Source organism: Pseudochaenichthys georgianus, unplaced genomic scaffold (genome assembly GCF_902827115.2).
Source record: "Pseudochaenichthys georgianus unplaced genomic scaffold, fPseGeo1.2 scaffold_437_arrow_ctg1, whole genome shotgun sequence".
NCBI classification, from domain to species: Eukaryota; Metazoa; Chordata; class Actinopteri; order Perciformes; family Channichthyidae; genus Pseudochaenichthys; species Pseudochaenichthys georgianus.
Genome location: NW_027263002.1, coordinates 1 through 56,019, shown reverse-complemented (window position 1 = coordinate 56,019; position 56,019 = coordinate 1). Strand labels below are relative to the sequence as shown.

Below are 56,019 nucleotides of genomic sequence, written 5' to 3'. Positions count from 1 at the left end.
CTTGCAGCGTGGCTGCATTTGTACATCCCCCGTGCACAATCACAGACAGCGCTCTGCATCGCGCCATCGTCTCCCATGCAGATCTGTACAAATAAAGTAAGTACCATGTTTGTTAGCATGCTATAATAGATTGAATGAGCAATAATACAAGGATTGTCCGGATCTGGGGGTGGGAGGGGTTATTTTTCCATAGTTTTGTCCTCTTGTCTGATTGTTGTTATTGTTTGTTTTTTCTGTATTTTTTGTAATTTGTGTTGTACTGGTTGTGATTGTACATTGTATTTTTCTAAATGTGTATGAATACATTTTTGAAAAACATTTAATCAACAATAAAAAAGGATTTGATCAGGATCTAGACTCAGTGTGTAGTTTATTAATTAATCAACGCTCTCTACATTAGGAAAACACATACCGGTGTACCAGAGGGAGTCACACACAGCTGTGCCTAGATAACCAAACAAATTGACAAGATAACCAAAACCCTTGAATCTACACAGCAAATAAACTCAAATGACACAACGAGATGTAAAAGGAGATCACACATACAGTATAGTCGATATAAAACTGAAGAGCAACTAAAACAAAACACGGGAGTTTACCTTGTTCTTGTGAACACTAATGTTATCCACAGCATACACAGAGACCACAAAGTTCTTAAGGAGAAAACTAGTTCCTGAAACAAAACACGTTAGTGTACCTTGTTAGCTAATGTTAGCTAGCTGACATTAACGTTACGCATTGCACTCATATTACTCACCAACATCTTGTAAAGCCGGTCCCGCTGCTTTTACAGAACCGACTAACTCCCCTTTTGTGTATGTATAGCTCTCAACGTGTCCAGACTTGTAGTGATGTTCACCTCGTTTTATACTTTTATTCTCATTCTGAAAGAAACAGGTGAAATTTGCTAACGTGACGGCCGTCTTTGTGATGGTGACGCGTATTGTGCGAGACCAGAGACCTGTAGTTCACTCAGCGGTTTCACACAAAAAAATGTGTAACTTCACAGTTTTACGACACATTTTTATTTTTTTGACTTGCAAAATATTCTTTTAAATTGACAAACATCATATGGTCGGCGAGCGTCTGGTGGCCGGGCTTGCCACGGAGCCCGGCCGGGCCCAGCCCGAAAAGGCAACGTGGGCAACACCTCCGCTTCTCTGTCCCGCGGGCCCACCACCTACGGGAAACATCGATGGGGTCGGGTGCGCTGCCAGACGGGTGGCAGTGAAAGCGGAGGGTCTCGACGGACCAGACCCGGGCGGCAGAAGCTGGCTTTGGAGACGTGGAACGTCACCTCTCTGGGGGGGAAGGAGCCGGAGCTTGTGCGGGAGGTGGAGCGGTACCAGTTGGATCTGGTTGGGCTCACCTCTACGCACAGCGTCGGCTCTGGAACCTTACTTCTGGATAGGGGTTGGACTCTATTCTTCTCCGGAGTTGCTCAAGGTGTGAGGCGCCAGGCGGGTGTGGGGATACTCACAAGTCCCCGGTTAGGTGCTTCGTTGTTGGAGTTTACCCCAGTGGACGAGAGGGTCGCCTCCCTACGCCTGCGGGTTATGGGGGGGAAAACTCTGACTGTTGTGTGTGCTTATGCACCCAACAGCAGTTCAGAGTATTCGGCCTTCTTGGAGACCCTGGAAAGAGTCCTGTATGGGGCTCCTGAAGGGGACTCCTTAGTCTTGCTGGGAGACTTCAACGCACATGTGGGCAATGATGGAGACACTTGGAGGGGCGTGATTGGGAGGAACGGCCCCCCTGATCTGAACCGGAGTGGTGGTTTGTTACTGGACTTCTGTGCTAGTCATGGATTGGCCATAACAAACACCATGTTCGAACATAAGGATGCTCATAAGTGTACGTGGTACCAGAGCACCCTAGGCAGAAGGTCCATGATCGATTTCGTTATCGTATCATCGGACCTGAGGCCGTATGTTTTGGACACTCGGGTAAAGAGAGGGGCGGAGTTGTCAACTGATCACCATCTGGTGGTGAGTTGGGTCGAGTGGCGGGGGAAGCCTCTGGATAGACCTGGTAAGCCCAAACGTGTAGTTCGGGTGAACTGGGAACGTCTGGAGGAGGCCCAAGTTCAGGAGGCCTTCAACTCACACCTCCGGCGGAGCTTTTCGGGCATTCCTGTGGAGGTTGGGGACATTGAACCAGAGTGGTCGGTGTTCAAAGCCTCTATTGCCGAAGCCGCGGTGGGGAGCTGTGGTCTCAAGGTCTTAGGTGCCTCAAGGGGCGGTAACCCTCGAACCTCCTGGTGGACACCGGTGGTCAGGGAAGCCGTCCGACTGAAGAAGGAGGCCTTCAGGGATTTGTTATCCCGGGGGACTCCCGAAGCAGTTGCAAGGTACCGACAGGCCCGAAGGGCAGCAGCCTCATCCGTGGCCGAGGCAAAGCAGCGGGTGTGGGAGAAGTTCGGAGAAGACATGGAGAAGGACTTTCGGGCGGCACCAAAGTTGTTCTGGAAAACTGTCCGACACCTCAGGAGGGGGAAGCAGGGAACCATCCAAGCTGTGTACAGTAAGGATGGGACGTTGTTGACCTCAACTGATGGAGTGTTGGGACGTTGGAAGGAACACTTTGAGGAACTCCTGAACCCGACAACTCCGCCCTCTATGTTAGAGGCAGAGCTGGAGTATGACGGGGGATCAACGCCAATCTCCCGGGGGGAGGTCGTCAAACAACTCCACAGTGGCAAAGCCCCGGGGGTGGATGAGATCCGCCCGGAAATGCTGAAGGCTCTGGGTGTTGAGGGACTGTCATGGTTGACACGTCTCATCAACGTTGCGTGGAAGTCGGAAACGGTACCGAAGGAGTGGCAGACCGGGGTGGTGGTCCCCCTTTTCAAAAAGGGGGATCAGAGGGTGTGTGCCAATTACAGAGGCATCACACTACTCAGCCTCCCCGGGAAAGTTTACTCCAAGGTACTCGAAAGGAGGGTCAGGCCGATTGTCGAACCTCAGATTGAGGAGGAACAATGCGGATTCCGTCCTGGTCGTGGAACGACGGATCAGCTTTTTACTCTCGCAAGGATCCTGGAGGGGGCCTGGGAGTACGCTTATCCGGTCTACATGTGTTTTGTAGACTTGGAGAAGGCGTATGACCGGGTTCCCAGGGAGTTACTGTGGGAGGTGCTGCGGGAGTATGGGGTGAGGGGGTCTCTACTCAGGGCCATCCAATCTCTGTACTCCCAAAGCGAGAGCTGTGTCCGGGTCCTCGGCAGTAAGTCGGACCCATTTCCGGTGAGGGTTGGCCTCCGCCAGGGCTGCGCTTTGTCACCAATCCTGTTTGTAATATACATGGATCGGATTTCGAGGCGTAGTCGTGGGGGGGGGGGTCTGCAGTTCGGTGGACTAAGGATTGCACCACTGCTTTTTGCAGATGATGTGGTTCTGATGGCTTCATCGGTCTGCGACCTTCAGCACTCACTGGATCGGTTCGCAACCGAGTGCGAAGCGGCTGGGATGAGGATCAGCACCTCCAAATCTGAGGCCATGGTTCTCAGCAGGAAACCGATGGACTGTCCACTCCAAGTAGGGAATGAGTCCTTACCCCAAGTGAAGGAGTTCAAGTATCTCGGGGTCTTGTTCTCGAGTGAGGGATCAATGGAGCGTGAGATGGGCCGGAGAATCGGAGCAGCGGGAGCGGTATTGCAGTCGCTTTACCGCACCGTTGTGACGAAAAGGGAGCTGAGCCGGAAGGCAAAGCTCTCTGTCTACCGGGCCATTTTCGTTCCTACCCTCACCTATGGTCATGAAGGATGGGTCATGACCGAAAGAACGAGATCGCGGATACAAGCGGCCGAGATGGGTTTCCTCCGCCGGGTGGCTGGTGTCTCCCTTAGAGATAAGGTGAGAAGTTCGGTCATCAGGGAGGGACTCGGAGTTGAGCCGCTCCTCCTTCGCGTCGAAAGAAGCCAGTTGAGGTGGTTCGGGCACCTAGTTAGGATGCCACCTGGGCGCCTCCCTAGGGAGGTGTTCCAGGCACGTCCAGCTGGGAAGAGACCAAGGGGTAGACCTAGGACCAGGTGGAGGGATTATATCTCTTCGCTGGCCTGGGAGCGCCTTGGGATCCCCCAGTCAGAGCTGGTTGATGTCGCCAGGGAAAAGAAAGTTTGGGGCTCTCTGCTGGAACTGCTACCCCCGCGACCCGACCACGGATAAGCGGGAGAAGATGGATGGATGGATGGAACATCATATGTGTCATTCGTGGCACAATTCAAACGGGATCAAAAGATAACCTTTCTCTCTCCATTGACTTCAATGTATAATTTTACGCTTCCGGGGTCCCATGGAGGCTCCCGGAAAGGGAAGGACTTCGCCTCTCTATTAGGGGCACAGCCCCACCTAGTGTCAGCAGAAAGTATTAAAATAATGATTACAACAAAATGCAAAAAATAAATTTAAATATATATAAAATATATTTTAAGATCTGATTCGTCTGTACATTGCTGTTTTAGTCTGTGTTCTTCTAATTAGTGTCTACAGTGTGTGCCTATTGAGCTGTTTGTTAGAGCCATGTGGGACAAAACCCGATCCTGCCCCTCCCTCTCACGGTCAAAGAAGTGAACGGTGACTGTAAAAACTACACTGCGCATGCTCAGAGTATTTTCCTATTTAATGTGTGTGGCAAAAAATAATGACCATAGGGGCACTGAGCTGCCATCCCCACCATACGTCATCTCACATAATTCAGAGCTGTAAGTACGTGTGCCGCGAAAAGTGTGGTGTGTGAAGAGCAGGTGAAGAGGAGGAGAGAGACGCATCCTAAAACCAGGAAGTAAGCTGCGCATGGCTTCCCTCCACAAAAAAGCATAGAATCTTAGAAAATAGCTCCAAATAAGATCTGTGGGAAACGTAGCTGTTAGATAAATGCACGTTTTGTTCAGCCGGATAATATCCACATGTCTACCCTACTTTTATAATTTTCGAATCATAAATCCATCATTTAGATTTATGATAGACTTTTGAAACTACAAGAAGATAAGGAGGACTTTTACAAAAAAGTAATAGAGATTTTTGTCCAGAAGGATAGGCAAATGGACTTCATCTTCAAGTCAAGGTAAGACCGCCATTTTATTGAAAATGGGATCTTACTAAGAGAGAACAATTCAATATTTAAATGATCAAATTACATTTTTTGGGTATCCTTTTGTTGAACTGTCTGTTTAAAATTAATTGAAGCATCAGACTAAAGAGGCTTTTGAAAATAATATTATATTTTGATTTAGGACAAAATATAATATTTGTAAACCTGAAGAGTCAGTGCCAGTGCCTCACCAGCCATGAACCTCAGAACCTGCAGAAGCTCATATAGACATCTACGTTTTTTGTGCCCCACCACTTTTGTACATATAGAAACGCCACTAAACACACCTACAGCTCCAAAAGCATAATCAGGCTACAGCCGTTGTGTATTTTATTATGTGAAGCACTAGATGGTCTTAGAAAAATATTGACTCCGTGTTTGTAGATATCTACTAAACTACAGCATACAAATACAGAGAGTAATGTAGGCCTGTTATACTGAGTGATATATATTATACACACTGCTCTGCTTTCTGCACGGACCTCACAGCTGTTCTCTCTGGAAACATCGCGTCGCGATGAACGCAGTTTCTAAAATAATATCCAGGGGATGCATGCAGAGCTATCATTGGCTGAGATAAGTCTCCTCGATGCTTGATGCTCGGTCCTCGATGTGCATTTAAGCCCTGGGCCATTCTCACTTCTCTTATTTTTCATTTCCTCGCTCCTCGGTCTCGGTATCACCGGAAGTTGATTTGTCTGCGCCATCTTGAGTAGCGTCCCAATCATAGACATATAAAGAGTAGACGCCGCATTGGCTGCTGGGGCGCAAGAAATACGGCCGCCATCTTGGACCGGTCATCCTACAGACATTCTACCCAGAGACAGCAGAGGTTTCAAGATGCCAGAGCACTGTGCGGCGTATTGCTGTGCAAATCGGCGGACGATTGCGAACAGGGGTCGGGAGATTAATTTTCACAAGTAAGATTCAACATTATTATTGCACTGTATTGATGTCCGCCAGCGAAATCGTAGCCAGCAAACATTATGTGTATGGCCAACTGAGACTTTATAAATCATATGCTGCTGTAACAAGTGAATTTCCCCGTTGTGGGATGAATAAAGTAAAATCTAATCTAATCTATCTATGAAGAAGGAAGAAAATAAGCTTGACCTCCTTCTTAAAAAATGTTTGTGTTGACTCTCAAATCTCCCGTTTTTATTTTGAAGGTTTCCCAAAGACAAAGATATGAGGAAGAAGTGGGAAGTTGCTTTGAGGAGGGAAGGGTTCACTGCAAGCGAGTCATCCGTGCTTTGCAGTGAGCATTGTAAGCAGGACGAGTTTGACAGGACAGGACAGATTGTCCGACTCAGAGATGGTGTTATTCCCTCCATCTTCAGCTTCCCGGTTCACCTCCAAAGAGTAGGTGTATCATCATAAAGCTAATAGCATTCATACATGTAAATATTCTATTATCAATAACAGGGCAGGGTGAAATACCTATCTCTGTGTGTGTGCGTGTGTATATATATATATATATATATATATATTCTTTTCAAGTATTATGCTTCTTCATTTTAGCTGGAAAAGGGCAGGACTACGTCTACTTCCAGAAAAGCTGAAGAGAGCCTGTCTGTGGCCCCTCAGGACGACCCAGAAGCTTCAACCTCACACTCACAACCTCAGCCTAATGATGTGAGTATTTCTATTTTCAACATCATATCATAATGGTCCTAGACAAAGTAAAATCTCTCTTGTTTGTTGCCACTCATATTAAACACACTCACAGATAAACACATACACACACAATTGAAGACATGTTGAACATGCATTCCTGGCACACTCACACACGCGCGCGCACACACACACACACACACACACACACACACACACACACACACACACACACACACACACACACACACACACACACACACACACACACACACACACACACACACACACACACACACACACACACACACACACACACACACACACACACACACACACACACACACACACACACACACACACGCATGATGCTGGCAGTGGCTTTGACAGGTGATGACTATAAGAAAGAATGTGGGCCATACTCTAGTTGTGTCAAAGTGATGTGTGTGAAGTGAAACATCACTCAAACCATGTTCATCCCTCTTTCTAGGATCATAGCTATGTCTCGCCTGCTTCTCCTACTGCTCTTAAGGCCAGACTCAATGAAGCTTTAGCAAGAGTGGAGAGTCTCGAGCGAGAGAGGAAGAATGCCATGGCTAGAGAAAAGAGGGCAAAGACCACAGTGAGGACTCTTTTGGGGGATTTGAGGGAAAAGAACCTCATTAATGAAGAACTCAAAGAGAGGCTTGATTTCTACTCAGGTAAGATGAAAGTAGCACTTTGAAATGCATGTACATCTTACTCTTACACTCTTTATTAAACTCCTTTGTTATTATATGAAGGGGACTTATTAATTTTTTCTCATACAATTTCAGATCTTCAAATAGACTTGAAGGCAAAGCAGGGCCATGAGTACTCAAAGGCCCACAGAGAGCTTGCCCTCACACTCCATCTACATGGTCCAAAGGCATACGAATACCTCAGAGACTACAAACCTTCCCCTCCCTCATCCACATACATTACAAAGGTAGTCTTAATGTTGTTCAATTTCATTTTTGGAAATTACGGTTGCAAATACGTTAAATAGCTACTTCTCATTTTTTTTTTTTACAGGTGGCTGTGTTCGGTGGATGGCAAGCCTGGCCTGAACAAGATGATGCTGGATATGCTGGAGAGAAGATGCCAGGACGACCAGGCTCAATATGGATGTGTTGCACTCATGTTGGATGCCATGGCCATCAGAAAACATGTGCAATATAATCCACATAACCAGTCAATGTCTGGTTTTGTAGACATGGGTGATGGAAACAATGAGACCGATGTTGCTACTGAGGCTCTCGTGTTCATGGTGGTTGGCCTACAAGGACATTGGAAGGCTCCCATTGCATATTACCTGACGAAGTCTCTGTCACCTGAAACACAAAGGGTCCTTCTCAGTCATGCTTTGGAGGAGCTGCATGCACGGGGCATTCGGGTGGTATCTGTCACGATGGATGCCTCCAACGTCAGTATGTGCAACCAACTTGGGTGTGAGCTGAAGGGAAACCCACAGGAGCCGCTTCAAACCAGTTTCCCGCATCCCTCGACTGGTGACAAAGTATTCGTAATGATGGATGCATGCCACATGCTGAAGTTGGTAATATGTTGCAGGTAAATGATGATTGTTGTAGACCTGTTTGTACAAGTTATGTCTCTGCTGCTAAAAGTTGTATCTAAATATTGTTGTCTGTTCATTTGCACAGTTATGGCTGGACGTGATGATCAACATGTTGCTGTTTGTACTTGTTTGAGCAGTGACTGAATCTTTCTCTGCAGGCATACAGTCCAATTGCAACGACCACCGGACAGATCAAGTGGAGGTTCATCAATCATCTCAATGTTGTGCAAAAAAAAGACGGACTGCATGCTGCCAATAAAATCATAGACAAACATGTCTACTTTGAGAACCACAAGATGAGGGTGTCCCTGGCTGCACAAACACTGAGTCGCTCCGTGCCAGTCGCTCTCCACACAGTGAGGGATCTTAGGTACTCTCAGTTTAAAGACTGTGAGGCAACGGCAGAATTCATTGAGGTAAACAGTTAGTGATTATAGAACCAAGTACGTGTTTGTTTTTAAATAATTGATTAAAATGTGATTTGAGCATCAGGAACACTTTGTTGATAATTCTCTAAGTTCAACATGCAAATATTTTCATGAACCGTGATATTGCATATTCATAAATACAAAAGTTTGTATATAACCTTACACAAACCTTCACACATGTTAGAGTGGTAAAGCTCTGTGTGAAATTTGCTGTAGCACAAAGCACCCTATGGAGAGAAGGAAGTCAAGCAAATACTAAGTTTGCATGTTGCACGTTGAACATACAGTTTAGAAATAAGTACTCTGTTCTCTTTATATCTTGAATAGATGAGTATTGATTACAACGATCTGATACCTAATGAAACACTGTAATGATAGTGATTTAGATGCCGATATTTCGTTATAGATTATTGACAGGCTGTTTGACACAATGAATGGACGCAATCCTCGTGCCAAAGGATTCAAATCTCCCTTGGGTGCTTTGAAGTGGATAGAGAGGAAATCATGTTTGTCAAGAGCCAGGGAGTACTTGCTCACTTTGGTGACAAAAGATGGAACACCACTTCACCGATCTAAGAGGTCTATTAAAATAGTGCTTGTTATTCATGCATGAAAAGTTCACGACATGAGTTCAACGATACTCTGTTCCGTTATGCATCGAGTTCATAAGATGCTCTGTTCTCTCCATCAGGTTCATATGATGCTACTGTTACAACGTGTTTTCCTTTAGTTTGGTCTGCTAACATGATGCTCTTTTATTTCAATGTTTTTCTGTGTTCACTTTTGTTTGTTGGAATGATCTTGTATTCAGTGTTTTTGAGGTCCCAGATGCTTTTAAATAGTATGTATTACACAACATCAAGTTTTGCAGGTATTAGAAGGAGGGTATGTATGTTGAAATGATGTTCTCTTGTTTCAATGTTTTTCAATCTGCAGTTTTGTTTCTATTTGAATGATCTTGTATTCATTGTTTTTGAGGTCCCAGATGCTTCTAATGGTACGTATCACACAACATCAAGCACATGTAGGTGTCAAAATGGTATGTATTGCATGTGTTCTTGTTCTCAAGTTATCCCAGTTCTGAAATTACATTGTTCCTAGTTAGCTAAGTGTCCTACAAGTATACTGTATATGTTTTGCCATGATCAGAGTAATAAAATGTTTTTCTTTTGCAGGTACTTGTCAGTCATCGGATTTGTCATTAACATCGACACGTTGATGCTGATGATTCCTGAACTGCTCCAAGTTCAGCGGTATGTCCTCACCTACAGGTTCAGCCAGGATCACTTGGAGCTCCTATTTATTTCCATCAGAGCGTCAGGTAGGGTTGATGTTCTTTTAACTGCAATCCATTCTGAAAATGACTTATGAGTAATGTATGTATTGTGTGCCTGTTTTCCATACAAGGTGGCTGGAATAACAATCCATCTGCACGCCAGTTCCAGGCCATCTTCCGCTGTCTGATGGTTCGGTGTTCCATAGTGAGACAGGCAACGTGGCAGCCCAAGATCACACTGTGTCCCTGTCTGCGGTCGAGATGTCCTCTGCTGAAACTGCTGAAGAGCACCCATCTCCATTCGCCAACATTTCGGCTGTTGTGAGTGACCACAGCTATCTTCCCACTCAGTTTGGTGGTCTGGTGGAAAACGCGCTGGTCTACATCGCAGGATTTGTAGTCCGGCAGATTCTGCCAAAGCTGTCCTGTGATGTGTGCCGTGCAAGCTTGGTCAGAGATGCTGTACCTTCATCATTTGATGAGAGCTACCACCTTCTCGCCCTGAAAAACAACGGTGGTCTAGTGATTCCATCACCAGGCACAGTGAAGGTGCTGAGAGCTGCAGAGAGGGGGATTCGCCAAGCTTCAACAAGGCAAGCTCCAAAGGTGTTGACAGTCACCTGCATCGTCCGGGAGGAGATTGGAACGGAGGATGTTTTTCAGCTTGGGGAACACATTGAGGAGACGCAGTTTGGCATCGACAACCATTATTCCAACTTGTTGTCATTGGTTGTGTTTCTGAAAATAAGACTACACCACATTGCCAGACTCACCTCTCTTGACCTGCAGAAAGGGAGCACGAGAAAGAAGCTCTGCAAAACAGTCCTGTTTCAGGGCTTTTAGCTCATTTCAACTTTCATGAGCAACTTTGTGTAAATATGGTTTGGGGCGGGTGGTGTCATGTTCTTGTGTTTAACTTGAAAATTTACATTTTTTATATATAAATATAGATGTAGATTTTCATTTTTTCTGACATAGATATTCATTTTTACTGATATATAACTTCTGTCTATGTATAATGTATTATTGTTTCTTCATTTTTCAACTTATTAAAATAGCTGAGTAGTAGGCCTACACAATCTGCTTCTGCTTCTCTATCATATAGACCATTAGTGTTTTTTTATATGTGTGTGTGTGTGTGTGTGTGTGTGTGTATATATTAGCCGACATTATATATATCGTGTGACTTTTGCAAAATACCTATCATACATGAGTATAGGCTATCAAATACCAGAATATTCTATTGCTGTTAAGCCTACTATGAATATTCAAATACGCCGAATCGTGTGTCCGGTATCATGCCTACATATATGACGTTTGTAGAAAGAAAAAAAACGTGAACATCAGTTTTGTATTCAGCGAGTTATGATTGATTACATGCGCTGACACTTCATTGCGCCTGCCAGACAGATTACACTGAGTGGAGCGGGTGACCGGTCCAAGATGGCGGCCCCACGGCTCGTCAGCGCCGATTGGCAGCAGCGGTCGATGCGGCGTCTACTCTTTATATGTCTATGGTCCCAATGGCCTTATTTCTGCCAGATGAGCGAGGACCGAGGAGCGAGGAGCGATAATGGAGGAGCTATAATCGAGGAACCACCAGACCAGATGAAATCCTCAGACACTCGCCCCGCCCCTTACTGTGTATCGCTCACTGATTGGACGATGCAGCGCATGCACTGATCTCATGCTTCTTGACATGAGAGCAGTTTCCCAGCGGAGTGAAGAAAACACATGAACCTCACGGGACTCACTCCTCAGTTTATACCGTGTTTTGTTTTAATTCATGTTTCATTTAGTTACAAATATGTGATATATCTGAACAACAACGTGGTCAACAATCATTTTATTCATTTTTTGGAAACATTTTCATGATCGCTTTTTTCGTTTTACATTTTCATTTATTGTCATTTTCATTCAGTCAGTCATTAAGTGCTATTAAAATGTTAATGTGCTACATATCCACACAAACAAACAAAGTGTGCAATCCAATGAATGTTAATCTAACTGGGTTTTGATAGATAACATATCTCTTTTTCTTCTCTCGATTATTTTTATTAAATTGTCGGTCCAGAGCTTTATATATACAGTCTATGGTCCAGAGGCAAGAGCTTTGGAGCTAAGAGGCGACGTCGCTTACGTCTCTCTTACGTCGAGGCGTGCAGGAAACTAAACCCACCTCTAGTGATGGCGAGATGAAGCCTTATGAAGCTTTGAAGCTTTCGAGCCAATAGGCTACATGCACAGTCACTTCCTCATTCTACTCAGAGCGGCCGATTCATTTCCTGTTGATGAAAAATGATGACCTTCTACACCCGCTGCCTACAAGAGCTTCCGAAATTAAAAATGTCGGATGTTCATCGGATTTGCCGGACGACTAAAGCCCCAGCCAGCAAACTCGATAAAGGCTTCAAATTATATGCTGCGTCATATATACACAACTATGAAGGTAAGAAGGTAACAGGTACTAACCAGCTAGCTTATGCTCCGGGTTATGCTAACGTTAGCTGTCAAAAGCTAGGTAACGCCAGAGCCCTATAGTATAACTACTATTATTATTATTATTATTATACTATTACTATAGTAGACTACTATAGGGCTCTGGGTAACGCTATGTACTGTTTCTGGTGTTAATTCTTTAAAACATTAGCCATTTTGCTAACAAATACTATCGTTTAATAGCCTTATAGCCTAGCCAAGGTTGTCTTGTTGTGGTTCGCAAAAGGGTTCATCTCATGAGGCTTCATCATGGGCTTCATTTGAACACAAACACCCTGCTGGTCAAAGTGTGTAAAACAGGCAGATTGGACATCTCGACAGTGTGCTCTCTCATACCGAGTTCCCAATGAGTAAAGCCTTATAATAACTCTAAACAACGAACATTAAATCATATTTTCATGTTAACAATATTGTATTTATTCCAGTTTAATGATTGTGATTGAAAAGCCTAAGGAGGCTGGTACACATTGCAAAGAGGGATTTGTATTCCTTAATAATATTCATAAACTTGTTGTAGCCCGAGAAAGGCTAAACCATATCAAAGAATACATTTATTAACTACATTGTCTCATTTAGCTGTAGCTTTTATAAACAACAACAAAATACGTTTTGTTCAGTCGTTGAACCAGGGACCCTGCGGTCATGAGTCAACTGCTTTCCAGCTGAGCCACAGCACACACACTAAAGCTCCCTGAAAACGCTACAACATATGTATTCCTGTATTTATTGATGTTTTTATTGATGTTTTTATTCCTACATTTATTTATGCTTGTATCCATTTATACTTATGACATGTTCCGACCTCTATATAAGTGAGGGTCTGAGCTCTCTTAATTCCATCGTGTCACCGGGCCCGGGTACAGGAGGGGTAATATGGTTCTTGTTATACATCCATGGGTATTATGAGCGTCGTGGTTCAACCATAGCGTATGGGTTCAACGGTTCAACCGATCTGAATCGCTTCGTGAAGCAGTCACGTGGTGTCGACAGGCAGCGAGGCTTCGTTTGTCATCGATGACGTCACTGGCCCAAAACGATACAAGCCTCGATACATGCTTCACAAAAAGCTTCGGGGATTACTCGACACACGCTCCGAAGCCTCGGCGCAATACGTAACATCACTACCCACCTCCCCTGAACATGGGTCGACTGTCATGCCTGCCTACAAGCAGTAGTGCCTATAAACACACTTTATAAAGTCAGGCAGCACTAACCAGGCTTCGTGTGATTCTGTTTATTTGTACCTTACTTTGACCATCCGTTCACTGTTATCGATCATTGTGGAGAGAGGCAGATGTGTTGTTTTGTATTATTGGAGCTATCGGATGCAAGTAGTCAGTTTAGCTTCGGTTGCTATGCCAACATCACCCGTTTTATACCAGAGAAACTTTCATAACAGCGTTGTGATGCCAAACAGTGTCAATTCAGACTGACACACATTCACTTAGGCTAAGGGGAACTGGGGATATGCATCAGCTGCTTGTGTGAGTCGGACAGTGAATACTTTAGAGCGGCCGCTGCAGTGTGAGATAACCGGGAGCTAACGGGAGAATAAACTCCCGTGGAAGAGCAGCCAGCACTGCAGCGGTCGGTAAATGCCCAGAAACACATTAATAAACAATGAACCACGGCACTCTGGAGCAAAGCATAAGGTTGGAGAAGTCGTTATTCAATTTAATCTGGCTTCGTGTGATTAAAAGCAACACAATCATCGACCCGACGCTGTTGTTGTTGTTGTTGTGAGCGCCGTAATGGCTGCCGTTGGGGAGCAAATCAGCGATGTAAACGGTGACGTCATGACGCAGCAGGGGCAGCTCTGGGGCGCCAGTGGGCGTGTGAACAGCGCGGGAGCTGAAAAGGGAAACCGGAGCTGAACCAGAAAAGCTCCCGCTCGGAGCTAGAAACTGAAAAGCACTGGTGTGAAAGCCGCATGAGTGAAACGTCACGGGGTTAAGGGATAGTAGATAGGAGAATTCAAAAGGACTTAGGAGAAGAGACTGCGGTACTTTAGAGAATCCGAATGCACTTTCACTATCCGACGTGTTTATGATGCGCCAGCGGACGTCATAAATGTGCGTCTGCTGCTATGGGGGAACCATGGAAACCACAGTTTTCTATAGCGGACTACAACATGGATGTTCAATAAGAACGAGGGACTACTGTAAACTCATCTAGAGACTCTGCACCGTGCTCTGATGCTGCTGCTTTGCTTTATGAACGTGGACAACAGAGAAACATATTCTTCATGACCAAAGCTGGAATTTAAATAAAAAAGGAAAGTGAAACTTATGCCCGTCACCCTCTCCCTCCGGTCCACATTAATACCAATGATCCCAATACGTATGATTGTATGAACTATGAAAATATCTTAAAATCAATACAAATGTATTTATTATAAACGTTAGTCCTTAACATCTATCACTGTGTATATCACCATTCAAACATCTTTTAAAAGTTGAACAAACCACACAGCTCAGTAAAGACTGAAATGTTGACTTTATTTGATCATTTCAGTAAAAACTAACGTTCATATTTCTCTTTTTGATTATAATACTGATGAACGTTCAGAACAAAGCACTTTGGCAACTTACCACCTATGTTTTAAAAAGCTTAATAAGCACCGTAACTTTCATGATATCATTTCTCGGTCATAATCGGTTGTTTCCGTGAACGGTCGACTGTTGAGTGAAGGCAAATGCTGCGGCTACAAAGCATTGTGAGGCAGCATTTTCTCTTCTCCTTTCGGAAAGGGAGGTCCAGTGGATCCTAAGCTAAAGGAGGTTATAAAGGAAGTTTGAAACCTCCTTTCCTATCATTCTAGAGAATTGGAACAGCACTTATCATGGCTGCCACTGACGTACTTCCGGGTCATTTCACTCCGTTAGGAAGGTTCCTAAGCTAAATGGGGCCCTTCTCACTTCTCTTATTTTTAATTTCCTCGCTCCTCGGTCTCGGTCTCACCGGAAGTTAATTTGTCTGCGCCATCTTGAGTAGCGTCCCAATGGCCTTATCTTTTCCGGAGAACCGAGCAGCAAGGAGCGAGGAGCGATAATGGAGGAGCTATAACCGAGGAACCACCAGACCATCCTTCGATGAAATCCTCAGACACTCGCCCCGCCCCTTACTGTGTATCGCTCACTGATTGGACGAGGCAGTGCATGCACTGATCTGATGCTTCTTGACATGAGAGCAGTTTCCCAGCGGAGTGAAGAAAACACATGAACCTCACGGGACTCACTCCTCAGTTTATACCATGTTTTGTTTCAATTCATGTTTCATTTAGTTACAAACATGTGATATATCTGAAGAACAAAGTGGTCAAAAATCATTTTATTCATTTTTTGGAAACATTTTCATGATCGCGTTTAGCCTATACATTTTAAGAATGGCGTTTATCTTTTTTGAGAATGAGTTCTTATTTGATTTTATTTATTTGGGTCTACAACAGATGATACAAATGTTTATGTCAGTAAATGTGTACTAACAGAGGCGGGGGTGTGTGTGGAAATAACAGAGACAGAGCTGCTGCCAGACGATCAGCTGTGCGGCGTCATCACAAACGGACGTCGCTTCACGTGACGCTCCGGAGGAAAGGACGTCCCATTGCTCTTAAAACTCATTTCCCTGCTTCTCGTGGTTTCCTTAGAGGCTTCTCAATTCTTAAATTTCCCCTCCTCGACTCCCCTCCTCGAGACTTAGTCCCGGGCTGCAGTCGGATAGTTTAAAAATCAGCTCCTAAGTTCTAACCCTATCGTCTATTCCTTGACCTCTGAGTGAAACGTCACGGGGTTAAGGGATAGTGGATAGGAGAATTCAAAAGGACTTAGGAGAAGAGACTGCGGTACTTTAGAGAATCCGAATGCACTTTCACTATCTGACGTGTTTATGATGCGCCAGCGGACGTCATTGTGTGCGTCTGCTGCTGTGGGGAAACTATGGAAACCACAGTTTTCTATACAGCGGACTACAACATGGATGTTCAATAAGAACGAGGGACTACTGTGAACTCACCGAGAGACTCTGCACCGTGCTCTGATGCTGCTGCTTTGCTTTATGAACGTGGACAACAGAGAAACATATTCTTCATGACCAAAGTTGGAATTGAAATAAAAAAGGAAAGTGAAACTTCTGCTCGTCACCCTCTCCCTCCGGTCCACATTAATACCAATGATCCCAATACGTATGATTGATGAAAAGATCTTAAAATCAATACAAATGTATTTATTCTAAACGTTAGTCCTTAACATCTATCACTGTGTATATCACCATTCAAACATCTTTTAAAAGTTGAACAAACCCCACACAGCTCAGTAAAGACTGAAATGTTGACTTTATTTGATCATTTCAGTGAAAACTAACGTTCATATTTCTCTCTTTGATTATAATACTGATGAACGTTCAGAAAAAAGCACTTTGGCAACTTACCACATACGTTTTAAAAAGCTTAATAAGCACCGTAACTTTCATGATATCATTTCTCGGTCATAATCGGTTGTTTCCGTGAACGGCCGACTGTTGAGTGACGGCAAATGCTGCGGCTGCAAGGCATTGTTGGGCAGCATTTTCGCTTCTCCTGTCGGTTAGGGAGGTCCAGTGGTTCCTAAGCTAAAGGAGGTTATAAAGGAAGTTTGAAACCTCCTTTCCTATCATTCTCATCATTCTAGAGAATTCGAACGGCACTTATCATGACTGCCACTGAGGGACTTCCGGGTCATTTCACTCCTTTAGGAAGGTTCCTAAGCTAAATGGACTATTCGACTTCAGCCCCGCCCACAGGAGATGCGAGCGAGCGGAGGACCGAGGAGGGGAACCGAGGAGAGAGGAGGGGAAGCAGCAGACATTTAAAGAAATGAGAACTCCTCTCCTCTGAGCGGTCATATTAAAGCGACGTCCGTTCATTATTACGTGGCAACAGCTGCATCAGCTGTCGAGTGTTTTGTCATATTTTATAATCTCTGTTAGATCAGCTGAACATTGTTCCCCCACATATTTACTTTTAATTCATTGAGAGTGCGGTATAATGAGACAATAACAGGCTACAGATGTGGACACACACACACACAAATATATGTATATAAATATATACAATTTACAGTATGAGATCACTCATAATAACGTAACACAATCAGAGACTGGATATATCCCCCCCTCTCTCTGGTCGCTGAAATGGGGAAATTACGGGCCAAAAGTTGTATTTACAAGTATTAAAAGTAAGGACACCAAACCAACTGAGACCCGTCTATCCGCCGCATCTACGCACACACTGTACCACACACACACACCTACACACTGTACCACACACACCTACAGCTCCTAAAGCATATAATCAGGCTACAGCCGTTGTGTATTTTATTAAATGATTTTAGAAAAATATTGACTCTTTGTTTGTAGATATCTACTAAACTAAAGCAAATAAAGAGAGTAGGTCTGTTATACTGAGTGATATATATTATACACACTGCTCTGCTTTCTGCACGGACCTCACAGCTGTTCTCTCTGGAAATATCACGACGCGATGAAAGCCGTTTCTAAAATAATATCCAGGGGATGCATGCAGAGCTGTCATTGGCTGAGATAAGTCCGGCCGTGTGTCACGCCTCCACCGTTCCCGGAAATGCATCCGCGGAGGAGCCGTGGAGGAACCATCAGTGTATCCTCGGTTATAGCTCCTCCAGAGAGCCTCCTCGACGCTCGATCCTCGGTCCTCGAAGTGCATTTAGAGAAATGAGACGTCCTTCAAAATGGCGCGCTGAAATTCATTTCCGGGTCACTACCGGAGGACCGAGGAGGGGAAATTTGAGTATTGAGAAGCCTCTCTTGTATCTCTCCATGCTTCCCTGGTGGGAGGGACTAGTCGCAGGGAAACAACGTAAGTGAGGGACGCAAGGAATCCATTTAACCGACGTGAGAAGGGCCCCTGGACTATTCGACTGCAGCCTGGATGTCCTTCAACATGGCGCGCTGAAATCCATTTCCGGGTCACTACCGAAGAACCGAGGAGTCGAGGAGGGGAAATTAGAGTATTGAGAAACCTCTAATGTCTCTTTCAAGGATTCTGAATCTGGTTAGAAAAGATAATCCACACAATTTGAAGTGAGCAGTTTCATGTAGGAACTATCTTTCTTTCTACCGAAAACATTTACTATGTTTCTATCTACCGAACCACACCCAGATTGGGTGTGGTTCGGTAGATAGAAACATAGGTGTGGTTCGGTAGATAGAAAAATAGTAAATGTTTTCCTTCTACACATGTGATACAATCTGTATCACATGCATAGAAGGAAAACATTTGTATTTTTTATTTCGTGAACCGTCCCTTTAAGGAGGTAGAATATTTATATAAGAATCGACATAGGACAAATATTTTTTAATGTAACTTAGCTGTAAAGAAACCCAGGAACAGACACAATGTAGAAAAGCATGACTCATGGTTTTAAACATCTGCGCATCACCAGATGATGAAGGGGACAGGAAGTGCTTTTCATTTGCCTTTCAATATTTTGACCTTTACCTCGAAACATCTGTAAAGGTATCCAGGTTTTGTAAAGAATGAAACAAGCTGAAAAGGAAGATCAATCCTCAGTGGTAGATGAATGTCTGTCTGGCCAGAGCCAGAGCTGCAGCATCCATCACAGGAGGGGGGGTCTGGTGTGGAGGGGACCGTCCCGCCTGCAGGACCACCTTCAGAAGTAGGTCATGCTTAGGCTGTCGGCCTCCATTAGCGTCAGCGGCCGAGCAGCATATAGGTCGCAGCTCCATTTGATGATGTCATGTGATGCTGTACAGTGAAGCTCCTCCATTCACAGCTCTGTGATTGGTCGGCCTGAGTCGGGGCTCATTAAAGAGGGAAAACTTATGAATGGACAGTTTATTTTTCTTTCTAAAGACGGGCTGAACAAAGAGAAGTCCCAAATATAGATGTTTACTCAGGAGTCACAGAGACCCTATCACTGTTATGTTTGTGTGTGTACATTCTCACAGTCATTAACTCCAGTTTGCACAACTTTTTATGTAGTCAAAAAGAGACAACAATATATCCCAATAAAATACTACAAATGTTTGTTTTTGTAGAAGAACCAAACAAAACAAAAGTTGTTTTTTCCCAAAGTAAGAAATATCATAATATCATGTTTTGCATGGCAATATTGTATTGATGCAAAGGGGTCAAGTATCAATCTCTTATTGTATTCATTATTAATAATTGCAAATACAATTTAAACTTGTTGGTAACAATCGTTTTGTCCAGAGTTTTTACCTGATGAGGTCAGGGGGATTGGCAGGAAGTTAGTCAAAAAATAGATGGAGACGTGGGGAAAGAAATCAGAGCTGCCAAAACGTTATCTTATTAGATAAAAACAGAAGTTAGCAAACTGCATGATTTGCAGTTGAACAGAAGGTCAAACATTGGAATATACGGCAATGTATTTTATCGCAATCATTTGTGACTCTAGTGCCCTGATCAAATGGGATCTTGGGGGCTCTGCTAGTCAAACCCACGGCTTCTGTATGATGAACAAAGTATGGGTTTTATTTGGAATCTGTTTCGGTTTTGTTTGGAACTGTTCTCCACTGGAGAGATGTTGCAGGGTCAAATATGGGAATGTCAGTTTCAGAGCTGTGAAATGAAATGAATTTGGCCCGTATAGATCTGATGTGGCAGCAGATATTTCAGAGGCAGATATCTCAAACCAAAGCTGTCAGCAGGGACAGACACCATGGAGGAACGTGAGCAAATATGTTTTACTTGCCTTCACCAAGAGTTTAGTAATCTCCCCCTCAGGGGGGCTCAGGGAAAAAAATAGCCTGTGAAAAACTTACAGCAGTTCTATATAACCAAACAAGTCGAACAGTGATCAGTATTCATTTAGAATCACGGCCTGAAACAAAGAGGAGACCAGAGAAACAAATTGAGCATAAACATTGAGAAGCATCAAAATGTGACTTAATGAATTCACTGTCACCTGGTCGTCTCACGCATCGACTACTACCTCTTCTCTTTGGTCTCCCTCTCAAGTCTGTCCACAAACTTCACCTGGTCCAGAACCGCCCGCCCGCCCTAGATACTGTATACAAGGCTCACTCCTCTGTACCTCTCCCACCTCGTGCATTTCAACAATACAAAGTATTGTAACCAAAAGTATGAAAAGTAAAAGTCTTCATCGGGCAGTAAATGTCCCCCGTTAGTGTTTAACTTGTACATCTGGTGTTTCTGGATTCATGACTGCTGCGTTCATGTATGTTGCATTTGAGCTCTGTAGTTGTTTAAGGTGGTGCTCATTGTAACTCCTTTATATGCTGTTGGGTAGTTTATTCATCATATTTGATTAGATGCTAATGTTTGTAGTGTCACTGTCACTGAAAAACGTGCCTTCAGCTCTGTGACGTCACTTGTGTTTTCAGATGATCGGGTATCTCATCACATAAAGGATCACTTCATCCTTCAGTTCATCAAAAACATTCAACACATCTTGAAATTCATCAAGTTCACTGGATAGGAAGGTAAAACAAGAGTAGCTCGAAAGTACAATATTGACCACTGGGAATAGAAAGGAAGCATGAAGTTACTTCACATGGAAATACTTCAGCGAAGTACTTCAAGAACGGTCAGTATATATACTCTGTCGGGAAGCAAGCCCAAACCAGTGTAACAGTATCATGTCCATGGCCTGAAGCAACTCTGATCAACGGTTCACTTCGTGTTCATGTGTCACCATTAAAGATGGCCGTTTATTGTGTTTCAATTGACTTCCTCTTTTGACACTTTACATGTAGGCATTCAGAACCTTCCATACTAAAAGGTGAATGATAGAAAAGAGTGGACCTTAGTGTTGGTCATTACTTTATCCCGTGTCAGCAGCACAGTGAATCACACACCTGCCCTCAGTGCAGCTCACCTGGATGAGTCCGGACTGGAGAGTTCTGAGATCCAACTAACTGGACAATATGATGAGGGGAAACATAAATGGTATACTATGGTTTAGTTTTTATACTTTTTTATTAACAATGTCATTATGTACTTTCAGTGTACAATTATCATCATTGTTATGCAATATGCTATGCAAAATATATTACAAACAAAACTCCCCTATTCTTTATCAAACAAGCTGCAGCTGCTAAAGCCTGAGCACTCCTGTTGCCTGCAACATGGCAACATCAACCCATGTATATTCTTTGGTTCTCTGATATAGATCTGTTGGGTACAGGTATATCATCTTGGAGAGTAGTTGAAAATTCACAGACACAATTATGAAGGCTTAGTTTGCTACATGTTTCTATCTCTGAACTAACCTGTACATTTAGAGTCTTCAAAGAGTTCCCACAGTAAGGCACTTTTTCAACCAGTCTAAAGCCAACTAAGGTATTTTATTCATGGGAATATTACTCAGCTGACTGCAAAATAAAAACACTTTAATCTGACGCCCACTTCTCATTGGGGGTCCTTTTCCCATGTGTCATTAATCCCATAATTACAGTAAATAAAAAGCTCCATGCAGGAGCAGTGGTCATAAGCACACAGAAAACATTCAACATTCATTTTTAACCATAGCCCTTTTCTAAAGCATAATTGTACACCACTATATATAAATCATTTAACCTTTGTATACATTCAACAGACTTTCTCCCAAGTTTAAACTATACCCATAGCCCATAACATTTACTTTAATGCATGTGACCATTTTCTGTAAAAAAATTAAGAAATAGAGAAAGATATTTGATCCCTGATGGTTGCGTCTGATTGGAGCAGCTCAGTTGTACATGGTCATGTGGAGCCACTGGAACCAATCAGAGAAGAGAAAACATTTAGTTCAACACATCTGCTTTAATGATGACACAATCTTTACAGTTGATGTGTCTCCTGCCTCAAAGCTCGACAGGGTTCAGTCACATATCTGAGAGGACTGCTCTGTATTAGCTTGTAGAAAGTACTCTAAACATAGACCTTATTTGTGTGGAGGTTTGACGGTACGGTATGTCAAATGAAACTCTGACTGACAGTGCAAAGGACAAAAAGAGACAAACAGCAACATTTCAATAAGAATATAACAACCAGAAAAACACCCCATTTCTACTGATTTTTTTATTTTGTTCTTTATTTTTTTGTCTTTGCTTGTTTATCAACATCTTTATTGTGCGTTTGATTGCTATTTTTGAGTCACTAAAAAAGATTGAACTGTTAACTGAGCAAAATGCAATATAAATACTGTGTGAACCCAAATAAAGCGTTTAAGTTATAACACAGTTAGCTTAGCATCAACATGTGTGCAGATTCAAGAGGAACAGCCAGAGCCGGCCCGACCCATTAAGCGACATAAGCGGCCGCTTAGGGCCCTGCAGCCACTAAGGGGCCCCCTAGCAAAAAAAAAAAAAAATATTCTCAGTACACCGTCGCCGTGATAAGTATGTTTAATTAATTGTGTTAATATGCCTAGATTGCCTACTCTCAAAGTCATGTATTATATTATTGAGTCAATCATATAATACATTCACCGTGCTTTACCTGAACCTCATCATGACACAAGAGAGGACGGCATGATCGTAATTTCCCGTGTTCAGTGAATGCAACAGAGGCAAGACACCAGACCAACCAGAGAGTTGAATGGAAATAAACATCTGTCTTATTGGCTGACAGGTACCTATCATGTGAGCTGTGACAATGTTTAAAATAAACTGTCAGTCGGACTCAGAGTTTTTGAAGATGGACATAAGAACATTTGTTCTTAAAAAAGACGACAATTCTCAAGTGGTGGCTCACACAACAACCCCAGAGCCACCACTTGAGCCAGGCAAACAAGGTATGTACATGTCAGTAAACTTAAAGTTATGCGAACATGTAAGCAAAGCATAAATTACAGCTACGTTGACGTTACTTTGAATCGCGGGGGTAAGCTAAACCGTTAGCAAGTAGCTATAGCTAGCCAGATATATTAAATAAACACTTTGTCATACAATCTAAATGTAATGTTTTTAAGCATTACCTGGTGATTTAAAAGAAAGCTCTCTGGGAAATGTTGACTTACTGTTCGACATGAAGCTAGAATATACCTTACAGTACACAGTTGATCCGGAGTCCTGTCAGTTAAAGTTTTTCATAGTTAGCTTAGCTAAGCATCAACCTAGCACTGAAATATATGGATGTTATGTGACAGTATTTCTGAGAAAAAGTCAGCTGAAATGGTGGCATAGTTGCCACTGCTTTACGTGTCAACATCATGTTTGAACGTATTGGCAGCAGTAAATGTGGCTGTTTGGCCATAACAACACCTGAATTTAAATGTGCAACCTCTTTTTGTGACAGATTTTTGCAAGAAATTATAATTCTTCTGAATGATATTCCTATTGACAGCTAGTTTCTATGTGAACATTATGAGATGGACAGCAAGAGAGAATAAATGAAAAACAGTTATGAAATACTATATGACAAAACAAGAATACAGTTTAAGTGATTTGTAAAATATCCATAAAGAAAAATCTGTTTACAGTTCTGTTTCATATGGGTGTTGAGAGATGTATCCATCGATCTCTTAATGTTGCTCTCAAAGTGCACCAGATTGATGCTTTTAACTTCAATATTTAAAAAAAAAAAATCTTCCCGGGGGAGCATGCCCCTGGACCCCCCTAGAGGAGGTTAGGTCCACAGTGTTTACATGGTTATTTATACAATATGTGTGCTTATGCTAACATCATAAGTAGGGATGCACGATAATTATATATATATATATATATATGATATTAGGAATTATGACGTCATCCCGATAAACCCGATACCAGTATTAATAGCCCTGATAATATACAATATATTTTTTGGTGTAAAAAAAAAAGAAAAAAATACTGCGGTGTGGGTGGATTGGGATGAGGGGCGCTTGTTTTTCACTCGGCTCCTCCCATTTTGCCAGTACTGTGGTATTAGTGGTTTAGGAAGAGGGGAGTTCTTCACAAATCCAGCGCTTCCTAATACTTCGAACCTGATCAGTCACCTGAAACATCGCCATCGCTACGATGGTGTGTTAAAAGCGTACGAAGACAATAATACAATACAAAGTGTGTGTGTGTGTGTGTGTGTCTGCGCGCGCGCGTTGGAGCTATGTGCAACTCAAGGCATATGCTCGAACCGGAGCTGCCTGGACGCTGCAATCATGTTGCTGAGTGTGCTGACTTTTCGTACAATGTCCCACTGTCTGGCTTCCTGCATAAAGTCAAGTGCTCGGCGCAGTTGTGGCGAAATGTCGCTCCTCTGTTTTCATTTAAACAGCTCCTTATATCCGTTAGCGCAGCTAGCTAGCACCAGATGCTAACAACAACAATGCACGTAAGGTCTCTCTCTCGCTCGCTCGGACCACACATACACACACCCTCCCGGTCCTCCAGATGGCCAGTCAGTGCCTGCCGGTGAGCGTGGAAGTGTGGTCTGCCACAAGCGGGCGGCAGGAGCGGGGCTGTCCGCATCAGCTTGTAGATGGTATTTTAAACTCGATGCGCTCTGAAACTACGGGGCGGCCAAGGTAAAAAAATACACATGCGTTAATCGCGTTAAAATAATTAGTGGCGTAATATTTTTTTGTTATCGGTATCGGTCTTGAGAAGCCGGAAGTTATCGGTATCGGTTTCAAAAAACCAATATCGTGCATCCCTAATCATAAGACAACATTTGGTTCCGTGTTGTGTGTAGTGAGAACGTGCGGGAGGGGCCCCCAAGCCAAAGCTCGCTAAGGGCCCCCATAAGTCTAGGGCCAGCCCTGGGAACAGCTTCCTGTTTCACTCAAGTGTAGAATAATGCCTCTAACAAGCTGGAAGTAACTGCTTTATTAAAGCTGTCCTTGGAACAGAAACAGAATGTTAGTGGATGCACTGTGTGAATATCAGCTGGACATGTGACAGACAGAACACAGTTTAACACTCAGTCTAACACTGAGTGCAGATTCAGCTCAATATTCAGAGACATTTGCACATTAGTGGTTCAATAATGATCTATGGTCACGTAGCTTCTTGGAACTAGAAAACAAGTCCAAATATTTGTCATCAGTATTCTTCCCTGTCGTACATTGTGGGGACATAAACTAAATGTACATTTGAATCTTTTAATTGTTTTTCTATTTCAGATGTAAATAACGTATTTCTGAATTATCATTAGGTATTTGATTTACAATCAAATTGTAGCTTATATCTATTGTGGGATTTTCCTTCACTATATTATGTGTTCCTGTGGCATGTTAAGCCCTTTTTCTTTTTTATTAAAAGTACAAAGTCAGAGCAGATGAAGGGGAGGAGTGTGTTGTTCCTACCTGTCTGTAGCTGATGGATATGTTGCCTATCCCCACCATGTCGTACCCTTGGAATTTGTCTGCAGAAGAGAAGAAATGTGAAGAAGTGAGAAACAGTTGAAATGTGCATTCTGTCTGTACGAGAGAATATAAAGATTTACAGAAGCTTTCTAACTATGTTCAGATTTCAAAATGCTGTTTCCAAGTTAAACACAAGTTCGTTTTGGCACATCATTTGTGATGGATTGATCGAGTTTAGCATCATAGCAGAGGGTGTACAATTGTTTGAATTGGGTGCTAACCTGAGCAGGGTTCACAGTAATAATGTGCATTATTGTAATGCATAGTGTATAATATTATTTTAACAAAAACAATGTGAAATCAGGTAAAATTATCATTTTTTCATATTTTTGTATTTCTCTTTATATTTAATATTTGTATCCTCTATTTATTCATTTTTATATATTTCTACGTTTAAGCTTTATCAGATGATTTGTTATGTCTTCCTTATGACTCCATGATGTTTTTGCCAGCGTGAGATATGTTGGCGTCACATCACTGCTGTGAAAACTCCCTCTCTACTGGGGACATCTGGACATGTTGGCAGTGATCAGCAGAAGGACATGGTTGGATTGGATTATTCTGGATCATTCATTTCAAGTGTTAAAGTGTTTGAAACATCATATTCCCCCCCCCCACCACCCTTACGGATCATGGTCTCCAGCTTCATCAGCAGGAACAGGAAGCCGGGGTAGCTGATGGTCATGTTGGGCTCCGTGTACCTGAGGCCAACCAGCTGCATGATCAGGTCGTCCACCTGGATGCCTGCAGCGCTCACAGAACATCACTTTATTAACATTCATATTTTCAGTATGCCCGAGTTTAAATATATATTTCAATCCAGAGTGAGGTGGAAGAAGGATTACAAATGTTACATTAAGTAAACGTAAGTATTACAAATATAAAAGTATTTCAAGTATCAAAAGAAGTTTTTATAATGCTACCGTATCAAAACACTATAATGAGATTATTATTGTTATTTTAATTACTATAACATTACTTTCCATGTGAATATAATTACATTTTGAACCATGTATTGTTGTAAAAACTCTTTCTATCTGCAATTTTAATCAGAACTAAAGCTGATAAATGTAGTGGACTATAATGAACTATGTATCAGATATGTGGAGGAATACAAGTAGAAGTCAGTCTAAAATGAAAATACAAATAAATGTATTCTGATAATATAATGGAAAATGTAACTTTATTAAGGTGTTGAATGTAGTCAGAGTATATATGATGTAATGATGCTGAGTAGAGTTAGAGGGGGTTTGTCTCCCTCTGCTGGTCAGGTGTGGAGCCTGAACATCAAACAGCTGCACGTCTTACACGACTGACACATGTAGCTGAGGGAAGTGCTAAGGTAAACACACTTTTATTAATTTCTTTGATTTGCTGTGAGTCCCACCTGCTGCCTTGAGAGCGGGAGCCACCTCCTGGTACTCCAGACAATGTGTTTTGTTCTTGTCAAACACCAGGAAGATATCCTGAGGACAGATGGAAACAAGTGAATAACATCATGTCTGTCACAGCATTATTATCATCATCATTCTGATAGCATCACGCGCAATGACCGCCCCAGCTCCTGTTCCAAAGATTTGATCTTCTGATAACACATGTTGTTTTTCATGATAAACAACACCTTGATGCTTTTATGTTTGTATCCAGCATGATACTTTTACATTTAAAATGGCAGTGCTGAAATAAACTGCACCACAAAGGACTCAGTGTACAAATAAAGAAAGAGAGGGATACGAAAAGAAAGAACCCCCACAGTGATTTAAGGAAGGATTCTTCAAATCAGCCTGTGGAAGAAATCTCCTTTAACCATTACATTTTAGAGTGATTTGAACTGTCAACATTAAGTCATAGAGCATGTGACAGGACAGGACTGTGTGTGTGTGTGTGTGTGTGTGTGTGTGTGTGTGTGTGTGTGTGTGTGTGTGTGTGTGTGTGTGTGTGTGTGTGTGTGATCTCACCGTCCACCTCCTGATTTTGTCCCACAGACTCTTGAACTCTGACCACTCCAAATTAGCGTTGCCTTGAACCTAAAGTGAAGTAAGTCAAGGAAACACAAACCATGCTTGACAGTGATAACATGATGACTTCACTCAGTGTGACATATCTATCATTTTGTATTTCATTTAACTCACAATTTAGCTGTCAAGTGTTTTCCTCTTGTTTGTAGTATTTAAAACGTGTCTCGCCCGAACAGGGACTTGAACCCTGGACCCTCAGATTAAAAGTCTGATGCTCTACCGGCTGAGCTATCCGGGCTCTGGAAGGGGTATTATACATTGTGATAGAGGGAACAAATGTTTCTACTACTGTGTAGTCTACAGATCTTTTTATCTCATCTCTATTTTAGTGTTTCCCACATGCTCTTTTCTCTGAAGTTAACATCTACATTGTATTAAGAAATAATGTAAGGTAAAAGTATCAAACCTAAGGATCCAGAGAGAAGCAGGACCCATTCATCGTATGTTTCTGAACTCACCGAGGGTCCTGAATGAAGAGGTATTCACTAACTATCCTGGCTCTCATGGCAGTGATTCACATTAAAGAAAAGATCACACTATAAATCTCCACGCGGGTCAAAAACGACACCTCTATAGAAACTGTTCACTAACAAACTAACAGATATGACCGATAAGGATACATCCGTGAGGACCACCAGGCTCTTGCAGTGTTCCAGAGCCAGGTACTTCTCACTGCCAGCCAACACTGAGACAGAGAGACAGAGGGCATTAACACATGCATTCAGCACACACAAGTATACACAGTATGCTAATGAGAGTGAGACAAGTCCTCAGAGAAAGAACTGGTAGCTGTAGCCCGGACCGGAAACCCCGAGTTTCCCCTGAAGTTAGTCGGCTAAGCGAAAATGCTGCTTCGTAGTACACCCCCAGGTCTCAGTAGAGGTAGGAGTGGATCCCAGTGAAGCCAAACCCATGCAGTGTGCTTCATAGTTGTTCAGTCATTATACAAATTAAGTAAAAGACACAAATAGACATATTTTCAATCTTTCTCTTGTTCCTGTGCTGTCCATCCTCCTTCCTGCCGTGCCATAAGTTCAGGTCTGCTCTGATCAGTTAGCTGGCCGTCTCTGTTGTAACTATGTGTTTTGATTGTTCATCTGTATTCACTGTGACAGGGTTGCACTACAACATCTCATTGTATATTTATTTTTGTATAATGACAATAAAGGCTTTCTATCTATTCTTCCTACCAGTAGCTTTTACAGCAGACCTTCGACTGAGGCCTCAATCCTCTTCCATACTCCATGTTAACACGTCGGAGAAAATGACAGAACATTATCAGAAGAGGAGAATTGTATTATCTGACCTATAACTTCACTACAGCTGGAAGGATACACAGGATACACAGGATACACAGTCTGATCTGGCTGTGGAAGACGTTATGGAGCTGGGTTATGATGGGAACTAGAAGAAAGCTATTGGTTCCTATCTGACTTTGAAGAGGAAGCCTGATGGAGTGTCTGCAATTTAAAACAAGTCTCGCCTGAACAGGGACTTGAACCCTGGACCCTCAGATTAAAAGTCTGATGCTCTACCGACTGAGCTATCCAGGCCCTGACAGCCCAAATCTATAACAAAGAATAAAACCTTGCTATTGTTTAGTGGTCTCAAGTCCCTACTACTGCTGGGGGTGGTTGTGATTCTTCTTATAGCCTGGCTGCAAACTGGGCCATGTTTAAGTGGGATTCAATCCAGGACTTTGGTGTACGAGCCTCACAGATTGAAGACGGCTCATCTTGCTGGAACGAAGCGAGAACTGGTCCTTATTTTGAATGAAGCTGCGTTGTAGTGTAAGCGTTGTTAGGATTGGAGTCATGTCAAATATGCAGGGAGGCCCTTATTGAGACATCTCAAAAAGTCAAACACGTTGCACGAAACACAACAAAATTGTAAAAAGATCACTTTACCTTTATACTTCTTCTACTACCTGTTTATATCTGCACACACTGCAGTATACATACGTTTTATCCTTTTTTATATTTCCGATATATACACATTTATAATGTTACTCAGTCCATAGTACTAGCATATTTGTGCTTTCATACATGTTGTAGTAGCATTGGTAAAGAGAGCCTGGGAACAACGACCATAAGGACCACTCCATGGTAACGGCGCACATGACCAACACAGACCAGATCTCGGAACAGAGATTTGAAAAGGCATGTTATGAAATACAGCTTTATTCTGAGCTCAGGAGAAGACCAACAGGAACTGACTGCACAAAGCAACAACCTCTGGGTTCCAGGTTCCCCTCAACAAGAACACCAGTGTGTTTTGGCTTTAAAATTAAAGTAGTTAGCCTTATTTTTAACTAACGTACATGCAGGATTCATTCTTTCTTTGTGTGAGTGTCTCCATGGTTGGTTGCACTTATTGTAAGTTGCTTTGTATAAATACTTCTGCTTTCAAACAAAAACAACATCAGTGTCGACGTGTAACACAGTCCCAGAGCCACTGACCTCCTCCCTGTATGGCCTCCGTCAGCAGCCTGTACAGGTGCAATGGTTTGCAAACGCGTTTCTGATGACACAAAGCAACACAACACAAGACATAGGGCTCAGTAAAACACACAGAGATCATCATCAAAGCTCCTACAGCTGAGCGAGTCTGACCTGCAGTGAGCAGCAGAACGGCTCACCACGCTACATCTGTGCCAAGGGGCTCAGAAACACATTTCAATACATCATTGCTATATTCTAAACGGTCAGGGAACAAGTGGGTTTTACAAAGTTAAAACACACTGTGGTGCCTTTAAAGTAGACACATGTGTAGATGTTTCTAAAAGGAGAACTATGTTAATCCTCCATTTTGTCTAAATGTTACGTTTATGGTGTTCATGGTCTAAGTGCAAAAACATAGGTTACATTTGAACAATAGCCGCTTTCACACCGCAGGATTAAAGTACTAAAGTACCACGGCACTAAATCCGCCAGGGGGCTAGTGCCAATCGCATTCACACCGCAGTACTTTCCCTGAGGCACGATTACGCTGACGTCACTTCGTCTTCTTCTTCTCTGGGTTTACTGGCAGGCCGCAAAACCACTTCACGGCGAGTACAACAAAAAAACGAGAGAAGAAGAACTATACGGGGGGGAGGGGGTATAAAGCCCATCCGCTGTATGAGGCGTTTGTTTACTTTCCGACCTCAGACATGATGGAGTTCATAAGGGTAATTTACAAATAAAATACCCCATTATAACAATGGACTTTATCTTTATGTATTTATTATATATTACCCCCTCAGGCTGATTTTGGAAAAGGACATCAACCCTTGTTTGGTGTGTTTCCCTTATTTATCTAAAACAAATGACATGATCAATTACTTGTGTTTATGTGTGTAAGACTTGTGTTTCTGATAAATTCAACCACCGACACCTGTCTGCTCTCACATTCTTCTATTCTGCAAATTTGGGGTGGGACACAATAAATAAAGCTTCGCCAGTTTGTTTGTTTTATTGCACAGTCAAGACATAACAATAACGGCATCATGCTGTTCCAGGTGTGTCGTATGCATGGAAATTGAAGTTAAATAACAGTGTGCAATGTAAAATAAAGTGTAAGTAGTTTCAAAACAATGTAACAGTGGCAATATATATATCAGCAGACACGCCTTAGTGCAAGTTAGGTGTCAGTATTAAAAAACAGTGGCAATATATATATATATAATAACAATAGAAAATCGTTACCACTCTTATTATTGTGGTCTTTAATTTTTTTATAGTCCTGCCTGAGTTTATTTATTTTTACCCGGCATCCGTGTGCACTGTGCACAATTCCCAGCTCAAGTAGCGAACATCGCTCAAAACATTTGGAGTTGGGAACTGCTTTCTGTAGAAGCTGCTGCATCCCGTCCTTGGAGTAAATTGCCAGAAGCGCCGACACTTCCTCATCATTCCACCGCTCCGGTGTTGTAGTACGTGTGGTCATAACTGCTTTAAAGTACTACAAAAAACTACTCGCTCAGGTGTGGATGTGGTTTTGTAGCGAGGAAAAAAATGGCTACCTAACAAAACAAATTCAGAGTCTAACGGGGCGTGGTTTGCAATTCGCCCAGCCAATAGAAATAGAATAGAAATTGGCACTCTTTTGTCACCAGGTTCATACCACCTCTCTAGCAGGGACTAAAAAGTACCAAAAGAGTTCCAAAAGAGTTCCCGGCACTGAGTAGTCCCGGCGGTGTGAACGCGACATTATTGGTACTAACGGAACTAAAGTACCAGGGAAAGTCCTGCGGTGTGAATGCGGCTAATATCTCTAAAAGCCCCAAACTAGAGCGCTCAAACTCAAATGCGTGATGTCATCCAGTATAACGTTTGGAATCTACCCATAGACATCAAACTCTTAAATATGTTAGAGATGACACTTGAGAGTATATTGGAAAAGGTTATGTTTCATAATTGAGAACACTAAGACCTTAGACCTCACAGGATTGAGACTTCATTGCTGTTTTAGTTTGGAGAGACAGTCGCTCAAGTTGACACATTTTGATGAAGGCCATATTGGAGTTTTTCATTTCGATGGAGCTTCCTTTAACCACGCTCAGGTCTGGAGCTCAGCAGAGGATCTCACCTTGTTGCAGTGCTTCATGAACAGTAGTTCGATTTCTTTAAGAGAAGGAAGAGCCTCCTCGTGACGGTATGAAGGCTGCAGACAGAAAACACAGCCTCAGCTCAGAAACAAAACTTACACAAACACATCACTTCTTCATAAATGATTAGCTAGACATGCAGTTTTTATGGATCTCATTTACTCAGAGAAATTGACCACATGTACCTCCAGAGTCCATATGTTGCATACATCCATCCCTGAGATGAGGTGTTAGGCATCGTTTTGTTTTTTCTACAATATATATACAAAATATAATTATCGGTGTAGAAATCAACATTTATCCCTCCATTTCTTCGACCCAGTGCATTCTGGTACAGGCCAGTGATAGACTTAACACAATCTGCATCTCCTAACAACACTCGCACTATAACAAATGCACTGATGGGTTGTTACAGCCTCGCTGTGGCCCATTCCTCCTTAGTCAGGACGCTCAGTGAGATTTGTATTTATTTATTATCATTATTTTTATATTCTAACCATGATTGCACCAGATTCAGAGCCCGGATAGCTCAGTCGGTAGAGCATCAGACTTTTAATCTGAGGGTCCAGGGTTCAAGTCCCTTTTCGGGCGAGAGTTTTAGAATACTTCAAGCAGACGGCAACAACGTGACAAAGCAATCAGAAGCTCAAAGGTCTAATTACTAACAGTTATGAATGCAACACAGTATGCACTTCACACTAACATTAACAATAAACACATTTAGAAAAGTAACTGAGGAATCAAATGGAAACCTCCTCAATATCACACAGTGAACTTTGACCTCTCTATTTAACCCGTCCTACAACGAGGAGCAGTGAGCAGCTAGTGTAAAGGACAGCCGTAGGGGATCCAGGGCCTTGCTCCAGGGAGGAGGCCTAGGAGGTGAACTGGGGCCCCTCTGAGTATGAGTTGTTTATATTTGTACACTGCATTTTGGGACAGTGGTGTACTGCTATCATTATATCTAATAGTTGGACAGTTGTGATGTAGATCATTTGTAATCCAAGGACATTTGAAACTCACCTCATCTGTAACACCCCATGAACCTTCAGATTAACATCTTCATTGATGTTTTTATTTTGCAGCAATTGTTTTGTGGAAATGTTAGTAGAACATGCCAACTGTATATCATATATATATATATATATATATATATATATCATTTAGCACTGTATGTAACTAGACCTGATATTGGTTTCTAAATGAATTCCCTATTGTTAATGTCTGCTTGTTGTATTTAAAACAAGTCTCGCCTGAACAGGGTCTTGAACCTCAGATTAAAAGTCTGATTCTCTACCGACTGAGCTAAGGACATAGCGTGTTAGTCTATGTTTGATAACCGAGAAGTAGCCGAAATACACCCTGCGAGCCGCATCGAAAAGCGGAACCGAAATTCACATGTCTAAATGATGCCGTTGGAATCGAAATGTTGGAACCGGTACCGAACCGGAACCGGTTCTCGGTAACCAACCCTACCCGTGGCATTAGTTTATCATTACCGGGCGCCGTGCAAGGAGCCCCCGAGCCAAACAGCAGCAACCAGCACGTTGCAAAAGTCTCAATAGTAAACTGTGCCGCCGAAACATAATTTCAGGCAATCAGCGCCGTCAAATATTTTGGTCACGAGGGCGCTCACGTTGGCGCCCACGTTGGCGCCCACGTTGCTTACGTGCGTTGACGTGAGTTGTTTTTTAGACTCGTGAGTGACCAAGGTGACGCAGTAGTTGGATGAGAATGGCTTCGTGTGCAGGTAGTGCTGCGTACCGGTACGCCGAACCGGTACTGGACTTGTAAAAAGTTTCGGTTCAAGTCCGGTTAAAACCGGAACGTCAGGAACCGGTACTTGGACTCGCAAAAAAACTAGCACTTACGTATATTCTGGTGTCTGTGGTTATTTAAACATTCCCTGATAAACGTTATTCAGCGTCAATAAATGAGTGCTAATCCCAGTGTGCTCAGTGTCCAACATCACATGTCATTTCACCTTCGATTTACGGTTTGAAAACGTAGAATTTCGCCACATGCTAATGCTAACCGGAAGTGAAGAATTTTCAGAATAAAAGTTTTAAGTTAATAGTGTGAACTTTCGTTTTTTTCAGAATAAAAGTGATTTAAATTAGTGTTTTTAATTCAAAATTACGCCATATCAACATTGATTTTAATTTCTAACAGTATGTATGTACATCACTATGTATGTAGTATGTACTGTATAATGTACACATGTAGAGTTGTAGAAAAGACATGGTGCACAGACAGTACAGTACACTCTGACTGTACATTCACTAGAGTGTAGCCTATACTGTATAGTAGGTGTGTAACAGTGTGATGCGTATAGTCTACTCTACTCTCTACCTTTCAGCAACGTTTTAGGAATTTAGGCTCAGTCAGCTCAGGGACTGTTTGGTTACTTTAGTTTGGTAAATGAAATAAATGTTTGAACTTTGTAGTAGTTCACTGTAGTTGCTGTCATAAGTCATTTGTAGACTAAGTGGCACATTTGTACTTTGTAGAGAAATGTAGACACAAGTTGGAAGGGAGCACAATAAACCTGATGAGTTTGAATTTGAGTTGATTATGAGTTAATTTTCAATTGATAATTAGCTCACAATAAGTTCACTTTAGTTACTCACACAACTTGACACAAGCCATGGGTTCAGGTCCGGACTTATAAGTCCGGACCTGAACCTGAACCTCTGGACTTGAGTCCGGACCTGAACCTGAATGTGAGTCCAGGTACGCAGCACTATGTGCAGGTGGAGTCGCCGGACCTCGGTCCGCACCCAATTCCGTGCAAGAGCTACTCTCCAATCCTTTCGAAAGGAGAAGTTTGGGAGATAAACTGTTGCTTAAAGACCTTGGACCGGACCAACCCGATTTGTATATATCGCAGCAAGCTCGTGAAAAAGACAAAACGTATCAATGAGGCTTCTCACGTAGCTGGTACACCAGAAAGGCATGGCTAGCTGGATGCAAACAGGTAAATGCTGGCTTTTGTTTCCCATGCTTGCTCTTCAAACAGCCGGGGACAGATACGATCTGTTCAGAAACTAGACAAAAGTTAAGTACAAACCAAAGACTGCCTGTGTCATGGAGAATACAGTCGCTGGTTTATTTATGTCTGTAGGCCGTTGTTGTGAGTGTGGACGGTCGGAGCATATATAACGTTAGCTTAGCCGATCTCCATTCAGAAAACACGCATTTTAAAAGGTTTTTCACCTGCCGTCTGTGTGCAGACTTGTCAAAGCGTTAATTCATGGTTTTTACTAACCGGTATCAGTATGTTGTTAATTCGGCATCATTTAGAAACGTGTATTACAATTAAATCACGGTAAAATATGTTCATCTTGTTGTAGTTGTAGCCCCCTTGCCAGCGTTTCTCTCTCTAGTTTAGCATGCTTAGCCCGACTCAGCCTGGTTGTTCCTGGCCCTAGAACCACGATTTTATGGGGCCAGAAAAACTGTAAATTAGGACCCGCTAGCCGGTACTAGGCCAAGTGCAAACGCAACCAAAAACGGGCCCCGCACAGCTCGGAGTCGGCACGCTTAAAGCGAGCTCTGCGCTGCAGTGGAAACGCGCCATTACATCACCAGAAGTCCTAATTTAAGGGGTCATTTCTCCCACCAAAAATATTTTCCACCAGCCGCCACTGTCCTAGAGTCTGGGAATGTATTTCTCTGTGAAAACTGTTCCCTGGTATCAATATGTTTAACCACACCGAGCTGCACGACAGCCCAATACATGTGAGGGGGGATTTACACTGTTTCTTTTCACATAACAATAACTTACAGATTATATTAACACTCATATTAATAATAAATTATTTGGAAATGCTCCCGATTTCTGGGGTCTCAATGTTGGCAAGTATGGTCACACTGTCAGTACAGGGTATAAATATGAATTGGCTTACTATGTGCAAAAAGTAAGGGCTTTACATATTCCAATTTTAAAACGTTTCTCAAACACTCCGAAGGAACATGACATAAGTATAAATATATAACTAAATGCATAAATAAAAGTATGAATAAATACAGTAATAAATGAATAAATACGGAAATAAATAAATACAGGAATAAATAAATCAAAGATTAAATAAATGTTGAAATAAATACATGTGGAAATAAATACAGGAATAAATAAGTGCATAAATAAATATGGGAATAAGTAAATGAATGTATTAAATAAATAAATACAAGTTGAGAATAAAACAGAACATATACATCTTTAAATGTACTGTATTTCTACATTTATGTTCACTTACATTTATGTATTTGTGTGTCTGTCTGCTAATGAGGTAGGTGGTTCTAACCCCATTCTAAGGCAGGATTAGTTACAGGATTGTGATCATTTTTGCATTCAGCAGCTACAACCTTATTCACTTTTTTGTACAAACTCCACACAGATTGTTAGTGGGAACTCTCTTTGCAGTTTATTTACAGGAAATCAAAGCACACTTAACCCTTAGTATCAGCAAGATCACGGTAAATCTGAAGGTCTGATTTTGGGGTTTTTGGATACACAATCTATATTTGACCCTTGTTGACATTGTGACATAGGGCATTTGTTCTGCATTTATGTGGTGTTAGTATAAAGCTGTAGGTCAGGAACACTTCCAAGGTTCACATGAATGCACCACTGGCCTTGGTGGAGTTCTGTGCCCCCTGGGGGTCGTTATATTTCATTTAGTGATGGATTTGTCTCTTACCTCTGTTGCTGAAGAGATTTCTTGTGATGGTCTGTGGGATGGACTGGGAAGAAAAGATAAAAACAAGAGTAAACTTTGGTGAGTCATCTCTACTGACCTGCAGCTGTTCGCACCTAGTTAGTTAGACTACTAGTTACATGCCAAATAACAATATAAAGTTAAACCTCATGATTGCCCAGATCAGAACAAACCCGTAATCTGATAAGGACAATACTGAAAAAGCCCTCTGTTTATCCACGAAGTCCGCTGCTACAGGCCTGTGTATCTCTGCTCTGAGACACTTCTGCTTCGTCTCCTCAGCCATGAACTCGCAATGTAGCGGATTTATTTGTATGCAGATAGTCGAAGACCTTAAAGTAACGCAACTAACGAGATCATTTCATGCATAGTAACTAATGTTATTACTGCTGAATAGACAGTAACGCGTTACACTAATGCGTTACAGACACACCTAATCTGATTACTGTAACGCGTTACTTGGTAGCGTGTCGAACACTGGTTATGACTTCTTGTTGTACATTTTAATATAGCGATTTAAGTGATTCTGTAATACAGCATGTAGTCTAATGATTTTCCTCTTCGGCTCTTTGCCCTTGAAACAGTCAGTTGGTGCCTGGTGGTGGGCTTCTTTCTGACTCTCAGAACTCTGTGCAACAGACTGATGGGGGACTCACGTGGCAGCGTTGCCCTTTTCCGTCAGCACCCGCAGCAGGAACGCTCCCTGCTGATTGGCCTCTTGTGTTGAGGGGATGATGATGTAGCGACCCGGGGGGAGGGTGCCTCGAAGGACCACCTCCCTGCGGCGGGAGTAGCTGGGGCTGCAGAGGACCGGGCGCTGGACACTCAGGTCCTCCGGAGACAGATACGTGTTCTTAGGGTGAGCCTGCAGAGACAGCACACTCTTATAATACGTGGATATACAACATATAATCCAATAACTCTGGTTCCCTACTGAAAACTGGTCTCAACAGAGCGGGGACTTGAACCCTGGACCTTCACATTCACAGAACCATCCTGTTCACTGTTTTCTGCAGAGGTGGAAGAAGTATTCAGATATAATAAACAACACAATATTGTAAAAATATATACATGAAAATATTCCTCTCCATGTAAAATCTTACTATCTTACACCAGGCGCAGCTCAAGATTTTAGACATCAGGCCAGACGTTAAAACCTTTCGGTACATATGTAGCATACAGTTTCACACATCATTGAAAATGTATGATAATAAAAAATGAAACACAATAAAATAAATAGTGATCCCTGTCGGTAAAATAAAGGTAGACAAAATCAATAAATACGATAAACCTGCATGATTCGAGAGCAGCCAGGCTGTGGAGGCACAGAAGGACCAGGAGCCCTGCCCTTTTGTTTTAGACAGGGCAGATGTGTGCAGATCCTTTAAAAGGGTTAACCCACACAAGGCTCCTGGACCCTGGCCGTGTTCTCAGGGTGTGTGCAATTCAGCTGGCAGAGGTGTTCACAGACATCTTCAACAGGTCCCTGCTGCAGTCTGTAGTCTCCACATGTTTTAAACACTCCATCGTTCCTGTCCCCAAAAGGTGTAGAACCACCAGCCTCAACGACTACCTCCCAGTGGCACTGATAAGTGGTTTGATAAGCCTGCCTGGTGTGTGTGTGTGTGTGTGTGTGTGTGTGTGTGTGTGTGTGTGTGTGTGTGTGTGTGTGTGTGTGTGTGTGTGTGTGTGTGTGTGTGTGTGTGTGTGTGTATATGTGTGTACCGGGAATATATGCAGGGCTATATTCAGGTCCATGCCCCTGCGTCTCTGGTGTTTCTGCATCAGAGCCAACACGAAGGAGCATGTTTTCTGAGTGCTGGCTGTGCTGCTGTCCACCTCCGACAGGGTGAAGTAGAACTGAGGGTTCTGCCAGAAGGAACCTAAACAAACACACACACACACACACACAACAAACTTCTCTGTAATTGTTGTGCAGATGAAAAAAACCGAATTGTGTGCAAATGATCCTGTGCCAAGTGATTAGTTATGATGATGGTGAAATCAGACTACACCTGCTGAGTCAGTGTTGCAGTGTTGACACACGCTGTAATGGGCACCACTCTGGTTTTTATAGCTGAGAACAAATAAACCTGTCTCAACCTGATGTGTTGACAACTAATCCCAATGTAGAACAGAAAATGAACATGGTACAAACAGAGATCAGCAGACAGGGCATGAACAAAGAAGAAGGATGTTCCTGACATCAGGACTTTAACTCAGTTACTCAGAGGAACATTAAACTGTTTGAGTCAGTTAATACTAATGCCTTAATACATGAGCCATATAGGCAAACAAGACAATGAACAAGTTGACTGGCTATATGGCAACAAAATAAATTGTACTAGGATTTCATTTTTGTAATGTTAAATTGTTGAAAATCACATAACTGTAGCTCAATTTGCTGGGGTAGTAGCACACAAAAAGAAGAAGATGTATAAGAACATTAGAGTAGCAAGAAATGTATCCACCAGTAGAGATTTTAACAATGGGATTAATAATAAAAAGATTCTGCAGTTAGAAACAATTACACACGTTTACATTTAAACTTTAAATGTATTAAAAAAAAATCAGGATCTTCTTCTCATTTTAATTTATTTGGGACAGTAATTGTTTTTATTTGTAAATGTCATTATCGGAAAATGGTGCTATTATTACAACTAATACTTGGACACTAGTAATGTAGTTCACTTGTAACTGTAGTTCAACTGCAGATAGACATTTTAAACTCATCTCACCTGAACAGGGACTTGAACCCTGGATCTTCAGATTAGCAGCGCGACGGTCTATATTTAGTTGAGTTATTCATGTTAGTGTGACATACATACTCAATGTAATTACACCTATGTTTTGGAAGCTGAATCACTGTCCCGTTGTTACAGTCTGCTTGTAGTATTTTAAAACATATCTCAGATTATTGAATATATTGTGAACTTTAACAGTCAGAGCCTGGATAGCTCAGTCGGTAGAGCATCAGACTTTTAATCTGAGGGTCCAGGGTTAAAGTCCCTGTTCAGGTGAGACAAGTTTTAAATAGTAGAAACAGACATAACACATCATTCAGAAACTAACATCTAAATATAAAGAGCTCTAAATGATATGCATGCAAATACAAATGCTGCCTTCTGCTAATGTTGTTCAAGTGAGATGGGGTTAGATTGTCCTTGGAGCTGACAAACACAGGACATATGTACACTAGCTGCAGCTCAACTTTAGTTACAAGTTATCTACATACCAACTGTCCAAGTATTGATATAACAATAGCATTATTTATTTGTACATATGCAATGTACAAATAAATACATCTCATACTCAAACAGTTCAAGAGTAATATTTCTAAAACCTTTTTTTCTGTTTCTTACAGCATACTGTTTATTTCGATATTATAGTGAAGTGAATACACATTATACACTGAATAAAAATATAAACGCAACACTTTTGTTTTTGCTCCCATTTTTCATGAGATGAACTGAAAGATCTAAAACATTTTCTATATACACAAAATAACCATTTCTCTCAAATATTGTTCACAAATCTGAAAAGATCTGTGATAGTGAGCACTTCTCCTTTGCCGAGATAATCCATCCCACCTCACAGGTGTGGCATATCAAGATGCTGATTAGACAGCATGATTATTGCGCAGGTGTGCCTTAGGCTGGCCACAATAAAAGGCCACTCTGAAACGTGCAGTTTTGCTTTATTGGGGGGGGTCTGGGGGGGTCCGAAAACCAGGCAGTATCTGGTGTGAGGGGTGATCGAAAAAGCTCTAACACAGAAAATACCTCCCCAAAACGCCTCGTTGGAACTATTTGACCTTCTTCCATGTTCTTCCTGCACATTGTGACGTGTGAACACCCAGTAGCCACGCCCAGAACTATGACACGATACGGTCATGCGGTAGCCGGAACCAAATGGGCCAATCCGTGGAGCCGTTACGTTACGTCCGCGGAGCCGTTACATTAAGGCCCCCGCTGATTGGTCCAAATTGACCAATCCACGGACTTCCTCACACACACACTCAGTGCAGGCAGCTCTGCTGATCTCTCCTCCCTGGCTGCAGGCTGATAACAGACAGTTGGGATCGCGGCGAAATCCTCTCTGCAGACCCATTCTCACAGCGTTTATCAACCTTTCTCTTCTCGATATCAAGCCACACTTATTGTTTTTACTTCGGCTGTGACTTTGTGTGTGCTCAGGGTGAGTTTGGCTGTGTTTCGCTGTGTATCGCTAAACAAGGAAATCACACCTCCACGGAGCTCAGCGCGATTCACAACGTCCCAACTGGTCCCGACCAATCGGAGCACACTGGGCTCACAGGGAGGGGGGGGGGAAAGAGCTGCAGCGAGCCGCTTAGTGGAGAAAGTGAATACTGCTGAATACACATACTTTAAAGAGATGCTGTATGCGAAACCAATGTGAGTTTGGAAAATTGCACAGTATTTTTCTATTTTAGTAGACCACAACAATGGAATTATGATCAGTGGAAATGGCCATGACACGTCTCCTTTAAATGAACTTTCTTTCCTCCCGATTTCCATCACTCTTGTTCGTTCTCTCTATGTCTGGTCAGACATCAATCTGTTCCTCGTAGCGCGCCCCCGAGAGGCCTGGAGCACTTCCGGAATGTTTTTTTTGCATATCGTTTTGGTATTTGCAGCGTTTTTTTGTCGCGTTTGTTTTGGGGGTTTGTGTGTTGTATTTAGTTTGCATCATTTCTGTAAATGCAACGTTTTTCTGTTGTATTTGTTTTCAGGGTTTGTTTTTCATTTCATTATTTGCAGGTGTTTCCTGCTTATGTATGCGTTTTGGGCCGTTGTTCCGCGTTTGCACCTGCCGGCCACCGTAACAAATGCATTTAAAAGATTTGCAAACTCCCAAATACATGTGTAAATGTATAACGGATCTGCAAATACGCTAAATATTTTCACAAATAAAAAAAAGTTCTGTGAATATCTCTTTAACATTGACAACTTTCGATCAGGCATTTGTGAATCCATTTTGTATTTGTCAACCAAAAATACGCTTGTGGATCTCAAATCTCTGCTCGTGGATCTCAAATCTCTGCTCGTGGATCTCAAATCTCTGCTCGTGGATCGTCTTTTTACACACACAGAGTTTTGAGACCAACTTTCCGCCGGTCTCGGCTAAAACCACGTGATGGCCTGCTGATGACGACATTTCCGCATGATTTCATAGTAAGAGCATGATGGTTAAAGGTCCCATGTCATGGCCATTTCTACTGATCATAATTCCATTGTTGAGGTCTACTAAAATACATTTATATTGTGCACTGTTCCAAACTCACATTGGTTTCTCAAACAGCATCTCTGTATAGTCTGTGTATTCACTCTGTGCTAAACGGCTTGTTGGAGCTCCTGCTCCCCCCACCCTCCCTGTGAGCCCAGTGGCCGTCTGCGAGACAGCGAGACACAGTGAAACCCAGCGCGAAACACACACAGACCCGCAGCCTGGCTGGGAGTTTGTGTGTGTGCTCAGGCTGAGTTCCACGGTGTCTCGCTGTCTCGCTGACCCCACACCAGTGAGCCAGCTCAGTGTCCCGCTCCTCGCAGCAGCGAGCCTTGCAACGTCCCGCCGAGTGTGTGTGTGTGAGGAAGTCCGCGGATTGGTCCAAACGTAACAGCTCCGCGTTTCGGGTATAGTGACGTAACGTAACGGCCGTTACGTTACGTCACTATACCCGAAATACGTCACTATACCCAAAAAGTAAACAATGGAAAAAGAGAAATGTCCAACGAGGCGTTCTGGGGCAGCAGACAGGTCTTCTCTGTGTTAGAGTTTTACTCCCTACAGGGTGCACTTTGAGGGTTTGTGACTCTGCAGACCGTTTACATGCAGAAAAAGCTTCATAACACACAAGGGGACGGGTAATAACCAGAAAAGCATGACATGGGCCCTTTCAGACAGTAGTGACGGCCATCTTGGTGACGTGTGTTGTTGTGCAAGACCAGAGATGTAGTTCATTGAGCGTTTCACACAAACAAATGTGTTGCTTCACAGTTTTACGACAACATTTATTTTTTTTGACTGGCAAAATTATGTTTTAAATTGACAAACATCATGTGTGTAATTCGTGGCACAATTCAAACGGGATCGAAAGATAATCTTTCTCTCTCCATTGACTTCATAAAGTCCGCGAAAATAAAGACCACACATTTAGAGGGAAGGTATGATTGGTCAATTGTCATTTGACATTACTCTCTCATTGAGTTACTATAGCTTGTTGGTCCCTCTGTATATTCACAGAGGGACCAACAAGCTCTCCCGTCTTCACATAACTCGCAGAGACGGCATTTAAGCCTTCACATTCTAACAAACTGAACAGGCAGATTCGAAGGATTTATTTCTTTGGAAATGTTATTTTAAATACAATTAAATCACGTTTTCTTTGGTAAAACTAATGAAAAATGTAACAAAAAAAGAATATAAAAAAAAATGTATCACTATAACATGATGGTGATGGTGATAAAGAATGCATCTAACGTTCCGCTGTTCATACTAATACAAAACAGTGCATTAAACAAACGGTTTATCATGCGGAAATGTCGTCATCAGCGGGCCATCACGTGGTTTTAGCCGAGACCAGCGGAAAGTTGGTCTCAAAACTCTGTGTGTGTAAAAAGACGATCTACAAGCAGAGATTTGAGATCCACGAGCAGAGATTTGAGATCCACGAGCAGAGATTTGAGATCCACAAGCGTATTTTAGGTTGACAAATACAAAATGGATTCACAAATGCCTGATCGAAAGTTGTCAATGTTAAAGAGATATTCACAGATCTTTTTTTTATTTGTGAAAATATTTAGCGTATTTTCAGATCCGTTTTACATTTGCAAATCACATATTTACATTATTTTTATGTTCACACAAATAATGATGAGACAAATCTATGCCCATAGAAGTTCATACTGTGCACCTAGACCTCAATTTTAGCTAGTAGATACTTTTTCATGTTGTTGCTGACTGCTTGTAGTTTTTAAAACTTGTCTCACCTGAACAGGGACTTGAACCCTGGACCCTCAGATTAAAAGTCTGATGCTCTACCGACTGAGCTATCCAGGCCCTGATCACCTCTACTGTATATTGCAGTAACAAGAAGACACTGTGTAACGTTACTTTTTCTGGTCTGTTCCTCATTGTAAGTTGAATCTCCAATGTAAACTAAAGGTGAGATAGAAGACAAATAAACTTTTTAAATTAAACGGATACGTACATAATGCCCGGAAGTCTGTTTGAACAAAAAACAATTGGCACAATTACCTGAGCTAAAACGATAGTTACGGCTGTAACTACCGTTCTATGAGTCCCGGATGACCGCCAGAGGCGGTGCTTTAGCACTGGATATGTCCATCGCGCGCATGCGCAGCTCGAGTACCAATAACAACAAAGTCACCTGTGACCCACGTGACACCGGCTATATCAGCCGGTATTGTCAGAGGATCTGTTCCCCGAATCTTCTCGCGAGCACACAAGAATTCTGAGTGACAGGGAACTCTGGCGGTCATCCGGGACTCATAGAACCGTAGTTACAGCCGTAACTATCGTTCTATTTCGTCCCTACTGACCGCCAGAGGCGGTGCTTTAGCACTGGATGACCTATACCAACAATGTCATGAAGAATCCAAGCCCTTGCTCACCACTGGAAGCAGCGGAGCTCGGCAAAAGGACCACGCCCAAAGAATGGGGAGTGGCGACATTGACCTGATGACAACTGGAGAATGTGCCAGAAGACGCCCGCGACGCCGCGGCGCAGATGGTCTCCAGGGGCACCCCTCTCAGGGCAGCCCAATATGTTGAGATGCTCCTTGTAGAGTGGCATCTCAGCCTGGTGGCAGGGGGCAGCCACTGGCCCCGTAAGCCTGTGAGATGGTATCGACAACCTAGTGGGGAAGCCACTGGTTAGAGGGCCTAACCTCCTTTAGTGCCGCCAGGGCAAACTCAAGAGTTGCTCCTCCGGCCGTATACAGGCAGTAGCCTTGATATACGCCCTTTGGGCACCCCCCGGGCACAGCAACTTCGATGTGCCGTACTCCTGAATGTCAAAGCGTGCCAGCTGGGCAGGCTGATTGAAGTGAGTTTGTGGAAGGACCCCGGGCAGGAATGCCACATTTGCCCAAAGGGCAACGCATGAGAGTCCCACCTCGGGCATGTATTGTTTATGGAGAGGACATGCAACTCCCCGACTCACTTCCCTGAGGCTATGGCAAGCAGAAATGCTGCCTTTGTGGGCAGCCGCCTAAGCCCCACCTGGGCCAGGGGCTCGAAGGGAGGAGGTGATAGGGCATCCGGCAGCAAGGGCAGGTCCCAAGCTGGAGCCCTCGGGGTGCAAGGGGGACGCTGCCGTAAAGCCCCTCTCATAAAGAGGGACACCGACCTGTGGCACCGACCTGTGGCACCCCGCCGTGGCGCCGTCGACCCGAACATGTCGGGCAGAATCGCAGCCACATAAATTCAGAGTGGAGTGAGAACGTCCACTATCTAGAAGGGACTGTTGTCTAAGCAACAATGTACATGCTGTCCCCAAGGAACACGCACATTCTTGCCCCCCAGTTGGGGTAGAAAGTGCGTGAGTGCAAGCTGCACGGCCCGAAGCTCTAGCACGTTGACCTGGCGCGCACTCTGCTGGGCAGACCACTGACCCTGAACGGTCCTGCCCTGCCGCACTGCACCCCACCCTGAGAGACATGCACCTATGGTGATGGTTTCCTGGCGGGATGGGATGGCGCCCATGGGCACGCCTACCAGAGATAGGCCCTGCCCCTCCAGCGTGACGGAGAGTGGAGCAATGCTGCGACACCCTGACTTCACTGTGCCTGTGCCACTTGGCGTCCAAGTGAAGGCTGTTCAGCCACATCTGCATGGGGCACAACGACAGCGGGCCTAAGGGCCCAGCGGCCGAGGCAGCTGCCAGTCTGCCCAAGGGCCGGAGGAACTGAATATAAGGCACCCTCTTGCCCGGCCCACGTGGAAGTAGGCATCCCTCGGTTGGGAACCACTCCACCTGTGCGTATGCAGTAGTCAGCATATAGAATGGCAGCACCTTCAGGAATCTGTTGATTCCTCTGAGGTCCAAGATCGGGCGAAATCCGCCGACTTTCTTGCTCACGAGAAAGTATGCCGAGTAGAACCCCCTGGCTAAGCAGAGGGTCTTACTGGGTTGATTGCGTCCTTGGACAAAAGGACGGACAACTCTTGGCCCAGAGGTAGGGCCCCTGCCGGATCGCTGACGACTGTCAATTAGACCCAGCCGAAGGCTAGGGGCCGGAGCTGCGGTCCGTACCCCTGGGTTAAGGTGAAAACCACCCAAGGGACGGAAGTACAGACTGCCCAGAAACTGAGCTGCACGAGGCCGCCTGGAAGGCGGGCGACATGGGGCACGAAAGTCATTGGGAGGCGGTTGAGTGGGTCGCTAAGACCTCTGCAGACCACCCCTGTAATCCAGCGGCTGAGTGCGGCTGCTAGAGCGGCCCCTGGGCCTGCTGGGAGTGGGCACAGGTCTGCGAGGACCCGAGTGCTGCTGCCTGGTCTGCCTAGCTTGGGCGGCACACTCCAGTGCCTCCGAGGGCAGCTGTTCTAAACAGCTCCCCTGGCTCGACTGGTACAGCTAGCCGATCCACTTTAGAGGACAGCCTATCTCTAGTCCTTCTATTGGGGGGAGCACACAAAGCCATCGCTCCCTCAAGTCGCCGGGAACGGCCGAATTGATCTGGAGGAGTACGTGACAAGGAGAGGTGTCTGTTGGCTGCTGCCAGACGTTCCACCTCAGTGATTCGAGCCACTCTGAGCACCCGAGGCATGCAGCTACAGCTCATGCAGGCGTTTACCGTGAGAACCTCCCTCAGATGCTCGAATTTCATCCCCGCTGACCGCCAGAAGCGGCCGAGGCAGGAGGGGCAGCGGTCGTGGCCGTCCTCGGGCTCAAGAGAAACCCTACAGGCGCTACATGAATGAACCATTCTGTAGGTAGCCAGATGCAGCGTAGCCGGGAGCGGGTGCGGGAACACGCCTTCACCAGCTACCTGCTTAATGGAAAGAGTAGAGCGTTGCTGCTACTCGCCAAACAGAAAGAGGGATGTAATTACACCCATGTTACGGCAGAGGGAGCGGGAGCGGGATCACTGCCTTCACCTAGCTGGATTATTAAATAAGGCAGTTTACCAAGAGCGGGGGCGAAAACACTGCCTTCACTGGCTGCCCCTACACTGGGCCCAGGCTGAAGGGCCAAGAGGCGACTTCATCATGCCCCTATCGGCAGCTAGCCGATCCACTTTAGAGGACAGCCTATCTCTAGTCCTTCTATTGGGGGGAGCACACAAAGCCATCGCTCCCTCAAGTCGCCGGGAACGGCCGAATTGATCTGGAGGAGTACGTGACAAGGAGAGGTGTCTGTTGGCTGCTGCCAGACGTTCCACCTCAGTGATTCGAGCCACTCTGAGCACCCGAGGCATGCAGCTACAGCTCATGCAGGCGTTTACCGTGAGAACCTCCCTCAGATGCTCGAATTTCATCCCCGCTGACCGCCAGAAGCGGCCGAGGCAGGAGGGGCAGCGGTCGTGGCCGTCCTCGGGCTCAAGAGAAACCCTACAGGCGCTACATGAATGAACCATTCTGTAGGTAGCCAGATGCAGCGTAGCCGGGAGCGGGTGCGGGAACACGCCTTCACCAGCTACCTGCTTAATGGAAAGAGTAGAGCGTTGCTGCTACTCGCCAAACAGAAAGAGGGATGTAATTACACCCATGTTACGGCAGAGGGAGCGGGAGCGGGATCACTGCCTTCACCTAGCTGGATTATTAAATAAGGCAGTTTACCAAGAGCGGGGGCGAAAACACTGCCTTCACTGGCTGCCCCTACACTGGGCCCAGGCTGAAGGGCCAAGAGGCGACTTCATCATGCCCCTATCGGCAGCTAGCCGATCCACTTTAGAGGACAGCCTATCTCTAGTCCTTCTATTGGGGGGAGCACACAAAGCCATCGCTCCCTCAAGTCGCCGGGAACGGCCGAATTGATCTGGAGGAGTACGTGACAAGGAGAGGTGTCTGTTGGCTGCTGCCAGACGTTCCACCTCAGTGATTCGAGCCACTCTGAGCACCCGAGGCATGCAGCTACAGCTCATGCAGGCGTTTACCGTGAGAACCTCCCTCAGATGCTCGAATTTCGTCCCCGCTGACCGCCAGAAGCGGCCGAGGCAGGAGGGGCAGCGGTCGTGGCCGTCCTCGGGCTCAAGAGAAACCCTACAGGCGCTACATGAATGAACCATTCTGTAGGTAGCCAGATGCAGCGTAGCCGGGAGCGGGTGCGGGAACACGCCTTCACCAGCTACCTGCTTAATGGAAAGAGTAGAGCGTTGCTGCTACTCGCCGAACAGAAAGAGGGATGTAATTACACCCATGTTACGGCAGAGGGTGCGGGAGCGGGATCACTGCCTTCACCTAGCTGGATTATTAAATAAGGCAGTTTACCAAGAGCGGGGGCGAAAACACTGCCTTCACTGGCTGAGCTAGAGGCGAGTGCCAGATGCAGCATAACCGGGAGCGGGTGCGGGAACACAGCCTTCACCAGCTACCTGCTTAACGGAACCAGGCAGTTTAGCGTCTACCAGGAGCGGGGGCGAGAACACTGCCTTCACTGGTTAAATTAAGACGAATGCCAGATGCAGCGTAACCGGGAGCGGGTGCGGGAACGCAGCCTTCACCAGCTACCTGCTTAACAGAATAAACAAGGCAGTTTAGCGTCTACCAGGAGCGGGGGCGAGAACACTGCCTTCACTGGTTGAGTTAGAGACGAATGCCAGATGCAGCGTAACCGGGAGCGGGTGCGGGAACACAGCCTTCACCAGCTACCTGCTTAACAGAAAAACAAGGCAGTTTGGCGTCTACCAGGAGCGGGGGCAAGAACTGCCTTCACTGATTGAGTTAGAGACGAATGCCAGATGCAGTGTAACCGGGAGCGGGTGCGGGAACACAGCCTTCACCAGCTACCTGCTTAACAGAAAAACCAGGCAGTTTGGCGTCTACCAGGAGCGGGGGCGAGAACTGCCTTCACTGGTTGAGTTAGAGACGAATGCCAGATGCAGTGTAACCGGGAGCGGGTGCGGGAACACAGCCTTCACCAGCTACCTGCTTAACGAAGAAACAAGGCAGTTCCGCGTCTACCAGGAGCGGGGGCGAGAACACTGCCTTCACTGGTCGAGTTAGAGACGAATGCCAGATGCAGCGTAACCGGGAGCGGGTGCGGGAACACAGCCTTCACCAGCTACCTGCTTAACAGAAAAAACAAGGCGGTTTGGCGAGAACTGCGGGGGCGAGAACTGCCTTCACTGGTTGAGTTAGAGACGAATGCCAGATGCAGTGTAACCGGGAGCGGGTGCGGGAACACAGCCTTCACCGGCTACCTGCTTAACGGAAAAACGAGGCCGTTTGGCGTCTACCAGGAGTGGGGGCGAGAACTGCCTTCACTGGTTAAGTTAGAGTCGAACGCCAGATGTAGTGTAACCGGGAGCGGGAACACAGCCTTCACCGGCTACCTGCTGAACGGGAAGAGTAGAGCGGTGCTACTACTCGCCGAACAGAAAAAGGGATGTAGCTACATCCGCATTACCGGTAGAGGGAGCGGGAGCGAGAGCACTGCCTTCACCTAGCTGGGTAAAATAAAGAAGCTAACAGTATACGCAAGACGTTAGCCGAGCGGCTGCTGCTAACGATCAAGCGAGATCAAGTCAAATAACACACATGTTTAAGACCAGATAACTAGCTTCTAAAGAATAGAATAGCACAGAGCCGTAGTTACAGCAGTAACCATGGCCAGGGCTCACACGGCATCTAACCGTAGTTACAGTAGTAACTATGGCCAGTACTTACACGGCTTAGCACCGTCGTTACAGTCGTAACTCTGGCCAGTACTTGCACGGCTTGGATACTTACACAGCATAGAGCCGCAGTTACAGTAGTAACTCTGGCCAGTACTTGCACGGCTTGGATACTTACACAGCATAGAGCCGTAGTTACAGTAGTAACTCTGGCCAGTACTTGCACGGCTTGGAACCGTAGTTACAGTAGTAACTATGGCCAGAACTTACATGGTTTAGAACCGTAGTTACAGTAGTAACTATGGCCATTACACGGCATAGAGCCGTAGTTACGGTATTGCCTATGGCCAGTACGTGCACGGCTTGGAACCGTAGTTACAGTAGTAACTATGGCCAGTACTTACGGCTTAACCCCGTAGTTACAGTATTAACTATGGCCAGTACTTACACAGCTTGGAACCGTAGTTAAAGTAGTAATCATGGCCAGTACTTACGGCTTAGAACCTTAGTTACAATAGTAACTGTGGCCGGTGCCTAAAAGTGTCAGCCAACGGCTGCCCACTAGACAATATAATATTGGGAGGATGAAATCCTCCTTAATGGCCATACATGCAGAGCACACGGCACACAGTGAAGATTGTTCTCTGCATATCGTCCTAGTGCTAGGAGTCTAGTACTAGGAGCAGTAAATACCACGATATAGCGCTACTGCAACCATACCATGCGTTTACCGGGAGCAGCAGCGAGAGCACTGCCCTCACCGGCTGAGTTAAATAATGAAGCTTAACCGTACATGCAAGGTATTAGCCAAGCGGCTGCTGCTAACAATCAAGCAACCAAGTCAGAACACAATGTTAAGACCAGATAATTAGCTTCTAAGAAAGAGAACAGCCCGCATAGAACCGTGTCTGGTTACAGTAGTAACCGCACATGCCGAGCACACAGCACCCGCCGTGAAGATGTTCTCTGCATATCATCCTAGTGCTAGGAGTCTAGTACTAGGAGCAGTAATACAACGAACTAGCGCTACTGCAATCAAACCCTATGCTACAGGGAGCGGGAGCACTGCCCTGAGTTAATAGTTAAGCTCAACAGCAAGGTGTTAGCCAAGCGGCTGCTGCTAACAAACAAGCGACCAAGTCAGAACACAAATGTTAAGACCAGATAATAGCTTCTAGAAAACAGAAAGTACTTACCTTACTTTCTGCATCTAAACGAAAAACGGGTTTAAAGTATGACACTCTTGGCTTTCCATACTAAATCGAATGAGGGACGCAGCCAAAGCTGGGACTCAAATGCTAATGATAGCTCGGGCACAACGCCACAAGCAGAACATTCAAAAGAGCATAAGGGCAACTTTATGGGAGAGGAAGCGGAAACACTGTCGTCACCAGAAAGTCTAAGCCACAAACAATAAGACGGTAATCAGGACAACTTGGCTGGGAGCGGGTGTGGAAACACAGCCATCACTAGCAACAAGCTGACACAAACCTGTCTGTCGAGGCTCTGCACAGCCGGCGCAGCTCCTGGAGGACGCGTCTAACGACCCGTAGCTCCGACTGTCAGTCGCGAAGCTTCACGCGGCCAGCTGTTTGCAGAGAAATCCCTCCGATCAAACGTTCAAGCCTGAACGCTGTAGGCTACGAAAACGTAGCCACGGTACCCTCGCGCAGCGAGAAGATGAAAAGGAACAGATCCTCTGACAATACCGGCTGATATAGCCGGTGTCACGTGGGTCACAGGTGACTTTGTTGTTATTGGTACTCGAGCTGCGCATGCGCGCGATGGACATATCCAGTGCTAAAGCACCGCCTCTGGCGGTCAGTAGGGACGAAATAGAACCTTATTTCTGTAATATGTAAATGTGGTGGGGTTATTTTTTTGTTGTTGTCAAAATTCCATATTTAAACATACGAGTCAGCTGATATGATGGATTAACTATTTGGGTTAGAGACATGTGTCTGACAGAGGAGATCTGGCAGTACCTCTACCTTTGGGATGTCATGTTTGTTTGCGTGAGTTTGGTGACCATCACCAGCTTTGTCACTCATTTGGTCAGATATTCAAGTCTTTTTAATCTTTGGTAGTCTAAAATATACATTTGAGTTTTTTTTTATATTTTTACATTTTACGAAATTTATATTTTGAACTTTAGGGCCCCCATGCAATTGTGATGCAAGTATTTAAAATCATTTCCCAATTGAATTTACAGAACTGTTACATGATATTTACTGTTACCTTGATGTTATTAAGAATGTGTTATTTATTATTTCGATTGGACATTATTCTTTGGTACAAACACCCAGAACAAACCCAAACACGTTGCATCATCGATCACCACATGTCTTACCTTCTAGAGCAGAGCCTCCTGCTGAGATGTAAGGCACCCAGTTCCCATGATGCATTATGCTGCACCACGGCACGCTGGACCCCCGTTCATCTATAGGTTCAGTCAGGTGACACACCTCCAGCATCTCAAAGTTCTGCTGGAAGTCTGACACCAACATCCTGAGGGACAGGAGAAAGATCCAGCTAAAATATATGGTGGCCATGAAATCTCAATACGTTGAAGAAAGAGAGAGAAAAAACACAGAATACAGAAACTGCAGCGAGAAGCTCACACCACAACAGAAAATCTTTTACAGGTGATGCACATGCCTGGGACCAGGGCCGCCCCTCCCTACAGGCCAATCACGCAGGCTGCATGGGGCCCCGCCCAGAGGGCCTCCGCTGCTGTGCGAGAGTGAGAGGTGACAAGGGGAGCACGTCTGTAACCCGACACCGTTGCAATGAATCTAGTGCAGGTGAAGAGATGTCGGTGAAATGACAGTTTCAGTCCGTAAGCATGTTTTGTCTTGACTATATTATAAGAAAATAATATAGTATTTATATTATTGAATTGATTATTATTATACGTAGAAGTAGTTTATTTTCATTAATCATATTCTAATCTTTTTGAGGCTAGTATTTGGCAGACGTATTCACCTGTAAACGCATACTGAACGACATACATGCACATTTACCATTTACCTCACTGTATAAAAAAGTAACTGTGTTGATAATAATAATAAACAGGAATTATATTTGCAAAGTAACCTACTTTGTTTCTAAAAAAAGATGTTTCACTCCTGTCGGTTGGGGGGGGGGGGGGCCTCATCTCACAATGTCGCTTGGGGCCCCAAATTGGTCAGGGGCGGCCCTGCCTGGGCCGCCCCTGACCATAACGTGTTGTCGCTATGGTCTGGGGTATGCTGTTTTGCTTATAATTAGCCTGCTTAGTCACTTAACCTGATGAAATACACACATTTAACTTTGAAACAGGCCAACATCAGCTGAACGTAGATACTTTTTCAACAGTCACTAAGTAACAATAAGGGTTGAATAATTCAATGGTTAACGGTAAATAAGTTTCACTTTGACAGTTTAATTCCACAGCCAGTTTCACAGATTATTATTATTTGAATTGGTAGGCTTATGATAAGTAAAAGGTTAATGCTTAATTTCATTCATTCATTTCACCATTAAGCTCTCAGGGCCACCGTACGAATATGTGGTTCGATCTTTTAAAACTTGAAGGACACACCCCTCCAGACATACAGAATATAAATAAACCAGAAAAGTTATATTTGTTAAACTAATTCTTCATTTTTATTATATCTACTTGGACAACAGTAGTGTAGTTCACCTACAATATAACTGAAGTTCAACCCCAGTTAGAAATGTTAAACTCATCTCACCTGAGCAGGGACTTGAACCCTGGCTGTACCCTCAGAATAGTAGCGCATTGGTCTATATATTTTTAGTTATGAATGATAGTGTAAACTACATGTTAGTAGCTTAATCCCTCTGCTGTTGATACTATCTACATCTAGTAATTTAAAACGTGTCTCGCCTGAACAGGGACTTGAACCCTGGACCCTCAGATTAAAAGTCTGATGCTCTAGCTATCCAGGCTCAATTACTGAAATGTCGTAGTAACTTAAAGAGTTCACATTACTAAGTTACTTTGCTATAGTCATCAAATGTATGTATGGGGAACAGGGTCTGCACACTGAGCTATCCAGACTGTCAAAACCCTGGGAGAGTAAAGGTCAATTATTAAAGTGTCCCATCAATCTTGTAAGTGTGATTCTGGCAACATCAAATTAAATCATGCAGGTTCAGCAGAAACTTTTTCTGGTCAGTTCCTCATAGAAAGTTGAATCTTTAAGTGAAAAAAGGTGAAATAAAAACAGTTTTGTAAATAATGACATAGGGTCTGTTTGAACACAAAGCAAGTGCCACAATAACCTGGAACAAACTTTATATGTACTCTCTTAAACAGAGGGGAATAAGCAGCATATAACATCATGGAAAAGCCCAATTGTGTTCCTTGTTGATCTTCTTGTGGTTGGGCCTCACATGTCAGGGTGTTTTGTTTCATGTTTGCAGAAGGCGGACAGTCAGAATCAGCAGTGTGTGTTCAGAAGCTCACTCACCAGAACTCCCCGTCCTCCCGGCTCACTCTCTGCAGCCTGCTCTGCTCCCCCACGCTCACTGATCTCCACTCAGGACTGCACAGATCGATCACAAACAGAGAGGGGAGATATTTAGAATTAGAAGTGTTGATAAATAAGGTTAAAATGTACACACGCCTGTCTGCTGCTTGGTGTCCCATGACTGTGTGAAATATATTTATTTATATTCAGATGTTTACCTCACTGTGAGTTATTGTGTACATTACAAAGCATAACTTTAACTTATACCTCGGGAAGACTGAGGCAGGCAGAGAGACACAAATGTACAGCAACTAACAATTCCATGTAGCTTAAGATGGAGGCATTCTATTAAAGAAGCGCAATTATGCTTTTTGGGGTTTTCCCTCTCTTGTAGTGTGTTATATAGGTTTTTGTGCATGAACTGTATGTGTGCTCTGGTTTCAGACAGAGGGTGAAAAGAGGTGCTGCAGCACAGGCAGTATGAGAAACATAAAGAGCTTTTTAAACATTAAAGCATGGAGACACTACATACTGATATACACCTGAACATCAGCAGGAGAGGACTCTTTAAAGTGGAGACACTACATACTGATATACACCTGAACATCAGCAGGAGAGGACTCTTTAAAGTAGAGACACTACATACTGATATAAACCTGAACATCAGCAGGAGAGGACTCTTTAAAGTAGAGACACTACATACTGATATACACCTGAACATCAGCAGGAGAGGACTCTTTAAAGTAGAGACACTACATACTGATATACACCTGAACATCAGCAGGAGAGGACTCTTTGAAGTAGAGACACTAGTACAGACTGATATACACCTGAACATCAGCAGGAGAGGACTCTTTAAAGTAGAGACACTACATACTGATATACACCTGAACATCAGCAGGAGAGGACTCTTTAAAGTAGAGACACTACAGACTGATATACACCTGAACATCAGCAGGAGAGGACTCTTTAAAGTAGAGACACTACATACTGATATACACCTGAACATCAGCAGGAGAGGACTCTTTAAAGTAGAGACACTACATACTGATATACACCTGAACATCAGCAGGAGAGGACTCTTTAAAGTAGAGACACTACATACTGATATACACCTGAACATCAGCAGGAGAGGACTCTTTAAAGTAGAGACACTACATACTGATATACACCTGAACATCAGCAGGAGAGGACTCTTTAAAGTAGAGACACTACATACTGATATACACCTGAACATCAGCAGGAGAGGACTCTTTAAAGTAGAGACACTACATACTGATATACACCTGAACATCAGCAGGAGAGGACTCTTTAAAGTAGAGACACTACATACTGATATACACCTGAACATCAGAAGGAGAGGACTCTTTAAAGTAGAGACACTACATACTGATATACACCTGCACATCAGCAGGAGAGGACTCTTTAAAGTAGAGACACTACATACTGATATACACCTGAACATCAGCAGGAGATGACTCTTTAAAGTAGAGACACTACATACTGATATACACCTGAACATCAGCAGGAGAGGACTCTTTAAAG

The 56,019-nt window shown here is 43.9% G+C and overlaps 1 protein-coding gene, 1 long non-coding RNA gene and 5 other non-coding genes across 7 annotated transcripts; 3 read left to right on the top strand and 4 right to left on the bottom strand.

The window, feature by feature from the left end:
• The first annotated feature begins 6,366 nt into the window (after positions 1-6,366).
• Positions 6,367-7,327, top strand: LOC139433427 (uncharacterized). The gene is made up of 3 exons (XR_011642899.1): positions 6,367-6,453; positions 6,613-6,726; positions 7,204-7,327. It is a non-coding gene; the product is annotated as an uncharacterized lncRNA (long non-coding RNA).
• Positions 7,328-21,481: 14,154 nt separating this feature from the next.
• On the bottom strand, positions 21,482-54,653 carry LOC117442489 (calpain-9-like). The gene is made up of 13 exons (XM_034078499.1): positions 54,475-54,653; positions 52,347-52,504; positions 38,898-39,055; positions 37,829-38,037; positions 37,155-37,197; positions 32,433-32,507; positions 30,323-30,383; positions 28,484-28,548; positions 27,804-27,872; positions 27,233-27,311; positions 26,473-26,589; positions 25,786-25,844; positions 21,482-22,278 (listed from the first exon to the last, which is right to left on the bottom strand). Exons 1-13 carry the CDS (start codon positions 54,651-54,653, stop codon positions 22,252-22,254), a joined length of 1,299 nt encoding a protein of 432 aa, XP_033934390.1. The 3' UTR covers positions 21,482-22,251.
• Positions 28,029-28,101, bottom strand: trnak-uuu (transfer RNA lysine (anticodon UUU)). Its single transcript has one exon. It is a non-coding gene; the product is annotated as a tRNA-Lys (tRNA).
• On the bottom strand, positions 29,344-29,416 carry trnak-uuu (transfer RNA lysine (anticodon UUU)). Its single transcript has one exon. It is a non-coding gene; the product is annotated as a tRNA-Lys (tRNA).
• Positions 32,970-33,042, top strand: trnak-uuu (transfer RNA lysine (anticodon UUU)). The gene has a single exon. It is a non-coding gene; the product is annotated as a tRNA-Lys (tRNA).
• On the top strand, positions 40,120-40,192 carry trnak-uuu (transfer RNA lysine (anticodon UUU)). Its single transcript has one exon. It is a non-coding gene; the product is annotated as a tRNA-Lys (tRNA).
• Positions 44,180-44,252, bottom strand: trnak-uuu (transfer RNA lysine (anticodon UUU)). Its single transcript has one exon. It is a non-coding gene; the product is annotated as a tRNA-Lys (tRNA).
• Positions 54,654-56,019: the final 1,366 nt, after the last annotated feature.

Bases quoted from the DNA above. Each gene is read 5' to 3' on its own strand.
- LOC117442489 (XM_034078499.1), bottom strand. From the start codon at position 54,653: ATGGGACACCAAGCAGCAGACAGGCGTGTGTACATTTTAACCTTATTT. The intron at 28,549-30,322 runs GTCAGTGGCTCT...TCTCTGTCTCAG, and splicing joins GGAGGCCATACAGGGAGGAG to TGTTGGCTGGCAGTGAGAAG. The intron at 25,845-26,472 runs GTAAGGGTGGTG...TCTCTTCTGCAG, and splicing joins GAAGCTGGAGACCATGATCC to ACAAATTCCAAGGGTACGAC.